We start from the raw sequence: 72,089 nt of genomic DNA on the forward strand, positions 1-72,089 counted from the left end.
CAGCAAGAACAGAAGGGATTTTGAAAATAAGATAAACAGGTCCATAATGGACCCGGGCCGGATGAGCCAGGTTTTTTAGGAGTCTGTTGCTGGTCCGCGGCGGATGTACGTGCGGGTCCCAAGCGCACCCGCTGCGGAGGTAAGGTTTTGATCATGGGTGCGGAGCAGATCCAGCTCGGAGTTGCGGCGGGTCCGTGACCCGCCTCTGCGGCGGATCAAAGCCGGAGTGCAAGTGGAGCCCGATATGGGTCCGTTTCGCTGGTCCGTTCCGGAATGCGGAGTGTTTTTGCTGTGTGGGCAGCTTGTTATTATTACTTAAAAATGTCCAAGTTCTCCAGGAAGCAAAATAAATTCCATTTCTGACACATTTAGAACGCATAGTGATGCGCGAAGGTTTCACCCCAGAATGCAGTGGGACCAGACAGGCAGGATAGCAGGTAAGAGCTGATTTTAATATAGAAAAGGGTAAACGAAAACTTGTACAATGTCAAGCTTGGACTCGGTCTCAGGTTGTTTTCCCAAGATGCGAAGCGAATGGAGTGGAAACGGAGTGAAGGTAGGTACATATTTAATTTATTTACTCATAAACTAAAAACAGGAACAAACAAAAAGCGCTCACTATGGAGGTACAAAACTTGGGCTATGAAACAAAAGACTAGCACAAAGGCTATAAACTATAAACAAAACACTTGTGCTGTGGCATGAATGACAAAAACTTACTTGGACCAAATGAACAGCATAGCAAGGCATGAAGCAGATAATCGAGGTCATGAAGGAGGTGATGTTGCATGACTGACTACCTGGTAACTGTGGCTTAAATAATGAACATAAGTGAAAACAGGTGTGAGACAAGACAGGTGAACTGATTGGTCGTCATGGTAACAAAACAGGGAGTGAAAAATAAAAAGGAACTTAGGGTACAAAGGTCAAAAGGACCTGGTATTCTTAGGCAGTCTCCCATCCAAGTACTAACCAGGCCAGACACTGCTTAGCTTTGAGAACAGATGAGATTGGGGATGCTCAGGGTAGTATGGCCATACAAAACTCATGATCAGACATGACAGATGAAAACTAAATCAGTTGGCATGGTAACAAGACAAACAAGGAAATGCAAAACAAAACTAAATGTCCAAAAAACTAAACATAGCATGACAAAAACAAAACATGAACCATAGGCGTGACATACAAAACAGAAATGAAACGGCGGAAAGCTAATGCTACTAGTAAGTAAGCAGAGTCCAAAGTGTCCACAGAAGCGCGTGTCGAGCGCACAGAAGCCAAGACGAGACTTAGCAATTAATACAAAGCTGAATAATGAACGTGACTGTAGCTTACCGCAAACCATGAACCGAGAACGAACTGAGGAAGAATGCAGGCTTAAATACTAAAGTAAACAATTGCCAACAGGTGTGCGTCAAAAAGCATAGCAGGTGGAACAAATGAGAAACCATGGAAACGAGATAAAACAGGAAGTGCAAAACTCAGAACAGGAAGAGAGCAAAAATAATAATCAAAGCACAAAAAGGGACTTAAACATAGACTAAAGTACGTACTTGCAAGTTGAAGTTCTTCTTTGTGTAGTACGCTTGCTTCATCCTCGCTGTAATTGTTACTATTTAAGGTACAACAAATCAGCTGTGGTGTTATGAAGGATATTGTCTTGGAGGACTTGGTCTTCACGGTTGTTAAGACGTCCTGGATGCGGTGTCTGTCCATTTAGCAAAGGTATAACTGCTACTTTTGTTGACAACATTGACTCAGTAAACTCAGCGTAGCGTTCTCCTCTGTTTCTTATCAATGTAGTTAGCAGTCATGCTAGCATGTAGCCGTCTGTGCTTGTTGAGGATTGTGACTGCTACTTGCTTTCACTTCCGAGTCTCCAAGACACAAAAAAAGTCTCCAATGTTGTCCCTGGGAAAAGTCATTAGATTTGTCGCTAGTAGATGTTTACAAAGAAGCCGCCAATAATTTTTTATTTTCCTGAGGAACTCTCCTAAAGGAATCAAAGTACTATCTATCTAACAGCATTGGCAACACTGTCAGGGCCATCCTCGAGAACGTGTTTTGCTCTAAGTAGTATTTTAAGCTTGATGTGCGGCGATGATTAAAAAAATTTGTCGCTGCAATACCAACAAGTTATCTTACAAACCACGTTTCCATATGAGTTGGCAATATTGTGTTAGATGTAAATATAAATGAAATACAATGATTTGCAAATCCTTTTCAACCCATATTCAGTTGAATGCACTACAAAGACAAGATATTTGATGTTCGAACTCATAATCTTTTTTTTTGTTTTTAAATAATAATCATCTTAGAATTTCATGTCTACAACACATGCCAATGTAGTTGGGAAAAGGCATGTTCACCACTCTGTTACATCACATTTTCTTTTAACAACACTCAATAAACATTTGGGAACTGAGGAAACTAATTGTTGAAGCTTTAAAAGTGGAATTGTTTCCCATTCTTGTTTTATGTAGAGCTTCAGTCGTTCAACAGTCCGGAGTCTTCACGGTCGTATTTTACGCTTCGTAATGCGCCACACATTTTCGACGGGAGACAGGTCTGGACTGCAGGCGGGCCAGGAAAATACCCGCACTCTTTTTTTACGAAGCCACACTGTTGTAACACGTGCTGAATGTGGCTTGGCATTGTCTAGCAGGGGCGTCCATGAAAAAGACAGCGCTTAGATAGCAGCATATGTTGTTCCAAAACCTGTATGTACCTTTCAGCATTAATGGTGCCTTCACAGAGAGGTAAGTTACTCATGCCTTGTGCACTAATACACCCCCATACCATCACAGATGCTGGCTTTTGAACTTTGTGTCGATTACAGTCTGGATGGTTCGCTTCCCCTTTGGTCCGGATGACACGATGTCGAATATTTACAAAAACAATTTGAAATGTGAACTCGTCAGACCACAGAACACTTTTCCACTTTGCATCAGTCCATCTTAGATGATCTCGAGCCCAGAGAAGCAGGCGGCATTTCTGGATGTTGTTGATAAATGGCTTTTGCTTTGCATAATAGAGCTTTAACTTGCACTTACAGATGTAGCGACAAACTGTATTTAGTGACAGTGGTTTTCTGAAATGTTCCTGAGCCCATGTGGTGATATCCTTTAGAGATGATGTCGGTTTTTGATACAGTGCCGTCCGAGGGATCGAAGGTCACGGTCATTCAATGTTGGTTTCCGGCCATGCCGCTTACGTGCAGTGATTTCTCCAGATTCTCTGAACCTTTTGATAATATTATGGACCGTAGATGTTGAAATCCCTAAATTTCTTGCAATTACACTTTGAGAAACGTTGTTCTTAAACTGTTTGACTATTTACTCACGCAGTTGTGGACAAAGGGGTGTACCTCGCCCCATCCTTTCTTGTGAAAGGATGGGGCGAGCATTTTTTGGGAAGCTGTTTTTATACCCAATCATGGCACACACCTGTTCCCCATTAGCCTGCACACCTGTGGGATGTTCCAAATAAGTGTTGATGAGCATTTCTCAGTATTTATTGCCACCATTCCCAACTTCTTTGTCACGTGTTGCTGGCATCAAATTCTAAAGTTAATGATTATTTGCAAAAAAAAAAAAATGTTTATCAGTTTAAACATCAAATATGTTGTCTTTGTAGCATATTCAACTGAATATGGGTTTAAAATGATTTACAAATCATTGTATTCCGTTTATATTTACATCTAACACAATTTCCCAACTCATATGGAAACGGGGTTTGCAGTTTTATCCAACGTTCTATTTTGAAGCCAAATGGACCGCCTTTCATCATGATCCCAGACTGTAACAAATAGTGATTAATCATCATTCATATTTGATAACGAGATCATTTATTTGTATTAATCACGTGTGTTAGCGCGTTAAGGTTGACAGCCCGACTTAGAAGCAAATTGCTTGACAACACTGGTAAACAAAGATCGCACAGCATCTATTAATGTACATAAAATGCTTGATTTTAATCGATGCACAAAAAATTCCAACATTACTACACTGGATCTTAGCCATGCCTTTCATGGCCTAGTGCTGAATTTATGCTCCCCTCCAGATGTTAAGAATTGATTTGCCTCCATGCTTTTGTACTTTTTGAACTGTGTAGAAAAAAGTGTAGTCGACCAGATGGTTTGAAAAGTCCTCTATGTTGAATCTTTAAAATCTTGAGAAAAGTACTTCTTAAGAGTGTGTGGATCCGTTCCATCACATTCAGCTGTTTTTTGTGATATCTGGTTTCTATATTCAGCAATAAACTTTTTGAAATACTTTTTGACATCTGCACAGCTAGAGGTAAATTAACAGTAGCCACATTGAATGCTTGCTCCCCGATGTTAAAAATAAAAGTGGCTCTAAATCACAGGGTTGCAACCCAGCAATTCATCTTCAGAGAATTGAAAGTTGTTTGCTTCAAAAACACTCTTTTTCACTCTTGGACCATTGAATAAAAGTTTTCAGAAGCGTGTGTGCACAGATAAGAAACCAAAGCTGGAAGCACATTTACACTAAGACTTCCTTTTGTTGTCATTCACAGTACAAATAATAACAACATGTTGTTGGATTAGCTCAGTGTAGTGCATGATAAAAGAGCAATGAGGTGCGGAGTGTTTGCATTTACAAAAGAAAGTGCAGATATAAATGCAAACCCCGTTTCCACATGAGTTGGGAAATTGTGTTAGATGTAAATATAAACAGAATACAATGATTTGCAAATCATTTTCAACCCATATTCAGTTGAATATGCTACAAAGACAACATATTTGATGTTCAAACTGGTAAACATTTTGTTTGTGCAAATAATCATTAACTTTAGTATTTGATTCCAGCAACAAGTGACAAAGAAGTTGGGAAAGGTGGCAATAAATACTGATAAAGTTGAGAAATACTCAAACCCTTATTTGGAACATCCCACAGGTGTGCAGGCTAATTGGGAACAGGTGGGTGCCATGATTGGGTATAAAAGCAGCTTCCATGAAATGCTAAGTAATTCACAATCAAGGATGGGGCGAGGGTCACTAATTTGTAAGCAAATTGTCGAACAGTTTTAGAACAACATTTCTCAACGAGCTATTGCGAGGAATTTAGGGATTTTACCATCTACGGTCCGTAAAATCATCAAAAGGTTCAGAGAATCTGGAGAAATCACTGCATGTAAGCGATGATATTACGGACCGTTGATCCCTCAGGCGTTACTGCATCAAAACCCGACATCAGTGTGTGTAAAGGATATCACCACATGGGCTCAGGGACACTTCAAAAAAACACTGTCAGTAATTACAGATGGTCGCTACATCTGTAAGTGTAAGTTAAAACTCTAATATGCAAAGCGAAAGCCATTTATCAACAACACCAAGGAACGCCGCTGGCTTCACTGGGCCCGAGCTCATTTGAGATGGACTGATGCAAAGTGGAAAAGTTTTCTGTGGTCTGACGAGTACACATTTCAAATTATATTTGAAAACTGTGGACGTGGTGTCCTCCGGAACAAAGAGGAAAATAACCATCCGGATTGTTATAGGCGCAAAGTTCAAAAGCCAGCATCTGACATGGTATGGGGGTGTATTAGTGCCCAAGGCATGGGTAACTTACACATCTGTGAAGGCACCATTAATGCTGAATGGTCCATACAGGTTTTGGAGAAACATATGTTGTCATCCAAGCAACGTTATCATGGACTCCCTTGCTTATTTCAGCAAGACAATGCCAAGCCACGTGTTACAACAGCGTGGCTTTGTAGTAAAAGAGTTCGGGTACTTTCCTGGCCCGCCTGCAGTCCAGACCTGTCTCCCATCGAAAATGTGTGGCGCATTATGAAGCGTAAAATACGACAGCGAGGACCCCGGACTGTTGAACGACTGAAGCTCTACACAAAACAAGAATGAGAAAGAATTCCACTTTCAAAGCTTCAACAATTAGTTTCCTCAGTTCCCAAACATTTATTGAGTGTTGTTAAAAGAAAAGGTGATGTAACACAGTGGTGAACATGCCCTTTCCCAACTATTTTGGCACATGTTGCAGCAATGAAATTCTAAGTTAATTGTTACTTGCAAAAAAAAAATTACGTTTATGAGTTTGAACATCAAATATCTTGTCTTTGTAGTGGATTCAACTGAATATGGGTTGAAAAGGATTTGCAAATCATTGTATTTCGTTTATATTTACATCTAACACAATTTCCCAACTCATATGGAAACGGGGTTTGTAGATTACTGTATGGATGTATGTTGTATTGTCTTTGTAGTCCAGCGAGTAAATTCAGTTTATGGGGAATTGAGGGGATTATTTTGATGCGTTCAAGAGTCTTCTGGTTTATAGCTTATTTGTCTGTGGAGTGTTAGCAAAACTTTCGGTCCCTACAGATGTAAAGGCAACTCGTCCATAAAAACACTTCGCAGAGGGGCATTATTTTAAGCACAGGAATGGAACACTGTGAGTATCTGGGGATTCTAGGAAATATCTATCTGGTCTTAAGGAGTTCTGACGAAAACCTCACTCGGAAATCGGCCACACACCTGCAGAGTGTCATGTCAGTGACTAAAGTTAAACTAATAGAAGACAAAACCGCCTTTAAGTGGAATCACATTCTGCGATGCCAGAGGCAGTTTGGATGAGAAAATGTTTCATTTGGAATTTGTCCAATGTTCGGAGCGCATCCATCATTTAGCACCTTCAAGGAGGTCGGCGACAGAACATGAGTACATGTGTGTTAAGATTGTTTTAAACTCTCCTTCACAGTCTTCACAGAAGGAAGGACAAGCAGAACAAGTTCCTAAAGGTTCGTCTGGGGCCGGATGGACTCAGTCCAGCTGTTTCACATCCATCACAACACAGAGGTGCATGGCCTGTGTGTCCAAGAAAGCCAAATTCAGTCTAACTTCACAGCAACGGCAAATTTTGGAGCTCACTTCACTTTATGCTGGAAAATAAGGGGAATCATGTAGTTTCTAAATCTGAACTAATACAAAGTGGAGCAGTGTCATGGATGATATTGGTGAAGGTGAGTGTAAAGGCCTGACTTGATCTGCAATGTCAGAGTTATTTGTTGACTAACCCCAAGATGCAGAGATGGAGGCAGGCATGGAGTGAGCAAACATGAGATATTAAGACAAAACCACACAAACGGTTCAAACATGGGCGGATAAAAAACAAAAGGCCTTTAGCATAGGAGCTAACAAGAAACAAAAAGGAACTTTAGCATGGAAGCTAGAGGATAACAAACAGAAAAACTGGAAATAGTTATGGCTAACAAAAACAGCTTACCGCTACGACGACCAGGACAAGATGTAGCACGACAGGTAATAGCTGAAATAATGCCGGACACGACAGGTAGCAAAGACACAAGGATGACATGAGGCAACAACAATACAAATGACAATACAATGATCCAGCACTGACTGGAGGAACAAAGCAGGTAAAGTAGGAGCTGGCTGATTGACATCAGGTGTGACCAGATGCCAATCAGCCGCAGCTGAGTGAAAACAGGACACAGGGAGATTAACAGGAAGCTGAACCAAAATAAGAGCACTAGACAGGAACTAAGGACAGGAATTTACTAAACACACAGAGGAGAAACTAAAACACAAACAAACTGTCAGTGGCAACTCTGACATGCAAACTTTTATTAAATCTTTCTAAAAGTGGAGAAGCAGTTCTCGCTAAAATAGGCTGACCATACGTCCTTTTTTTCCCGGACATGTCCTCTTTTGTGGCGGTGTCCGTGGTGTCCGGGCGGGTTTTTTTAAATGCGTCAAAAGCCCGGCATTTTGAATTAGGGTTGCGTGTATTTTCAATGTAGGTCCAGGGTTAAGTTACCATATATATATATATTTATGTATAATAGGGATCGGCAGCCTTTACCACTCAAAGAGCCATTTAGACTCGTTTCACAAAATATAGAAGATACTGGGAGCCGCAACCATTCTCGCGAATATCTGCTTGTGGTCACCCAGATAACAAGAATAAAGGCGTGTTATGAAGCCATTGCCTTTGACGCCTTCTACAACATGTACAGACAGCTTGCCAGTCCAGTAACATGTTGTAAGTGACTTCCGCAGATACACGTACGAGATTGCAAGGCATACTGGGTGATACAGGTTACACCGAAGGTTCTGATATAAACAACTTTAACACGCTTACTAATATGTGCCACACTGTGAACCCACACCAAACAAGAATGACAAACACATTTCGGGAGAATATCCTCACAGTAACACATTATAAACACAACATAATTACCCAGAATCTCTTGCATCCATGACTCTTCCAGGGTATATTGCACACCCCGTTAGCACCAACCCCCCCCCCCCCCCCACCGTGCGTCGGTTGAGGTGGGCGGGGTTTGGTGGTAGGGGTGTATATTGTAACACATAGGATTCTGGGTAATTGTTCTCTTGTATTTATGTTGTGTTACGGTGAAGATGTTCTCCCGAAATGTGTTTGTCATTCTTGTTTGATGTGGCTCCACAGTGTGACGCATATTTGTAACAGTGTTAAAGTTGTTTGTACGGCCACCGTCAGTGTGACTTGTATGGCTGTTGGCTGTTGATTAAGTACGTCTTGCAGTCACCAACATGTGTCATATTACAGAGAAAAATGTTAAATTGTTAGTATGAGCATAAACCCTTATATAACAGGCTACATATATTTTTCGACTTGAATGTAAAAATACACATAAATATTAAAAAAATAAGATTTTCCTTAAAATTACATATAAAACTGTTAGATTGTTAGTATGGACATAATTAATGAAAGTTAATTACTGTAATTTTACATGAATTTGAAAGTAATTTGAGAAAAGAGAAAATGCTATGTAAAATTAATTTGGTATTTTTCTGTAAAAAAATAGAAATATACATAGTTTGTGATCACTGGCATTTTACTTAAAATAACATGCGGTTTGTTTATTTACAGATGTCTCCAATTCTACAGTTTTATAACGTATTTAAAAAAAAAATGAAAAATTACAGTAGAAATTTAGAGTAAATCAACCATAACAATAGGATTTTTTTTTTAAGTGTATGTATACACGTTTTCTTTTTTATTTAATTTTTTTTTAATTAATTAACGTTTATGACAACCTTTTTCCAAAACACAATATAGAATGTAAGATACAACAGGATAATGGATACGTTTATCATTTGTTTTCAAAACGCTCACAAAAAAGTGGGACCCCAAATATTTATTGTGGGACCCCATTTTTATGACTTGATGGGGTCCCTGGGACCCCATTTTCAAAATCCCTAGCACCAACACAGCAGTCAACAAAAAAAATGCTTTATTTAAATAAATATATTATTCATAAAGTAAGTTCGAGTATCATTGGCACGCATATGTGTGTCCTCTTTTTGGGATTTCAGAATATGGTCCGCCTAGCTAAAATGTCCTCCACATCGTTTTTCACTTCCTGTTGCTTCCCCAGCACTTTTCCCCCCCACCGGGTGTCGATTCTGTTGACACTTTTATGTTCTCCATATGGTCAAATTTGTCCTAAATGTGACATTCAGTTGAAAATAAACAATGGTTCCCTCAAATGAACTTCCTTTGGGACTGTTACGCCATCAAAGTGTCCATCATGTCAACGTCCACATGCATTCATTTGGACTCATTGACCAAATCAACTGTGGCCTGTCAAACATCAAAAGTTCAAGCACGGGTGTAGGTGCCGCCATGTTGACGTATCAGCGAAGTGAACACTTTCAGCATTGCTGAAAATTAATGTTTGACTTGACTCTGGAATTATTCGCACTCAAACAGCAACTCTTTACATGTTGGAACTGTAGACGGTCGAAAGGTCGATGTGATCTTTTCGACACTCTTAGAAGATGAATGCAAGCAGTACTCCCATATGAGAATTGGGTGGATGAATCATTTACTTAATTGTTACAATATGATACTTGTAAAAAAAAATGTCTTAAAAAAGTAATTACCAAAACAATGAAAAGTTATTGAACCATTTGGTGTAGAAGAATGGCTTTGAGTTGTTTTGACAGCTCACAAGCAATTTATTTTCCTCTCGACTGTCAGAATACTTGCCATCCCTCCCGGATTTTCCGGAAGACTCCTGAAATTCAGCGCCTCTCCCGAAAATTTTCTCCTGAAATTCAGGCGGAACTGTAGGCCACGCCCCCATGCAGACCTGAGTGACGTGTCGACAGCCTGTTTTCACGTCCGCTTTCCCACAATATAAACAGCGAGCCTGCCCACTGACGTTTTAACTGTAGAATGATCAAGGGCGGGTTCTTGGTTTCTAATGTGGGTTTATTGTTAGGCAGTATCATTAACGTCCTCCCAGCGCGGTAACAACACACACCAGCAGTCATGTTTTCATTTACCGTAAAGCAGTTTGTCTGCCGTAAACAGCAATGTTGTGACACTCTTAAACAGGACAATACTGCCATCTACTGTGCATGCATATGTGACGATAACATTTACGGCTTTTAAAGAGTGCAGAAGAACGATGAAGATACAGCCATGGCGACGACGAGTAAGATGAAGAAATACGCTTGTAAGTTCCAAGCCACAGCTGCCATTGGACCTGGATAGCCTCCGGGAAGAACTAGTGGACTACCAAGTGTTTGGCAGACATGTTTTTTCCTCAGGAAGCAAAGATTGACCGGTTTTGGGCCATAAAAGGGAGAGATGGAAGATTCCAGATTGCATTTGATGAAAGCACTTTTGTGCGTGCCACACAATGCATCATCAAAGAGGGTGTTCATTATAGTTAGAAAAATAGAGATAGAGAATAGAACAAGAATGGACAATTCCACCCTTAACTCAACAATGAGTAGATAAGTGTTATGTGTGTGTATATATGTGTAAATAAATGAACACTGAAATTCAAGTATTTCTTATACATATATATATATATATACACACATACATATATACTGTGTATATATATATAATAAAATAAAATAAATAAAATATATATATATAGATAAAATTCACTGAAAGAATATATCTTATATATACATATATATATATATATATATATATATATATATATATATATAAAATACTTGACTTGGTGAATTCTAGCTATATACTCCTCCCCTCTTAACCACGCCGCCGCCCCAGCCCACCCCAACCCCCACCTCCCGAAATCGGATTGATTGATTAAAACTTTTATTAGTAGATTGCACAGTTCAGTACATATTCCGTACAATTGACCACTAAATGGTAACACCCGAATAAGTTTTTCAACTTCGGGGTCCACGTTAAACAATTCATGGTAAAGGTCTAAAGGTTGGCAAGCATGACCGTCAGAATTGTTGTTAGTGGTGCTGACAAAGATAGGAGTTTTGAGTTTTAAAATCTGACAATGATAGTACGAAAATTAAGTATTTTACACAGGTTTTTCTAAAGTGAGAAGCAGATGTTCCAAAGGTCAAAGAAAATTAGGGGCATTCACTAACTGCATGAGTTTCTTCACTTTCAAGATACTTTTGTCATGATTGTTCGGAACATAAAGACAGGTGTGTGAAATTTGAAGGTTTGCTGCATCTCAAAATCCACGGTCCGTATAGTTAAGCACCTAAACTACGGTGCAGGCACCAGATAAGAACTCATCTGCCTGCCTGAAGAAAGGCAGACTTTCAAATAAATCTCAGAAATTGTTCCTCAGAAAAGGAGACTGTTGCCTCTGGAAAAAAAACTCCTATGGAGGTTTGAACTTGATGATTCTACATTTTTGGCAGGTGAAACTCTTGGCGTTGATGGTGTGTCCAAACATAAGTCCAAAAAAGGCTGATAAAAAACAAAGTCCAAAAATGCACTGAATGTGAGTTAGAGTAAATGAGTCACATTTTTACTTCATTATTAAATAGGTCTAATGTTGGTTCACAAGAGTCTACAAGTCTGCTAATGCTGGCTTGGTCCGATCATTTACAGGAAAAAAAGCAAAGCCCGAGGACCATTAAAGATCGCTGGCAAAGTTGTTGAGTGACAATCAAGACGATAAATACATTTGGTGATTGCGGCGTGTACACCATGTCCGCAAGGAAAGTTTCCCAATCCACTAAATATCTTCTAATCCCATTTTGACCACAAACATTTCTTGGCAAGCGTGTTTAGGCTGGCTTTTTTCTAAATTGTCTGACTCCAAGAGCTTTTGGCTGTCGTCAATTATTTGTAGTTGTGTTTTTTATCTTTATTGACCTGCATTACCTTAGATTTATTGACATTTGTTAATGTTCAAGAAAGCTGTGAGCTGTAGGGAAGTGCTTGACAGTTCCTTCATTTTTTAGAGGTCATCCAGATTTAGTAAAGAATCCTTTGCAGTTTTGGAAAATGTTTGTTTCATCAGGCAACACAGACAACTTAAAAAGACTCTCAAAAGAAGTAAGGCTCCAGATTTATGGTTAAAATGTGTTTACGACCGGAGAAGAATGTACAATATGTTGTAATGAGTTAGTGTTTCTGTACTTACTGACATCACCAACTAATGGCCAAGCTGGCATGCACGCTACACTTTTTTTTTTTTTCAGCTCTGTGTGAACGTGGGATTTTTTTGAAATGACCAAGAGTGTGTATGGATCTGTGCCGTCAACACTGGTCTTGGGAACTCAGTTTCTGGTCGGAGGGTAAAGACTGATGGCAGAGATTTGATTGTCCAATACAGATTTACCAAACATCATCCATCATCCAGACACTCTTGAGACACAGTCCAATCTTCTGGTTCTAATTTGAAGACAGGAGTGAAGTTGTTTAAAGCAGTTTATCTGCGTCATCAAAGGATTAGGATTGAATCCCAACACCATTTTTGGCCAGTTTCTCATGAAGATAGATCATCTTTAAACATCCTGCAGGAAATTCAGAGGACAGAAACTCTATGTGAAAAATGTATCGACCATCTTTGAGGTCACTTCAAGTGTGATATAAGTGAGATCCAAACACAGTAGAGTAAATACGAAATAATGTCACAGCTGTCAAATTTGCATTCATCCAGTTTTAGTGTCGTTACATACCAGTACGAGAGTGTCCCTAAAATCTAGACTCTGGCCAAAATGAACATAATATGCACTTGTAATTTTTTTCAACAATATCTAATTTTGATTTTTTGTTGATGGGGTGTTACTTTTATAGCGCCTTTAAACAACTTTTACACGGTTACCTCATTCACCTGCTCAAGGGAACTAAGGGTCGAAGTCATCCATAGACCACTAAACCTTCTGAAATAAGTTTCATAAAGTAAAGAATAGTTTTGACTTGTCAAACTTTTTTTTTAAAATAATCCTTAAAATGTAACATTTTTATATAAAATACCGTAATTGTTATACTTTTGTACTGTCTGAGCACATAGTTCAATGCACTTATTTTATAGTCGTTATATATGTTACTCCTCAGATTGAATTCATTGATAAAAACGAAGGACTAAAGCAGGGGTGTCAAACTAATTTTATATCGGGGGCCACATGGAGAAAAATCTACTCCCAAGTGGGCCGGACTGGTAAAATCCCTGCACGATAACTAAAAAATAAAGACAGCTTCAGATTGTTTTCGGTGTTTAAAAATAGAAGAAGCAAATTCTGAAAATGTACAAATCATAATGTTGTTGTGTTTTTACACTTACATATTGCGGTTGATAGTATTCTATCTTTATTTGTCATTATATTTTCTGAATGAATGATGTAATAATGTTCATCAGTCAACTCATTGGTGCTCATTTTCAAACAATCAAGATAAAAAAATATCAGAATCAAATTACAGTATGCCATGTATGTAGTTTGATCATTTTCCTCGATTGATGTACTATGTGGTTTATTTTTACATATGTACCATCATCTATAGCAGGGGTCCGCAACCTTTATCACTCAAAGAGCCATTTTGACCCATTTCACAAAATAAAGAAAACTATGAGAGCCACAACACTGTTTTGAAATTTAAAATGAAATAACACAGCGTACAAAATTTTTCTTTGCTTTGTGCTATGTATTAACCAGGGGTCTCAGAAACGCGGCCCGCACTTTAATATGAAAATGTAATAGTGCGGTCCCCAAGTTTTATTTGAATGCCGCTTGACAACATCTCATTTGCCAACCATCTCAAGTTTTTCGGGAGACTACCGAGTTTCTGAGTAATAATTCTCTCGTCTGCCTGCTGGTTTTCACCCAAACAACAATGATAAGGGCGTGCTATGATGACAATGCGTTTAACGCCCTTTACAACTGTAACAAACAGCTTACCAGCCCATTCACATGTTGTATGAGGCTTCTGCAGACACACATAAGCAACTGCAAGGCATACTAACTCAACAGCCATACAGGTTACAGAGGGTTGTGATATTAACAACTTTAGCGCTCTTACTAATATGCGCCACACTGTGAAACCACACCAAACAAGAATGACAAACACATTTCGGGAGAACATCCGCACTGTAACACAACATAAACACAATAGTGTTTATGGTAACTCTTACTAATATGCTCCACACTGTGAACCCACACCAAACAAGAATGACAAACACATTTTGGGAGAACATCCGCACTGTAACACAACATAAACACAACAGTGTTTATGTTGTGTTACAGTGCGGATGACTATGTTGTGTTACAGTGCGGATGTTCTCCCGAAATGTGTGTGTCATTCTTTTTTGGTGTGGGTTCACAGTGTGGCGCATATTAGTAAGAGTGTTAAAGTTGTTTATATCACAACCCTCAGTGTAACCTGTATGGGTGTTGACCAAGTATGCTTTGCAGTCGCTTGTGCGTTGAGCCAGCAGCCGCACACTAGATGTGGCCGGCCGGCACCCAGATAGCATACTATTAAAGCGGACCCGACGACATGGTCGAGAGAACGTTTAAGGCATTGCCATCACGGCACGCCCTCAATATTGTTGTCCGGGTGAAAATCTGAGAACGTTATCCTGGGGAGATTTCTGGGAAAGGCACTGAAATTTGGAAAACCTCCCGGAAAAATGGGGGGCGGGGGGTCGGCAAGTATGCTGCTGAGTCACATCAGAGTGATCCGAGAGCCGCGGGTTGCCAACCCCCAATCTACAGAGATACATCCATTTTACCATCCTTTTTCTACCGCTTATTCCCTTTTGGGGTCACGGGGGGCGCTGGCGCCTATCTCAGCTACAATCGGGCGGAAGGCGGGGTACACCCTGGACAAGTCTCCACCTCATCGCAGGGCCAACACAGATAGACAGACAACATTCACACTCACATTCACACACTAGGGCCAATTTAGTGTTGCCAATCAACCTATCCCCAGGTGCATGTCTTTGGAAGTGGGAGGAAGCCGGAGTACCCGGAGGGAACCCACGCATTCATGGGGAGAACATGCAAACTCCACACAGAAAGATCCCGAGCCTAGATTTGAACCCAGGACTGCAGGACCTTTGTATTGTGAGGCAGACGCACTAACCCCTCTGCCACCGTGAAGCCCCTACAGAGATACAAAGAATTGCTATTCCAAAATACAGTAGACACATGTAGAAGAGCTGTTTCTTTCATTCAAAAATTTCAGGTTAATTTGTATACTTAGCAAACTCATCCCGCGGGCCGGATAAACCTGTTCGCGGGCCGTACGTTTGACACCCCCTGGACTAAGGTATTAAAAACATGGACTGGTGCATTAAGTGCGGACTCAAATTTTAGCACTGAGTTCACATTAAACTAGTAAAAAGTTAATTGTAAATGTTGGAATTCATACCAAAGAGGTCCGTTATTCCATTTGAATAGCTTTCCTTTGTTAAAAATACGCACATAACCACATTTGAAGTGTACCAATTAAAAAGCGTTTAGCTTTGTTCATATTCAAGTGGAACTTAAAAAGCTTTTAAAGACATTTAATTTCATACATCAAAGTGGAGAACTAAAATTGTATTTATTTATTAAATTGTAAAACGCTAAATTGGCCGTAATGTGTGAATATGAGTGTGAATGTTCTCTACCTGTGATGAAGTGGCGACTTGTCCAGGGTGTACTCCGCAGGAATGCAGCTGAGGTAGGCTCTAGCGACTTCGAAAGGGATAAGGGGTAGAAAACGGATGTATGTACACCAATTCTTGCTGGAGGAGGATGCTACTACTTATTGTCAATGATCATTTTAGTAACTTCAACCTCAGCAGCAGTTCTACGAAAGAAAAAAAACCATATCAGAATCGGGTCAGCGGGTTTATTTATCACAATCATCACAAGCAACCTCGGCGTGCATCAGTTGACAGCGGTTGAACAAGTTAAAGTAAACAATTACAGTAGAGGAAGAAAGTAAAGTTTAAGACCTTGTAATGAATCCGGACCACTGATTTAGTGCCTCCTCTGGTGGTCAAGTAAACTGCTAAGTGCTAAACTAGAATAAGGCCACTGCGCATTGAAGCTTGCTACACAAACTCTAAGATCCGCATGAAAAAGGGTTTATTTTGTTCCAATAAGAGGGAATGATGACAAGAGAAACATCTCTTAACCTCACTGGAGTTAAAGAGGCAAGATGGTCGACAAGCAAAGACGCGAAAGCGAAACAAAGATGGCTGCTTGTCGATTGCGTAGAATCCACCACTGGCGAGACAAACGTCTTTGTAGCTCCGCCTCTCACTCTTTCCTCTTCTCTCCTCAAGTTGAGCAGTGGAAGCTCAGTAGCGGTAGTGGTCCGGCTTGAAGGGGCCCTCCTTGGGCAATCCCAAGTACTTAGCCTGGCTCTCAGTCAGCTTGGTCAGCTTCACACCCAGTTTGTCCAAGTGGGCGGCGGCTACCTGCTCGTCCAGCTGAAGACAAAACAAACTGCGGTCATTTTCTTTTTTTTCAATGATGGCTGCATGCAGGTGTGGAAAGCAGTCGTTAACAATTCTTTAAAGGCCTACTGAAACCCACTACTACAGACCACGCAGTCTGATAGTTTGTATATCAATGATGAAATATTAACATTGCAACACATGCCAATACGGCCGGTTTAGTTTACTCAATTACAATTTTAAATTTCTTGCGGAGTTTCCTGTTGAAAACATCGCGGAATGATGACACGTGTTTGTGACATTGGTTGTAGCTGACATATTAGCTCAGCACCACTTACGGCTAAAAGTCGTCTCTTTTCATCGCGCAATTACACAGTATTTTGGACATCTGTGTTGCTGAATCTTTTGCAATTTGTTCAATTAATATTAGAGACGTCAAATAAAAATGCTGTTGGTGGAAAGCGGTGGATTGCAGCTGCCTTAGCACCGAAACACAGCCGGTGTTTGTTTGTTGTGAAGCTTTAACACAGAGCGGTCAAGCGAACATGTTTCTCTACGTCAACCAGCAAGTTTTTGGATGGGGAAATTGTGATATTAAGTCGGTTCTTACAGGAGACTTGAGTGGATTACGCGACCTTATCCTGCAGCTAAAAAAGGCAGCTATGATCTTGGCTCCTTGGCTTCTCTCAGAGACACTGGCGTTCACCGCAGGCATCCGACTTTCAGGTATGACTTTATAATCTCACTAAAATGCTATAACACAATAAGCAGATAAGGGATTTTCCAGAATTATCCTAGTAAATGTGTCTAATTACATCTGAAACTCTCCCACTGCCGCCGCCTGGAGCAGTCGCCTCTTCTTTTATTAGTGCTTCACTCTGACTTTCCTCATCCACGAATCTTTCATCCTCACTCAAATTAATGGGGAAATCGTCACTTTCTCGGTACGAATTGCTCTTACTGCTGGTGGCTCACATTGGAGTATGTGAGGAGCCCTCACACCGGTGATGGCAGGCGCACAACGTCTGCTACTTCCGGTACAGGCAAGGCTTTTTTATTAGTGACCAAAAGTTGCAAACTTTATTGTCAATGTTCTCTACTAAATCCTTTCAGCAAAAATATGGCAATATGGCGAAATGATCAAGTATGACACATAGAATGGATCTGCTATCCCCGTTTAAATAAGAAAATCTCATTTCAGTAGGCCTTTAAAGGCATTTATGTAGTCTGTATTGAACATCATCTGCCTTCTGACCTTTTTGGGCAAGAAGTAAACTCCCACAGGATATTTGGCAGTATTGGTCCACAGTTCAATTTGAGCCAGAACCTGCAGGAGGCACAGTAGTCAGCTAAAAAGTATAAATTCATCAAGCAGACATGTGACCTTGTTGACAGAAGCACCTGGTTGGTGAAGGAGTTGCTCATGACAAATGACGGGTGACCCATGGCGCAGCCCAAATTGACCAGCCTGCCCTCAGCCAGCACGATGATGTGACGGCCGTTTTTCATCAGGAAGCGGTCAACCTAAGGACCACCAAAGCACATGTGATTATGACCCAATTATCCTAATAGTGCAATTGAGTAGTTTACATTATTTTGACTTTGGAAACTTAGGACACACATTTTGACTTCTGAAATTTTAACAGTTTCAATACTATTTTTCCAGAAGGTCAATGAGAACATGGTCCTTCATATTTAATCACTGTGTTCTTAAATTTCTACATGTGCCAATTTTTAACAATGTTCTGCAGTCTTAAATTCATTACAAGTGGTGAATTACAACCACTGCAGTTAGTCTTTCCCCTTTTGCCAAGTAGCCAAGATGGCGATTATTGAGGGTGGTAAGAGTCAAACACTGCATACTCCCCATTTTGGCCAGTTTGAGTGCAACATCCGGTTACGGACGCTGCATTTTACCGAACTGCTCAGAGTGAACTCACATTTACACTCAAAAGATGAAGTCCCGATACCAATATTTTGGTACCGGTAACAAAATTATTTCGATACTTTTCTAAATAAAGGGGACCACAAAAATATGCTTTATTTTAACAAAAAAATATTACGGTACATTAAACTTATTTTTCTTATTGCAAGTTTGTCCATAAATAAAATAGTGAACCAACAAGATAACTTGTTTTCTATTAGTAAGTAAACAAACAAAGGCTCCTAATTAGTCTGCTGACATATGCAATAACAAATTGTGTCATTTTCTATTCTATTATTTTGTTAAAATTAAGGATAAGTGGTAGAAAATGAATTATTAATTTACTTGTTAATATCTGCTTAATTTCTGTTTTAACATGTTCTATATACACTTCTGTTAGAATGTAATAATCATTTATTCTTCTGTTGTTGATACTTTACATTAGTTTTAGATGATACCACAAATTTGGGTATCAATCCGAGAGGTGGCGGACCGGTACTTTTCAGAGGCGGTATAGTACCGAATAGGATTCATTAGTATCACGGTACTATACTAATACCGGTAAACCATACAACCCTAGTTCACAGTTCACAAATGAACACTTAGTCAGTGAAATGCCCTGACTAAATGTTTGTTTTGAAAGACAGCCCAGAACTGCACACTCACCATTGTGACTGTTTTTGAGTGCAACATCTAGTTACAGTGCAGTACACAGAGCAGTGTAAGTATTAAGGTGAGCTGGTTGAGACAAAATCTTTCACTACCTCTTACCTGAGGTTTTATGTTGATTTTCTTGGCTGCGTTTTTGTTCAGCCAGTTCATGTCAATCTCGCAGTCAAAGTGTCCAATGTTGCAGACGATGGCGTCATCCTTCATGTTCTCAAAGTGACTGTATAAGGCCCAAACAAACTTGAGCTAACATTTTATAAGAGAATATTTTATGGTAATTGATGAGTGTGTGGCGCCACCTACTGGCCCTGGATGATGTCCTCACAGCCAGTGGTGGTGACAAAGATGTTTCCTTCCAGGCTAGCTTCATCCATTGTTGTTACCTCAAAGCCTACACAACAACATACTTTATAAACAAAAATGCCAAGTTTAAAAAGGAGGTAGAGCGGTGCAACCTACCCTCCATGGCTGCCTGAAGTGCGTTGATGGGGTCGATCTCTGTGACGATGACGCGGGCACCGAAGCCACGCAGGGCCTGGACACAGCCTTTGCCCACGTCGCCGTAGCCTGCCACCACAGCCACTTTCCCGGCGATCATGACGTCTGTGGCGCGCTTGATGCCGTCGATGAGGCTCTCCCTGCAGCCGTACAGGTTGTCAAACTTGCTCTGTGGGAAGAGTCAGGCTGCTGTTAGTGCCATGAAAGCTGCACCTTCTGGAATCACTGCTCACCTTGGTGACGGAGTCGTTGACGTTGATGGCGGGAACCTTCAGCTCGCCCTTCTTCATCATCTTGTACAGATTATGGACACCTGTGGTGGTCTCCTCTGAGAGGCCGCGGATGCCTGCCAAGAGGTGGTCGTGTGAACACAGAACATTTCTGATAGTCGAGCTTCAGTGAGACAAAGACACGCATGTGGATGGTTAACACCATGCTGAGTCGTCAATGTGAAGACTCAGTGTAGATGACCACCTTTGCTCTCTGCCACCTTTCGACACAGCTGCAACATGGAGGGCTGAGCTGCAACGCCTCAAGGGGCAGCAAACACCAACATGCTCCTCTCGCAAGTTAATACAACGTCAACAACTTCAAGCTTTAATTATACTGTACATCACAAGCACCAAGCCAAAGATCTAAGCTAAGCCCTTACCTTTGGAGGAACTATCAGAAACTGTTTTCGTGCAACATAAGGTGGCAAGAAATACTGTACATCAATAAAGAATAAATATAATATGATAATAATAATAATAATAATAATAATAATAATAATAATAAGGGTAAATAACTACAACAGTACGCTTCAGTAACTGTCCTGGTTCCTAACAGATAAGTTAAAATAATACATAATTTTGGCTGTAGAGAACATAAAAATCCTGTTTATTGAATAAATCAAAAATATTGAAATTCAACAACAGTGAATTTGCAAACAGCTAAAATTATGCACAAAGCAAACTATAACCTGCTACCCAAGAATGCACATCTTATTTTCTCAACATGAGAAATATAACCTCAGAGAAAAAATATAACTTAAAATGTGCATGCACGTAAAACTCAAATATATCAGTATGTGGAATTAATTTATGGAATGAATTAAGTAAATAAATGTATGTACTAATATGATCCAATTTAACAAACTGTTCACTGTTTACAAAGTACAAAGAAGAGCCATGATGAACATTCTGAACTTACTGATAATCCCTTTCATCTCACTAGATGAAATACAACTTACTTCTCCATTAATTTTTTTATTGTATTGTATATTTAAGGAGTATATTGTGAATAAGTTGAGAACAGGAAGTGAACAAAAGTGTTAGCAATTGCTATATAATGGAAAAGGGGTAGGATTAACCGCATGGCCCATTACAAAAAGACTCCAAATAAATAAGCTCAGCTTCTTCCTACTCCTGTTCGACTATGTTAAAAAGAGAAACTGGAAATCTGGATGTATTATGTTGTACCGGTAATTGTATTCATATTCGGAATAAACTCAAATTATTCCTTAACCTTGTCAAGTGTCAGCATAATTTAAATTTTTCAATAACTCATTGCTGCTGTGCAAACGCAGAAAAAACTTTTAGTTGGAGGACTTAGTCAGTTCCCCTTGGAAAATGGGCTATAAAAAGCAGCCTTGCACTAATTTAATTGTGTGTGTGTGTGTGTGTGCCCGCAGACAAGAGAGAGCATGTGTGTGTGTGTGCATGCATTACCTGTCAGCAGCTTGGGATGCTTCTGGTGGACCAGGTTGGTGAGATCTCCTCCATCGTCCAGGATCATGTTGAGGGGTTGTCCATCTTTGAAGTAGAGAGTCTGCTCGATGCACCACATGTACTCCTCGTCCGTCTCACCCTTCCATGCGTACACTGTGTGTGCGCACACACCATATTAGCTCATAGAAGCAGTGAGTGTAAAGCAAAAACTAATACAGTACGTGGCCTGGAGGTTTTATGTGATTATTTACTTAACCGCACCGAAAATCCTTGTGAAGTCTTATCATGCACATGTCGTGTTCCCAATGCTGAATGCAGTCAGTACCGGGCTTTATGTTGTACAAATATACAGTGGAACTTTTTTTTTTTTTTTTAAAGAAAAAGCTTTGTGATGTCAACATTTTGGTGTTTTTTTCTCATTCTGCTTTTTAACATTTTCCAAATATTTTCTGGTATTGTTTTGTAATGTTCCTAGGGCAGTGGTTCTTAACCTTGTTGGAGGTACCGAACCCCATTAGTTTCATATGCGCATTTATTGAACCCTTCTTAGTAAAGAATAAAAAATTTTTTTTTCAAATTCAAGACAAAGTTATGTGTTTTTGTTAACACTTTAGTATGGAGAACATATTCTAAGTAATAAAGACTTAATTTAGTTATTTGGTTAGGGTTAGAGGGTTAAGGTAATAATGAGGCCATGGCGAATAAGGCATTAATACGTAACTACTTAATGATGACTAGTTAAGGGCCAATATGTTACTAATTTACATGTTAATAAGCCACTAATTAATGGTGAATATGTTCCCCATACTAAAGTGTTACCATGTTTTTTACTGGTGCACAAAATGAACTGTGCATGAACATCACCTTGTTCAAAGAACAAAACCAACACAGTGCAAAAACTCCCAACAAATTACACACCTGCAAACAAGTCAGCTGTTGTCGTATCGGTAATACGCCGATAGGGAGAAGTTTTTATTGAGACGATAAGTCGGGTGTGTTTTAACCTCCGCCGAACCCCTGAGGCCGACTCACCGAACCCCTAGGGTTCGATCAAACCCAGGTTAAGAACCACTGTCCTAGGGCCAATGACAAAAGAGTCAGATGCCACAGATAGCCCTTGTGCTGCACTTTGGCACCGCAGCTGTAGAAGCTAACCGTTTATGGTTACTATAGTCATAGTACTGTAGTAAATTTGTTCATCCTACGGTTATAAATGGGCACGAGTCACATGAATGTGTTGCGTCAGCACCGAAAGTAGTAAAATCTTCTGTTCACCTGGCGGCTTTATCCTGTGTGACAAAGAGGTGATAAAAGGGGAAGTTATTCCTTACTTCTTCCTTCCTTGTTTTAATATTGGTTACGGCCTTTGCACATGTGACAATGTGAACTTTTGGATACACAATAAATCAACACAAAATCCGTAGTTCAGAGCTTTGTTAATGGATGTGAGTATTTGGCTTGTAGCAGGCGAACGATAATGGTCATGGTTGAGAGAAGAGTTGTTTGGTGCTACAAAATGTTTAGTGTGTTGCAACAGTCAGTCTTAATACAATGTTGCAGCTCAATGATTTTTGTGCACAACATGCCACATGCATATTGCGAGTTAAGTGGGTGTCGTGCGTGGACGTACTCAATGGTTAAAATGCATGCTTGTGGTGTTTGGTGTCACTTTTGTCATGTCAATATGTTATTTTCTCATTTCACGATCAACTGGTTGCCGACCCATGGTTTAGTTCCACAGCATCAAAACATGCACAAGTGAAGTGAATTATATTTATGTGGAGGTCTTTTTTCCCCCCCGAGATTTACAGCGCTTTAAATTGTGAAACCCAATATCTACATCTTTTTTAAGCTACATAAATCAATGTGGGTGGCACTGAGAAAAAGTTGTGCCCAAGGACACAACAGTGACTAAGATGGCGGAAGCTGGAATAGAACCTGGGACCATCAAATTGCTGGCACAACCGCCCTACCACCAGAGCCACGCCTCCACAACTTCCTGTTTAGCATTAATACGGATTAATCAATCCACCAAAAGAGAGAAAATGCATTTTGCCTTAGTTTCAAAAGTATGGCAGTATTAACCTTGATTTTACCACACTTATTAACACCACAACTATTATCCTCTCTGAGCTGCCACCTTAACGTGGTAGAGGAGTTTGCGTGTCCCAATGATCCTAGGAGCTATGTTGTCCGGGGGCTTTATGCCCCATGGTGAGGTTTCCTAAGGCAAACTGGTCCTAGGTGAGGGATCAGACAAAGAGCAGCTCGAAGACTTATATGAAGAACACGAACAAATGACCCAGATTTCCCTCGCCCGGACGAGGGTCACTGGGGCCCCGCCCCCCCTGGAGCCAGGCCCGGACGTGGGGCACAATGGCGAGCGGCTGGTGGCCGGGCCTGTGCCCATGGGGCCCGGCCGGGCACAGCCCGAAGAGGCAACGTGAGTCCCTCCTCCAATGGGCTCACCACCCAAAGCAGGGGCCATAGAGGTCGGGTGCGATGTGAGTTGGGCGGCAGCCGAAGGCAAGGCACTTGGCGGTCCGATCCTCGGCTACATGAGCTAGCTCTTGGGACGTGGAACATCACCTCGTTGGGGGGAAGGAACCTGAGCTAGTGCGCGAAGTTGAGAAGTTCCAGCTAGATATAGTTGACGCACAGCAAGGGCTCTGGAACCACTTTTCTTGAGAGTGGCTCTCTTCCACTCTGGCGTTGCCAGCAGTGAGAGGCGACAAGCTGGGGTGGCAATTCTTGTTGCCCACCGGCTCAAAGCCTGCACGTTGGAGTTCAACTCGGTGGACGAGAGGGTAGCCTCCCTCCGCCTTCGGGTGGGGGTACGGGTCCTGACTGTTGTTTGAGCTTATGCACCAATCCTCAGCTCAGAGTACCCACCCTTTTTGGATTCACTCGAGTGCTCCCCCGGGTGATTCACTCGTTCTACTGGGGGACTTCAACGCTCATGTTGGCAACGACAGTGAAACCTGGCCAGGCATGATTGGGAAGAATGGCCGCCCGGATCTGAACCCGAGTGGTGTTTTGTTATTGGACTTTTGTGCTCGTGACGGATTGTCCATTACAAACACAATGTTCAAACATAAGAGTGTCCATATGTGCACTTGGCACCAGGACACCCTAGGCCCCAGTTCCATGATCGACTTTGTAGTTGTGTCATTGGATTTGCGACCTCATGTTTTGGACACTCGATTGAAGAGAGGGGCGGAGTTTTCTACAGATCACCAAATGGTGGTGAGTTGGCTGCGATCGCGGGGGAGGATGCCGGACAGACCTGGCAGCCCCAAACGAATTGTGAGGATCTGCTGGCAACATCTGGCAGAGTCTCCTATCAGAGAGAGTTTCAATTCCCACCTCTAGAAGAACTTTGAACATGTCACGAGGGAGGCGCTGGACATTGAGTCCGAGTGGACGATGTTCCGTACCTCTATTGTCGAGGCGGCCGATTGGAGCTGTGGCGGCAAGGTGGTTGGTGCCTGTCATGGCGGTAATCCAAGAACCAGCATCCCTCACCAGCGGTGACGGATGCCGTCAAGCTGAAGAAAGAGTCCTATAGGGCTCTTTTGGGTCATAGGACTCCGGAGGTAGTGGACAGGTACCGACAGGCCAAGCGGTGTGCGGCTTCAGCGCTCGCGGAGGCAAAAACTCGGACGTGGGAGGAGTTCGGGGAAGCCATGGAAAACGACTTCCGGACAGGTTCGAAGCGATTCTGGACCACCATCCGCCGCCTCAGGAAAGGGAAGCAGTGCAGTGTCAACACGTGTATGGTGCAGATGGTGTTCTGCTGACCTCGACTGCGGATGTTGTGGATCGGTGGAAGGAATACTTCGAAGAATTCCTCAATCCTACGAGCACGTCTTCCTATGAGGAAGCAGTGGGGCTGAGGTTGCCGAGGTAGTTAAAAAGCTCCTCGGTGGCAAGGCCCCGGGGGTGGATGAGATCCGCCCGGAGTTCCTTAAGGCTCTGGATGCTGTGGGGATGTCTTGGTTGACAAGACTCTGCAAAATCGCGTGGACATCGGGGGCGGTACCTCTGGATTGGCAGACCGGGGTGGTGTTTCCTCTCTTTAACAAGGGGAACCGGAGGGTGTGTTCCAACTATCGTTGGATCACAGTCCTCAGCCTTCCCGGCAAGGTCTATTCAGGTGTACTGAAGAGGAGGCTACGCCGGATAGTCAAACCTCGGATTCAGGAGGAACAGCGTGGTTTTCGTCTCGGTCGTGGAACTGTGGACCAGCTCTATACTCTCAGCAGGGTCACTGAGGGTGCATGGGTGTTAGCCCAACCAGTCTACATGTGCTTTGTGGACTTGGAGAAGGCATTCGACTGTGTACCCCAGGAAGTCCTGTGGGGAGTGCTCAGAGTATGGGGTAACGCGGGCTGTCTTATTATGGCGGTCCGCTCCCTGTACGATCAGTGTGAGAACTTGGGCCGCATTGCCGGCAGTAAGTCGGATCTGTTTCTAGTGAGGGTTGGACTCCGCCGAGGCTGCCCTCTGTCACCAATTCTGTTCATAACTGTAATGGACAGAATTTCTAGGCGCAGTCAGGGCGTTGAGGGTATCTGGTTTGGTGGCTGCAGGATTAGATCTCCGCTATTTGCAGATGTGGTCCTGATGGCTTCATCTGGCCAAGATCTTCAACTCTCACTGGATCGGTTCGCAGCAGAGTGTGAAGCAACTGGGATGAGAATCAGCACCTCTAAGTCAGAGTCCATGGTTCTCGCCCGGAAAAGGGTGGAGTGCCATCTCCCGGTTGGGTAGGAGACCCTGCTCCAAGTGGAGGAGTTCAAGTACCTCAGAGTCTTGTTCATGAGTGAGGGAAGAGTGGATCGTGAGATCGACAGGCGGATCGGTGCGGCATCTTCAGTAATGTGGACGCTCTATCGATCCGTTGTGGTGAAGGAGCTGAGCCGGAAAGCAAAGCTCTCAATTCGCGGTCGATCTACGTTCCCATCCTCACCTATGGTCATGAGATTTGGGTCATGACCGAAAGGATAAGATCACGGGTACAAGCGGCCGAAATGAGTTTCCTCCGCCGGGTGGTGGGGCTCTCCCTTAGAGATAGGGTGAAAAGCTCTTTCATCCGGGAGGAGCTCAAAGTAAAGCCGCTGCTCCTCCACATCGAGAGGAGCCAGATGAGGTGGTTCGGGCATATGGTCAGGATGCCATCCCAACGCCTCCCTAGGGAGGTGTTTCGGGCACGTCCGACAGGTAGGAGGCCACGGGGAAGACCCAGGACACGTTGGGAAGACTATCTCTCCCGGCTGGCCTCGGACCGCCTTGGGATCCCCCGAGAAGAGCTGGACGAAGTGGCTGGGGAGAGGGAAGTCTGGGCATCCCTGCTTAGGCTGCTGCCCCCGCGACCCGACCTCAGTTGAGCGGAAGAAGATGGATGGATATTAACAAAACACTATTTGAAGCTGTTGGCCATTGAAAGAAAGATTTGTGCATATTTTCGGACGCTTGTCATTGCAGTCAAATAACCACAGCATATATTTGGTAAAAGTATAAAATATATGAAAACAGAGAAATCAAAAAAAATATGCACCAATGGAGGAAAACCATGTCAACAAACGGCAATAGGTTAATAAAAAAATAATTAATTATTTTCACAATTAAATCTTTGGGCCAGGTCATAACTAAACATGTAAGCTTTGTAATGTGGAGATGAGTTAGGCCAGGTTCCACTGTAGATAAACATTCATAATGTAAGGAAATTAAGTGTTACCTGGGACACCAGACTTGGCAATGGCGGCGGCAGCATGATCCTGAGTGGAGAAGATGTTGCAGCTCGACCATTGAACCTGAAGACACACATTTACATTTTCCTCAATTTGGTTCATCTATAACTTATAAACCATCAACATCGGCTGATAATTTTTGTTTTATTGACAAGGATGCCCCTAAAGCTAACCAACACGCCAGATTGTAGTCAGCTGGAGGCGTGTCTTAATGAAATTAAACAATGGATGTCCGCTAACTTTTTGCAACTCAACGCCCCAAAAAACTGAAATGCTTATTAATCGGTCCTGCTAGACACCAACCTCTATTTAATAATACCACCTTAACATTTGACAACCAAACAATTGCACAAGGCCCCTTGGTAAAGAATCTGGGTATTATCTTCAACCCAACTCTCTTGTTTGAGTCACACATTAAGAGTGTAACTAAAACGGCCTTCTTTCATCTCCGTAATATCGCTAAAATTTGTTCCATTCTGTCCACTAGTGACGCTGAGATCATAATTCATGCGTTCCTTACGTCTCATCTCGATTACTTTAACGTATTATTTTCGGGTGTACCTATGTCTAGGATTAAAAGATTACAGTTGGTACAAAATGCGGCAGCTAGACTTTTGACAAGAACAAGAAAGTCACCCACATCTGCGGTCTTCTCCAAGGTTTCACATTGACTTCCCAGTGGGTTGTGAGTTTTCCCTTGCCCTTTTGTGGGCTCTGAACTAGGGCTGGGCGATATGGCCTTTTTTTAATATTGCGATATTTTCAGGCCATATCGCAATATATATCTCGGTATTTTGCCTTAGCCTTAACACTTGATACATATAACCACAGCAGGATGATGATTCTATCTGTCTACATTAAAACATTCTTGTTCATACTGCATTAATATATGATCATTTGAAACTTTAATGCAGAGAAGGAAATCCCAATTAAGTCAATTGACCAAAATTGTATTTATTAAAGTTATTAGCAGGTGACTTTTCAAATGATGCTACATATTAGCAGTTATGCTATTTTTGGTAGCAACGCTTGTGCCCCACACTTGACAAATTAAAGTTGTCCATTCGACATATTCCCACTTCAAGCCCAACCATCGCCAGACGATGGACCCCGTGTTGTTTTTCTTGGGAATTAATTCGTCCTTCATTTGTTACCAGATTCCCACCTTCTTTTGCACCTTCGCAACACTCCGCTAGCATCACGGCTAACCATAGCCATACTGCTAGATCTCTGTTGGGCGAGGGCGTATATGTATGTGACGTATGACATTACAGTATGTGACGTGTGTAAGAACCTGCGCTTACACTGTGAGAAGGAGACACAAGGAGTGGGAAGAGCCTGTAGTGTAATGCCCGCAGCTAAAAACAACTGCGTGAGAACGTATACTCGGATATTATAATATAGGCAATTTCTATATCGCACAGAGACAAACCCGCGATTTATCGCGTATATCGATCTATCGCCCAGCCCTACTCTGAACTACGGATGTTGTTGTGGCTTGTGCAGCCCTTTGAGACACTTGTGATTTAGGGCTATATAAATAAATGGATTGATTGATTGATTGATGTCCTGATTTGGGCATCCCTTTTAGGCATTTGTTATTACGGGCCATTTAAGTAAACTGATTGACTTGAGTAATTTTCCACATATTTGACCACAATCCTTAGTTGTGACATTTTGCGTAAATGCTTACCAAGGGATAGTTTTCTTTTAAAACAAAGAGCATAAGTTGTAGGATTGGACAATCAACCTAATATATCTGACCATTTAATGTAAAAAGTAAACTATTTGAAAACAGACAGTATTGTTTCCCCAGGTTCACAGCTTAAGGAAGTTGGGTGCCACACCCTAATATACTGTAACTGAATGTCAACAGCACACGTCCTTGTGTTGGTGGTCAACCTCACACCAAGTCGCCGTTAATGTGGAGACTCAGTGCAGAACATCCCCTTTGCTTTGGGCGACCTTTTGACATAGCTGTAACTAGGGCTGGGCGATATATCCATATAAACGATATATCGCGGATTTGTCTCTGTGCGATATAGAAAATGACTGTATAGTAATATTAGAGTATACGTTCTCACGCAGTTGCTTTTAGCTGTAGGCATTACCCTAAAGGCGTTTCTCAATCCTTCTCACAGAGATGTAAAACAAGCCCGCCTTCTTACATACATCACATACTGTCGCGCGTGTAGCGTCATACGCTCTCGCCGAGCAGAGAGGTAGCAGCATGGCTAACGTTAGCTGAGGCAGGTGGCGCAAGCAGAGCGGAGTGGAGCGAGTTGAGTGACATTACAAGAGAGAGAAGGTGCGAAACTGATCACAAATGGAGGAAGAACAATTAATGCCCAGAAAAACAGCAGCAGTCCATCATCTGGCGGTGGTTGGGCTTCAAGCGGGAAGATATTCAGCAGACAACATCAATATGCAAAGTATGCAGCAGAAGTGTTACTACAAAAGGTAGGAGCACTACTAATTTGTTCTTTCATTTAAAAAGTCACCCGCGAGAGAATGAAAATTATTTAATAAATACAGTTTTGGTCAATTGACTTGGTTGTGATTTCCTTCTGTGCATGAAAGTTTAAAAGTAGCATATATTAATGCAGTATGAAGAAGAATCTTTTAATGTAGACACAAAGAATCATCATACTGCCGTGATTATATGCATCAAGTGTTCATTCAAGGCTAAGGAAAAATATTGAGATATATATCGTATATCGCGATATGGCATAAAAATATCGCGATATTAATAAAAGCCAATATCGCCCAGCCCTAGCTGCAACATGGAAGGCCAAGCTGCAATGCTTCAAGAGGCAGAAACGCCTAGGAACATCACTGCAAACAACAAATGTTATCTTGACTACATTAGCCCTGTTCCACTAATACGACACAGTTTCATCGGCGCACACACACAGCTTAGAAACTAAAGAATTCTGAAAAATCCCACCTCTGCTCCAAGTTCGGTGAGGGTCTCAATAAGCACGGCGGTCTGTAGGGTCATGTGGAGGCAACCTGCGATGCGCGCGCCCTTGAGCAGCTTCGACGGACCATACATCTCCCTCATCTTCATCAGACCGGGCATCTCGTTTTCAGCGATATCAATGGCCTTGCGCCCCCAGTCAGCCAGGCTGATGTCAGCTGTGGGATGACACAGACAGGTGTTAGCACTAACGGATGAACTCACATTTTTCTTTGTCAACAAAAAGCTGTTAAGAGAAGGTGAGAAGAGGACACGAAGTAAAGCAGCAAGAGTCCAGCGCCACCATAGTTAGCAACTTAAACATGTTAAGACTATTACCACTGCTTTTTACACATGCATGACACCTAAGATTGTTCAAATGTGACTAAAACCTTGCTTGTTCACTTAAGGCAGGGGTCGGCAACCCAAAATGTTGAAAGAGCCATGTTGGACCAAAAAAAAAAAAGAAATCTGTCTGGAGCCGCAAAAAAATAAGTTTAATATAAGTGTTATAATGAAGACAACACATGATGTAAGTGTCTATAATGGCCTTCTATCAAAGGCCTCCGGAAATCTTCATTGACAGAAATGTTGTACAGTATTTTAGTTTTTATTCGACACATTTTTACATCATTGGAAATCATTAGTAAAATGGAGGCTTCTCCCAGGATGAAATAACTTCTAGAGATTATTGAGTCAGATGGGCTAAAAGGTATAGTTGTGTGTGTCCAAGTCTTCTAATGGTTTTATTAAAATCTTTGCAAGCAGGGTAACTTTTGCTGTGGTCTGAAACAATGAGGCACACGAACAACTACCAGAAATGCCTGACTAGCACTCTAACAAGTAAATAACATCAACAAAGCTCACCTTTGTGCATTCATGCACAGTATACAACATTTGGTGGACAAAATGAGACAAAGGAATGGCATAAAACACGTCTTTCTGGGGCACATCAACAAAGCTCACCTTTGTGCATTCATGCACAGTATACAACATTTGGTGGACAAAATGAGACAAAGGAGTGGCATAAAACACGGCTTCCTGTGGCACATCAACAAAGCTCACCTTTGTGCATTCATGCACAGTATACAACATTTGGTTGACAAAATGAGACAAAGGAGTGGCATAAAACACGTCTTTCTGTGGCACCATCAGAGATTGCTGAAATTAGTAGGACAAAACGGTGCTTGCCAAATCTAGTCAGTGAAGCATGTGTAACAAACAGTGAGATTTCCAACAATTAGGAAGGTTTGTGTCATGTTTGTTCTCGTACAATTTTTTTTTTTTTTAAATATTTTTCCTTTTCAACTAATCTCTAAAACAAGTCTAGGGAGCCATGAGGTCGGTGCTCTAGAGCAGGAGCAGGGGTAGGGAACCTATGGCTCTAGAGCCATATGTGGCTCTTTTGATGGCTGCACCTGGCTCAGATAAATTTTAGCTGACATTGCTTAACACGATAAGTAATGAATAAATCCGCTGGTAATCACAGTATCAAAAATAACGTTCAAAATATAAACCATTCTCATGCATTTTCATCCATCCATCCGGTTTCTACCGCACCTGTTCAAGAAGTCGCATTAATGGTAAGAAGTATATTTATTTATTTTTGGCTAGCCTCAAAATAACAATGTTATTAACAAGAATAAGAGACTTATTATACTCTAAAAATGTTGTTCTTTCTTAAAAATGCACGCATATAGTTGTATTCAGTGTAAAAAAAAAAAAAAAAAGTTGTATGGCTCTTACGGAAATACTTTTTAAAATAGTGTGCCTGTATGGCTCTCTCAGCAAAAAAGGTTCCCTTTTTTTTTGCTCTAGAGCAACGGGTTGCTGACTAAGGCATTTGATTGCCACAGTTTGAGCCTAGAACGGATTTTACTTCTAATGTAAAATACTTGTATCACATGCAAAAGGCAAACGTTCCTTTTATAGTATCAAAAATAGGTCAGTGTAATGATTTACGGAAAAAAAATTATATGAAACAAATTTCAGTAAAAAAAAAAAAAAAGAAAATCTGGTGATTGTTTCCAATGCAATAAATGGGATGATCATGTGGAAAGATTAGCTTCTAGTAAATCAAACACCAGAAGTTGATGGGTGCACTGAACAAGGTTTACTTTTTTACAAGTTTAGATGAGGGAAACGTTTAGACTTTGCCCTGCTGTTATCTGACTGCAGTTCATTGACCAACTTCTGCTGTCAATCTTTACATGCACCTTCGATGGGGCATACTTCTCCTACATGGACATTTTCAGAACACTGACCACCAGCAATGTCATCTTGCTTGCAGATATACCACAAAAACTCAATGTGGTATGAAGCACAGGTTAGTAGAATTAACAGCTGAGCATGCGGTCTGCTGCTGTCTATCATGCTGCCGAAAGACGAACCGCGAAGAATCATGGGAGTTGTAGTTTACAATGTGTCAAAGTGTGCTAACAAACTACAACACCCAGAATAACTATTCCTCATCTTGACGCTTCTTCAAATAAGACAACCCATTTGATTCTGGACGAACCACACTTACAAACTGAAACATACCGACAAATACCACAATGGTATTTTACAATTTAATACTAGTGTCATATTGGTTCATATAAAAATATACTTTTTTTGATTTACCAGCAGCAGCTGCTGCAACAGAGCACATTTCCAACAAGCATGCTCGCTAGCAAAGTGTCGAGCATCCTCGCTATGCAAACTCCACTTAAGAGGACAGATAAGCAAATAAGACAAACACTGACCAACTTTGTAGGCAAGTTTCTCGGACATGGTGACAAGGTGGAGGTTTTGTTTCGGTTGTGGTGAAAGAAGCAGCAGACCGGCCGACAACCACACGTACAGAAGGGGGAAGCTAACATGTCGGCTTGCTTTTTATTCACCAGACAGCTTCCTTGGATGGGGCGTGAGTAGGCGGGATTTACGTCACCAGTTCTTGATTCCCATTGGCTAAAGGCTCTTACCGCCTCGAAAATACGTGATGTGATTGGTGGGATTGCAAGGGACGCGGTCTTCTGGGTGATGCGTTCAAGTGTTGCATGTGAAGTTGGTGGTTTGGAGAGGCCACGAATTTTTTTTTAATAATCTCTTACAACACATCCTGTTTAACTCTCAAACTGCTTGTCTTTATATCCTCCTTGTACATTTTTGGCCATAAAAATATAAAATAGTTATCCCACTCAGGTTAACTTTAGATGGCAAACATTTTACAAGATGACAAACTTGAGGCAATTTTATTTGAAAGTATTTGCCTCATATTTCATGAACAAACTAAGGAGATAATGCAGATTACAATAACATGTGACTATACTAAGTGAATCATTACAAAGGTAGTTTCATTTTGATTTATTTGGAAATTACAGTATATGGGAGTGTACACAAAACTATTATTGGATAGGCTCACCTGGTGGAGTAAAATACATCACGCTGTCCATCTAAATCGTGCTTAATTTAAAAACATTCCAATTTATACTGTTTTAAGTTTTTCTGACAACATGTGGCAGGCAAACATTGAGGTCAAAAGTCAGAACAACAACTGCTAAACAGCCAAATGAGGTCAATTAAAATGTTCACGTGTTTTGTAAACCCATGAAAATCTTGATTGTATTATTAATAATCCGGGAGGCGGGAGGAGCTCAAAGTAAAGCCGCTGCTCCTCCACATCCAGAGGAGCCAGATGAGGGGGTTCGGGCATCTGGTCAGGATGCCACCCGAACGCCTTCCTAGGGAGGTGTTTAGGGCACGTCCAACCGGTAGGAGGCCACGGGGAAGACCCAGGACACGTTGGGAAGACTATGTCTGCCGGCTGGCCTGGGAACGCCTCGGGATCCCCCGGGAAGATCTAGACAAAGTGGCTGGGGAGAGGGAAGTCTGGGCTTCCCTGCTTAGGCTGCTGCCCCCGCTACCCGACCTCGGATAGGCGGAAGAAGATGGATGGATGTGTTTTGTATAAAGTCCTGCTAAAACACAAGTTAGTGAAGGTGTGATTGGATAGACTGAAGCCACATGTTGTCGAACAGCTGTTGGCAAGAGTCACGCTTGTCTTTGCATTAAAAGTCTTACTGGAAATGACCATGCAACGAACACATGTCAACAGAAAACATCATCATTTACCGCCATGTTATGTACGTTGATAACAATAAGTGTGGCGCCATCTTACCACGAGGTAGCGTGGCCGAGCGGTCTAAGGCGCTGGATTAAGGCTCCAGTCTCTCCGGAGGCGTGGGTTCAAATCCCACCGCTGCCAATACTTTTGAAATTCATTTGTCATCAGTTAAAATATGCTTTTTATATCCTGCAACCAATTTGCTTAGTCATCTATGACACAAATTCAATGTGTTATATTTTGATAGACCAGTTTATTGAACTGTAGTGAATTAATCTATGCTTATTTAATATCCAAAACAACTACATAACCTTCATATTAATACATGTTGTCATCCCTTGTTTTCTCTTAATTTCTAAAAATGCTGTCCACAGTTTCAATTTGGAACTGATTATGTGTACTTCGATTACTTCCTATTGAAACATTTGTATAACATTTCAAATACATTATTTGATGCTAAAGTAAAGTTGTGACTGGATCCATTATGAAAAGAGGGTTTCACTGATGGGCACCACGGTGGTAGAGGGGTTAGTGCGTCTGCCTCACATTACAAAGGTTCTGAGTAGTCCTGGGTTCAATCCCGGGCTCGGGATCTTTCTGTGTGGAGTTTGCATGTTCTCCCCGTGAATGCGTGGGTTCTCTCCGGGTACTCCGGCTTTCTACAACATCCAAAGACATGCAACTGGGAATATGTTGATTGGCAACACTAAATTGGCCCAAGTGTGTGAATGTAAGTGTGAATGTTGTCTGTCTATCTGTGTAGGCCCTGCGATAGGGTGTACCCCACCTACCACGCAATTGTAGCTGAGATAGGCACCAGCGACCCCAAAGGGAATAAGCGGTAGAAAATGGATGGATGGATGGATGGATGCCAACCAGCTTCAAATCATGCACATCTATGTCAAACTACAACATCATGAGGGCGCTGTAACTGACTAGCCTAAACTGCTGAGTCGAGAGGTCACCAAGTCAAAAGGTGGTAAGACAGTGGCCACATTGAAACAGTCTCTTTAGTTAAATTTAACCAAGCTATGACAGAACACTTGTTTCTGCCTTGAGTCATCAATGCGGACTACAATTTGCGTTCAAGACAAAGGACAGGCAGGATCAGCAGCCTGAGGGTCTGGCAGGAACCGGCTGATGCAGTTCTGGAGGACAAGTGAGAGTTAAAGAAACAGCGGCTAATTTTATTATAAAAGTACAGTCTTTTGATGATTTAGTCTGCCAAGAAAGGTTTATTTAACAATAACAACAAAGAATGAGATTATAAAAGTTCATGTTTTTTTCAAGATTTGTACTGACCTGTTCCCCCTGCCCCCATTGCATCATCACCTATATGTCTTTATTTTAATCACCTTCATGGTGATAAGGAAAGACTCTTATGACAAACATGACAAGCACAAATTCTCAAGAGTTACATCATTGCTCTGGTTTTGGATCCAAGCCCCCCGCCCATGACCCCTCAGCACACACCTGATGATTCCTCACATTCTTCTCACGTTGGAGACGTGGTGTTGCTCCTCAAAGTATGCACTTGTGCACTCGGGTGAGAACCGATGGAGCAACACAGACCTTCTCGCTCTTTTATTGTCACTCAAACATGTGCACGAGTGCATACTACAAGTTGGAGTTGTGGTGGGGCCGCAGGGACGTTGGAGCAGCGTGCCAGCTCAGCAGTTCAGAGTCTGGCTACCCCTTTGCAGGAGGGGGGAGGGAGGGGGTAGACGCCAGCTAGCGTGGGCTGCTATGTTAGTTGGTGGCCCAGGCGTGGAGGTCGGCCATGTCATCCTCGTCTTCCTCTTCCTTCTTCTTGGCTGAAACAACAACACAAATCGTCACCTCCTGCTCATCACACGGAACGTTTAATATTATGTTTCCTCAATTGGCCCAAAAAACACTGTTGCCAGGTCTCCATGGTCACACCTTGCATAAGTGCTCACACAAAAAAAAAATACAGCAAAATCTGTCTCACTAAGTTAAAAAAATATATATATATATATTACTAATTTTTAAAAAGTTGCGTTTGTTTTGTGTCTCGGTCCTGACAGAAAGCTCCGCACGCAACCAGCTGTTTGATTTGTAATGTGATTACTGCCACATGCAACAGTAATGTGTTACCCTAACTGTAATCTGAATACTGTTACAAAGTAGCACAATACCTTCATTACAGCTAACTTCTAACGTAAATACTACAGTCTCTCAAAGGATTTTTCATCTTTCGCTGCTGTTTTCAATTGAGTTTAAATTCCACTTTCAGGTGACATAAATTGTTAATATTGTTAAGGATGTCCCGATCAACATTTTTGGCCTTGGATCTGATCCGATTTCAAGTCCTGGTTAGATACTTAACAATAGATTAAGTGGAAATGTTTCATAGCAAGTTACTCAAGTAAACACAAAAACAAATTTTTAATAAAGCTTATCTCAATAAATATAGAATATATTGGTAATTTCCAATATTATTATAAATCAAATGATGTAATTAGTTAGTGGAATTGAATGTGATATACCATTTTTTAACTATATTAAGTGGATAATTCACAATAATTAAACAAAAGCAAAAACTACTATTGGCTCCGATTTAAAATCGACCAATTGTACAAAACCAACTTTTTTTAATACCTATTGGTACCTTTTTGTGTGTATTTGGAATCTGCATAGCACCCAATAAATTAAAATCAATCAATAGAGCCATCTCGGAGATATGTTTAAAACAATCTTGCCTTCCTCTATACTTACTCTAAACTGACAGTTTGGAATTTACACAACCTGTTATATTTTTTCCACCGGTCACATCAGCGGATTATCCATATGCAGTAGAAATTTACCCAAAGTACTACGTGCGAGTCCACCATTGTATTCCGACCTTGTAGCAAATAAGTTTCTTCTTTTTCTCTATCCTCTTGTTGTGGGGCAGACAGCCTCATAAATGCACATGCACCCTTGGCTTTTGCCTTCTGTAATACAAAGTAGCATATAGTTCTAATTTATATCTGTAAGACCCACTATGGAAGCGCTAAAAACTACATGTCTGACGGGGAGAAGACTCAGTCAAAGTGGATGTATGTAAATAAGCCCACAAAACGGCGCATCTTGAAGAGACAGTCAGAAAGCATTATCTATGTCAAACTTTGACCAAAGAGCCACCATTACATATTTTGTAGACCACAAGGAAGTATTCTAACTGTAGAAAAAAAAATCATAATTAATTTTACCTCTTTTAATTAGCTTTCCTGCGCGCTGCAGAACGCCTCTCTGGGTTTACCATCGATGGGCTTTAACCAGTGTTTACTAAGGATGACTAAGAAAAACAAAATGGTAATGAAAATTTCCCACATCCTAAAATACATTTTAAAACTATTTATATCAATGACAAAATAAAATAAAATAAATATTATGATGTTTTTTTGTTCTATTTTATTTTATTATCCCCTAAACATGTTTTATGTTTTTTTTTTTATTCTTTCCTTTTTGGAGTTTTGTTTAAATCTTTTTAATTACTGTATAGACAAAAACAACATTCATGTACATATTTTGAAAAAATGTATGAAGACATGTTTACTTGTACATGTCAAACTACTTCCTTAACTTAAATGACCGCCATAACCACAACACCAGGGGGAGCTCCACAAACCACGTTAAACCCAGATTCCATCTAACAAAGGTCTTAACTAATTCTCTTTCTATGCCACATCAATGTGGAATGCACTCCCAACCGGTGTAAGAGTAAGTGCATCTCTATCCTCCTTCAAAACCGCTCAAAAAACAACACCTCCAGGCAACTTCAACCCTTTACTAACACCCTCCTCCCTTCACATCCCATCTCTGCGGATTGTAAATAACCAAATGTAAATAATCAAATGTATTTCTAATATATATACTTGTTCTTATGCTAGTCAGACCTACACTGTTTCAATGTCCATTTCTCTGATGATACAATTCTTGATGACTTGAAGTGCTGATATCAACCAAACCCTCCTCATCCCACCCCCCAGTTTGTAAATAATGTAAATAATTCTATGTATATACTCTGATGATTAGCCTGTGTGATGACTGTATTATGCTGATAGTATATATTTGTACCATGAATTGATTTACTTGAACAAATTGAAAAACTTATTCGGGTGTTACAATTTAGTGGTCAATTGTATGGAATATGTACTGTACTGTGCAATCTACTAATAAAAGTTTCAATCAATCAATCAATCAATCAAGTATGTTCATATATTTTGGATTATGTGTGACATGTTGCTGAAATAAAGTTTGACAGAAAAAAAGAGCTGGGATTGGCCATCTTGTTGCAACATAACTTCCGGGGTTCACACAGCCACACCTTTGCAAATGTCTTTTCCGACGGTTTTGGAGCAAGGTACACATTAAAAGTGACCGTTTTATTAAAATGATTAGTGCCAGCTCAGACATTTAAGTGAGTTTCGCTACCACAATTACACACAGGAAAATGTTTGGAAAATAATTGCAAGTAGGTCCCGCTTGCTCATACCGAAACAAAGATAGTGGATGACTGACTTAAGGCTTACTCAGTTCATGTAATTCCACTGTCAACAAAAGAAACAGGCGATGCACAGAGTGAGACTCTTTCTATCCAGTTTGAAAGCCAAAGACGAAGAAGGAAACACACGGACATAGCAACTTATTCGTGACGGAAAAGTTATGAAGTTCATTCTAATTTATTGTTGAACTGACTTGGTAACTATTGGTCACGGCTTCTTACTGTATTACAGTTTTTATTGCCTTGGGACATCTAATTTAACACTTTTTAATGCCATTAAAGGCCTTAAATTTCCCAAAATCCATTTGATGCCTTTTAATGCTTTTTAATGACCTGCGGAAACCCTGAGATAAAATACTAAGACTAAAACGCTTTCAGTGGAGCGGAAGAAACACAAAACATGCAAACTACTGGCTTTTTAACATTGTGTCTTATCCATTTTAGTTATTAAAAAACAAACTTGGTCAAAATATATCAGTGTATCTATAAGTACTTTTTGAGCACATTGAACAATACTGCGATATTAATGATAACTGTGATCATTTTGGTCACAATAACCGTAATATGAAGTTTTCATATCGTTACATCCCCACTGAAGTATGTACCGATAGTATATATATTTGGATTGATCCGCCCTACTTGAAATTGAAGCTGTATCGGTTAGCAACTCAAGTCTCTTCTAAGGTAGCGTGGCCGAGCGGTCTAAGGCGCTGGATTAAGGCTCCAGTCTCTCTGGAGGCGTGGGTTCAAATCCCACCGCTGCCAATTTTAACAATGAATTGATTAACGTGGACCCCGACTTAAACAAGTTGGAAAACTTATTTGGGTGTTACCATTTAGTGGTCAATTGTCTGGAATATTTCCTGCACTGTGCAATCTACTAATAAAAGTCCCAGTCAATCAAAACTCGGTCTGTGTGTGTGTGTGTGTGTGTGTGTATAGCACGTTTACCCATTTTTTTTTTCTCTGGTCCTGCAGTTATGATACTAGGAAGACACTGTTTATTTTCCGCCATGGTAGTGAATTGTATGTTAGAAGCGGCACTGCACTGTGGATAAACGAAACGTTTTTTTGCATCTAGGTCTCAAATTCAAGCCTGTGTTCTGGCAAGACATGCACCCTCATGGAATTCATGCAACTCCCGCATGTGGGTAACAAGGAGTATAGAAATGTAATTGTCTCTCAGAGCATGCACCCCTTTTAAAATTACTCTTTCACATAAGTACAGTCTTTAACCATGTAAACACTGGGACACATCTTTGGTAAAGATCGTCTGGGCTTGGCAGCCTTCCCTTACAAAAGGAAAATATCGGGATATCTCTGAATATTGAATCATATTTGAAAAAAAATATTGGTCAAAGTAAATGCCTCTGCCTTTCTATGTTGGAGTAAATTAACACCCTCTGGCCACAAAATGAAGAAATTATGTATTGCTCTCCTTAATTGTACAGCACACCTGGTCTGGCTGGCAGCGATGTAGATGGGACGTTTGGCAGAGGAACGTCTGACGTTCCTTCCACTTCCAGAAGATTTCTGTCCAGCTCTTCCTGTTCCATCTCCTCCAGCTCTGCCAGGAGCTCATCCTAAGCACACAAAACAACCAATTAAAACTGCAGTAAGATACTCATGACAGTTTCAAGATAAATCTCAGCTCTACAGTAGTACCTCGTCCACGTCCTCCCCGAAACCGATGGGATTGGAAATGGCGTTTGTAATTTCCTGTGCGATCTCATGCTGTTCTGTGATGTCGTCCATCATTTCGTCCACTTTGTCGATGTTCCTGCATGCGCCGTTTGAATAAACGTGATGGTTACACGCAATGTGACGTATGAACACTAAGCTGTTGGTGACTTACAGGTCTTGGTGTGCGGCCTTCATGGCCTTGGCAGCAAAGCCCATGTTCTTTAGCACTTCGGTGTTGGTGTTGGCGTTCTCTAGCGCCTCCCTCTGGAACTCTATAGTGGACAATGTGCCGTCGATTTGCTGCAGTTGGGTAAGGTACCGCTTTTTTCTCTTCAAGGCCTGTAGTGCCGCTGGGAGTGAGGGGAGTGGTGAGGGTGGGAGGCAAAACCAATAGAGGTTATGAATTCATCTGTATCAAGGCTGTTTCACAAGGTAACTACTGTGATTAATACCAAAAACATTACATTAATCATATGTATGCATTAATCATGCAATTTAAATTGACCGTTTATTCTCTCTTGCCTTAACTGTGGATGGTTACCTGAAAGGCAGCGCGAGTTGTTATAGGTTCAGTGAGCTGGTCAATGCATGAATCAGTGCCAAGACGGGTGAGGAGACTGATGGTATGTTTGCTGGCTAATTTCACTTTAAAAAAAACAAAAAAAAAACTTACTGGACTTTAGATAAGTGTTTTAAGCAAATAAATTATAAATGGTGAAAAAATGGTAAATGGTTAAACTTGTATAGCGCTTTTCTACCCCTTTTTAAGGAGCCCAAAGCGCTTTGACAGTATTTCCACATTCACCCATTCACACACTGATGGAGGGAGCTGCCATGCAAGGCGCAAACCAGCACCCATCAGGAGCAAGGGTGAAGTGTCTTGCCCAAGGACAAAACAGACATGACTAGGATGGTAGAAGGTGGGGATTGAGCCAGTAACCCTCAGATTGCTGGCATGGCCACTCTCCCAATTTCGCCACACCGTCCCTATGATCTCAGGTAACACATTTTAAAAATGTTTTTCTATGATATTCTGACGATAAAATTGCATTTGCGTCCAATTCTTGGTCTCTTTTTTAAGTTAACTTAAATTATGCATGCAAGTGTTTACCTGTAATTAATTGTGATTAATCTAAATTAAAAGTGTGATTAATCTGGTTAAAAAAATAATAATTTGACAGCACTGGGTTTTTACGGCATACCGGTACTAATAAAGTACCGAGGTATTAATTAATTGAAATTGATACCATACTGCCAATAAAAAATATCGGAATTATTTTTTCATCCGCTGCTGCTGTACGGCGGCGACGCACCGAACAGAGGAGCATGTTGAGTGTGTCAGCACACACACACACTCACAGAGCAAACAAGCAGAAACAGTGAGAGGGAAAATCGGCAAACAAAGACAATTCTACTGTTTAATAAAGAGGGTGCATGAAGCGCAATATGGAACTATAGATAAAGACAACGCTTTAAACATGGAAGTGCTACGCTGCAGGCAGTGCTTTAAAACATGCCTCGCCAAAGGTTGCACAGCAGTATTACCACCTGCGCTTCAAACGTAGGTAAATATTTAGATAAAAATCCTCCAGACATGCACAAGGATTTTAAAAGTACTAGAGTAAACCAGCTTCCCTGCTGTGCACATGTACAAAGACGCACACACAGCTGCTTGGCCCACGTAGCACAAAATTATGCAAATGAAATGACTGAATTTTGTAACAAATTGCTACAATTTGCATTTTATCTTTAACAATGTGTGTTCACCTGATACTTCTCTTATCTGTGTAGTTTCAGCCATAGTATTGAGTTTGGTATTTACTCATGATTGTATTTTTCTTAAAGCACAGACCAAGGGTGGCAAGAATAAATCATAAAGCATTTAATACTATGTCAGTAAATATTTATTTTCTATTACTTCCTAATACCGTATTTTTCGGAATATAAATCGCTCCGGAGAATAAGTTGCACCTGCCGAAAATGCATAATAATGAAGGAAAAAAACATATATAAGTCGCGCTGGACTATAAATCGCATTTTTGGGAGAAATTTATTTGATAAAACCCAACACCAAGAATAGAGATTTGAAAGGCAATTTAAAATAAATGAAGAATAGTGAACAACAGGCTGAATAAGTGCACGTTATATGAGGCATAAATAACAAACTGAGAAGGTGCCTGGTATGTTAACGTAACATATTATGGTAAGAGTCATTCAAATAACTATAACAGTGTTTCCCACACATTCATTTATTTGTGGCGGCTCGCCATGAAAGAATTACGGCCGCCACAAATATAAATATATATAAAAAAAAAATTAAAAAAATAAAAATAAAAAATTAAAATTATTGTTATTTTATTTTTTGGCTTTTGACTCGCTCGACCGCTCATAAAAGCAATGGGACTCTGTCTGTGAATGGAGCTTGTAGTTACATATTGTATAAATATGTAAATATTATATAAATATGTACATAAAGTGTTGTAATTATATTCCAACTCCGCGTTCTTCTTGATCATCGCCCCCTCCCCCCACACCCACCCCCCTGCCGCCTGACCACACCACCACAAATAGATGCCTGACCTGTGGGAAACACTGTATAACATATAGAACATGCTATACCTTTACCAAACAATCTGTCACTCCTAATCCATAAATCCCATGAAATCTTATACGTCTAGTCTCTTACGTGAATGAGCTAAATAATATTATTTTATATTTTACGGTAATGTGTTAATAATTTCACACATAAGTCACGCCTGAGTGTAAGTCGCACCCCCGGCCAAACTATGAAAAAAACTGCGACTTATAGTCCGAAAAATACGGTACTAGATTATAGCAGGCTACTACATGTAATATGCACAATTGTAAATTGTTCTAGGAGTGCAACAAGAAAAAACCAATGTGTCTTTCAATTTCATTTTAATCTTCTAAAATGGTTATTTGAGTGCAATAAGAACCATATGTATAATGTATAGTAAGATTTTTTTTGTTAAAATGAAGCCAAAAATTAAATTTTTGTGTGGTCCCCTTCGTTTTGAAAGGTATCAAAATACATTTTATTACCTGTAGCAAAATATTAGTCTCAGGACAAACCTAGACAGCACTAATTTGTATTTGAGTGAAACAGGTATTTGATCCAGATTAAAAATGTGTTCATTCCAGTCTTGTGCAGGTCTACAGGTATTATCCCCTTCCCATTTCGTCTATCGCTATTAAATAGACCTACCACAAAAATGTGGACTGTTCATATGTTTGTAAGAGGATGAAGATGAAATACTTATTTCCCCCAAGGTATGTGGGATTCATGTAAATAAACTAATCAAACACCAACATTAAGAGCCTTTGTGGAGGTAGTAAATTGCTGCGGACTGTGTGCATACTAAATGAAAGTTTGGTGCAACCAAAGCAGGACCCTTAAGCCAGTCTTTAATCAAAATCTCTGCCTTGAATTACTAGAGGCCCTACATCACAAATACGGTGAGCTTCTGTTTGCTTTAAAGACGAGGCATGGGCCTGTAAACTGCGTGTTCACGGGCGTCAAGAGCATTCACGTTTTTCATTAGTTTCAGCAGGGGTGCACGTTTGTGCCATAGCAGACTGAAAAGAAGGGAGTGAATCATCCTGTGCTTCATTAAGTGTCTGACTCTTTGTGCGGTGAGGCGGGCCGCTGGCCTGCCAGCATCCCACAGTGAAACAAGTTAGCACATGACCAACACATGTAGTAGCGAACATGGACAAAATGACCACAAACCAAATGCCAAACCCGCACACCCCCTTCCAACACAACCACCCGAAAGTCCATACTACTGAGACATTTGGTGTATAATTTCGCGCAAAATGGTGTGTGCTCACAGAAAGTGTGGTTTAAATAATTACATTGCTAAAGACATGGTGCCAATTACTACCGTTATAAAAATAGTATTTCAAAATACACAGCAAACGTTTGACAGACACTTGTCATGTTGGTGCTTTTTTGCTCTGAATCGGCCAGACTTAAGTTTTTTAGCTTATAATATGTTAATACATCTGTTCATATTGTAGTGTTTACATTCATTGCTATTCTGCAATTTTGTTTATAAAAAGGTCTAAACCAGATTGTCAGTTAAGTAAACTCTACCTCTGCTTACATTTTCAATATTAAAGTGCAACATTGTTTGTCAATACTTTATTTCTCCATTTTGTTTACTGTTTTGGTTGTGTATATTTGAAGGCACCACAACCCCTCTTTAATTGAGACATAACCTATTTTATTGCCTTTGGTTGTGATTTTATTTCAAGCTCAAAATTTAGCTGACAGACAAAGTATATTTTATATTTATAACTATTTTTGTTTTATATAACTTGGAGATTTAAATGTTCACATTTCAATTACAATGTTAAAATATACAAGAAATACAAATGTATTGCATTTGAAATTATACACATGCATTATTATTATTATGTATTAGCATTAAATCAGTGGTAATTGTTCCAAAAAAAACAAAAAACACTCACAATAATATCGTTTATCAGCAATAAGTTGTAGGTCAATATATCGTCAAACAAAATTTGCTACCAGCCCAGCAAGCCTATCAAGGACAACAAACAACTGGATTGGACCAGTTGACCCAGTTGGCCCAAACAGCAACTGGGCATGGTTTGACAGTCCTGGACTGCCTGGCATTAAGCTTTTCTATCCAATGACAGAACTGGACTAAAAAAAGCCAGTTTCAGTGCTAAAAATGTGTTTAAATATAGTGATAATAGATGTTTCCATTGCCAGACAATAAATCCTTCTTTGTTGTAGATTAGAATTGACCAGGTACAGTAGATTGAAAGTACTTAACAACATCCTTAACATGCTGAATCATGACAGAAAGGCTGAGTCATGATGGTTGGCATATCAGTGAAAATTATGTTGGCCTAAATTAGGGAACATAATAAAACATTTTTCTACATTTAAAACTATTCCTTGTGGTCTACGTAACATGTAATTGCGGTTATTTTTGTTGAAATTCTGCATAGACTTTGTTTTACAGACCATCTTGGAGCCGCTTTCTGACGGTCTCTTCAGAATACGCCGTTTAGTGGAGGTCTTATTTACGTGCCACCACTTCAAGTGCTTCAGCCATGTTGTAGTTTTTAGCGCTTCCATATGGAGTCTACTGACAGATACAATTTAAAACTATATGCTACTTTTTATTAGAATTGGCAACAGCGGGAGGATTTAAGCATGCATGTGACAGTCTGCCGGACAACAACTGAATAAAAATGGTGGACTCGCGCAATGCTCTTCGTGTAAACCTCCACCATAGATAGAGCTATTTGCGTACATAACAAAGGCAAACATTTGTTAAAGTGTCAAGTTCCAAAAAAACAAATTTGTAGCAAGTTTGGAAGAAGGAAAGATTGTGTTATAAACATTTCTGCCATGCATTCTTGGTTTGATTTCACATTTTAGGGACTAAGGCAGTGGTTCTTAACCTGGGTTCGATCGAACCCTAGGGGTTCGGTCAGTCGGCCTCAGGGGTTCGACGGAGCCTCCGTCTAAACCTGACTAGATAACAAGTTCAATGTCTTATTATTATAATCAAATGACAGCAATCATTTCCATGAGAGTATTTTCTAATATAAGTGTTTTGGCCCATTTACAATGACAAAAAACAAACATTGTTTTTCACGAGCTCTGTACAAGGTGGGGTTGGAAATAATTTGTACCCCTTCCAGATATCGCATTTAGGTCTCACTAAAACATTCACATGCTGCACAATGAGATGTAAACATGGGATCATGAGTACATTCCTGTAACTTTCTGTTTGTAAAATATATCTTTATCAGTATTTCTTTAATATAGTAAAATCATTAAATTAAAAAAAACATTTTATTTTTCACTAAAGAGGGGTTCGGTGAATGCGCATATGAAATTGGCGGGGTTCGGTACCTCCAACAAGGTTAAGAACCACTGGACTAAGGGGATCCCAAATACACACAAACAGGCACCAACAGGTACGAAAAGTAGGTTTTGCCTAAGGCTAGGTTCACACTGCATCGTAGGCTGTCCAACTCAGACTTTTTTGTCAAATCTGATCTTTTTAGTGGCTGTTCACATAACAAAAAAAAGCAATTTCTAATGTGAATGCAATCTGACCAGCATGAGAACATAACGTCATAATGTTGCACGCAATGCCATTTTTATGGAAGTAAACATGGCTTTAGCTCAAGTCGGTCTTAGTACTGGAGCATTTGTGGCAATTTCAAGAATTTTGTGCAATCAAAGTCAACCATCTATTTTGGCAAATAATTATGACACTTACCGCTTTTTGATGACGTTCTGGTTGGATGAATGCGACCGGAGCGCAGTAGCGTTCACATTGAGGACGCATCGCATATATATTTTGGGACGGCGTGGCGGAGTGGGAGAGTGGCCGAGCGCAACCCGAGGGTCCCTGGTTCAATCCCCACCTAGTACCAACCTCGTCACGTCCGTTGTGTCCTGAGCAAGACACTTCACCCTTGCTCCTGATGGGTGCTGGTTAGCGCCTTGCATGGCATCTCCCTCCATCAGTGTGAATGTGTGTGTGAATGGGTGAATGTGGAAGTAGTGTCAAAGCGCTTTGAGTACTTTGAAGGTAGAAAAGCACTATACAAGTACAACCCATTTATCATTTATTTATGTATATCCGATTTATATCCACATACAAAAGAGGCCTGGGTCGGATATGAAACATTTGGAATGGCACTGTTCACACCCATCCATCCATTTTCTACCGTTTGTCCCTTTTGGGATCGCGGGGGGTGCTGGAGCCCATCTTAGCCGCATTTGGGCGGAAGGCAGGATACACCCTGGACAAGTCGCCACCACATTGCAGGGCCAACACAGATAGACAGACAACATTCACACTCTAGGGCCAATTTAGTGTTTCCAATCAACCTATCCCCATGTGCATGTCTTTTGAGGTGGGAGGAAGCCAGAGTACCCAGAGGGAACCCACGCAATCACGGGGAGAACAGGCAAACTCCACACAGCAAGATCCCGAGCCCAGGATCGAACCAAGGACCTTCGTATTGCGAGGCAAACTGATGTGAAAAAATCTGATACAAAATGTATTTATTTATGATAATGTTAGAATTCCTAATTCATATGGTTTTACTGCATTTGTCTCATAACCCTGAACATGACCTAATCTGTTCTGAATGAGATAAAATACCTCATACATGAAGCCTTCACCATCGCCACTGGACTGAATGTGTCCGCTCTGGACTACCAGGAGACACACAGGAGCCAGTTTGATTGGGACATATCAGCGTGGAAGATCTATTTGTGGCCTGCTGACATTGTTAATATTGTTAGCCAGCATCAAACACAATGAGATTATCTGGATAAAGTAACAAGAGCATCTTCTGTCATCCGTGGCCTAATCATTGACGCCCAATATTGAAATTGTATGATGCCTGACATGTAAAAAAACCAAGTGTCACAAAGTTTCTGTAACAATTAAAACTTCATTACACTGCAGAGTGGTCATCAAAAAGTCATACGCCAGTGCTTCTGACTGTGTTTTCATTCTGTTAAAACTCGGGAACGGAGCATGTGATTACATTTTAGGCCAAATCACCGTTCCTCAATACAGTGGTTAAATGATTGTTCCCTTGTATTAAGACATGTGACCTAGAGCAATGTTTTTCAACCAATGTGCCGCGGCACACTAGTGTGCTGTGAGATACAGTCTGGTGTGTCACATGAGCTTATCTAATTTCACATATTTGGGGTGAAAATATTTTTTTGCAAACCAGTAATTATAGTCTGCAAATTATGTGTTATTGTTGAGTGTCTGTGCTGTCTAGAGCTCGGCAGAGTAACCGTGTAAATACTCTTCCATATCAGTAGGTGGCAGCAGGTAACTAATTGCTTTGTAGATGTCGGGAACAGCGGGAGGGAGGCAGTGTGCAGGTCAAAAGGTATCTAATGTTTAAACCAAAAATAAACAAAAAGGTAAGTGCCCCTAAGAAAAGGTATTGAACGTAAGAAACAAAAACAGAATGCTGGACGACAGCAAAGACTTACTGTGGAGCAAACACGGTGTCCACAATGTACATCCGAACATGACATGACAATCAACAATGCTCCCTCAAAGAAGGAAAAAAACAACTGCAAATATTCTTGATTGCTAAAACAAAGTAGATGCGGAAATATCACTCAAAGGAAGACATGAAACTGCTAAAGGAAAGTACCAAAAAAAGAGAAAAAGCCACCAAAATAGGAGTGCAAGACAAGAACTAAAACACTACAAACAGGAAAACAGCAAAACAATCAAAATAAGTCACGGCGTGATGTAACAGGTTGTGACAGTACACAAATATCCCTTAAAACAGTGAGACAAAATACTTGTCCTCTTCCTTCTTATACTTCTATGCGCAATAATTGGGTTCAGAAAATGTTGACTTTGATTGCCACAAAATCCTTGAAATTGCCAAAATTGCGCCAGTACTGAGACCGACCAGTGTGGAAGCCATGTTTAATTCCATAAACACTGCATTGCTTCCGACATCATGATGTCCGTTTGCATTCACATTAGAAACTGCATTTTTTTTGTAACGTGAACGGCCACTAAAAGGATCAGATTTGACAAAAAAAAAATCTGAATTGAACATCCGACCCTTAAGTGTGAACGTAGCCCATGTTTTCAGTTAAGTATATACAATTAGCAATGTCTCAAATTGACAGCATATGTGATATGTGTACAGTACATTGTCTTGGAGTGTGTTCACATTTGAACGGAAAAAACAGACACTAGTCTGGACGACAATTGGCACTTGTGAACATACACTCAAAGGCTTACTGAAACCCACTACTACCGACCACGCAGTCTGATAGTTTATATATCAATGATGAAATCTTAACATTGCAACACGGCCGGGTGGCTTAATAAAGTGCAATTTTAAATTTTGTGCCGAAAAATCCTGCTGAAAACGTCTCGGTATGATGACGCCTGCGCGTGACGTCCCGGATTGTCGAGGACATTTTGTGCCAGCATCATTCCCAGCTATTAAGTCGTCTGTTTTCATCGCAAAATTCCACAGTATTCTGGAAATCTGTGTTAGTTAATCTTTTGCAATTTGTTCAATGAACAATGGAGACATCAAAGAAGAAAGCTGTAGGTGGGGAGCGGTGTATTGCGGCCGGCTTTAGCAACACTATAACAGCTTGTGTTTCATTGTTTACATTCCCGAAAGATGACAGTCAAGCTTTACTATGGAACAGAGATGTCAAGTGAACACGGTTGGATTGGACCACACACAAAAAGTACAGTGTATTATGTGCAATAACAAATAACATTGTACCATTCTGTATTCTGAATACGATCTATGTCGTGTGCTACTCCAGCATCAATATCAGCAGCGTCCTCCTGAACGTCACCATCAGCGTCGGGTTCAAAGCGACGTATGGCTCTATCCCTTGTTGCGGTTGGGCCTGGCCGAGTGGTCCTGTCACCCCCACGGCTGCCACGGTGCCTCTCACAGCATCTTCCCTATCTGAATCACTCCCACTGCCCTCTAGTCCTTTTCTTTTTTTCTAGTCCTTTACTCTCACTTTCCTCATCCACAAATCTTTCATCCTCGCTCAAATTAATGGGGAAATCGTTGCTTTCTCGGTCCGAATCGCTCTCTCTGCTGGTGGCTATGATTGTAAAGAATGTTCAGATGTAAGGAGCTCCACAACCCGTGACGTCACGCGCACATCGTCAGCTACTTCCGATACAGGCAAGGCTTTTTTTTATCAGCACCAAAAGTTGTGAACTTTATCGTCGATGTTCTCTACTAAAGCCATTCAGCAAAAATATGGCAATATCGCGAAATGATCAAGTATTTAATGATTACTTTGTTAATATCGGAAAAAATCTGGAACAAAGAATTCAAAATGCTGATGATGGGTCAGTTGGGAACATGAGTGAGCTCAAAGACAGAAATCCCAATTCCATGTTTCTTAAGAAGGTGACAAAAGAAGAAGTAATCAAAATTGTAAAAAATTGTAAATCTAAGACCTCAACCAACTGTCATGGAATAGATATGGTAATGATAAAAAAGGTTATACAAGACATTTCAGAACCTTTTACAGATATCAGTAACGTATAATTTCTCTTTGGCAAATTCCCTGACAAAATGAAAATTGCAAAAGTTGTACCAATTCATAAGAATGGAAACATACACCAGTTCACTAACTACAGACCAGTTTCATTACTTCCACAATTCTCCAAAATCATGGAAAAACTATTCAATAGCCGATTAGATAAATTTTTTAACAAAAGTGGGACGCCCGTGGAGAACCAATTCGGATTTAGAGCAAATATCTCAACATCAATAGCATTAATCAAAATAACAGAGGAAATTACCAATGCAATAGACGGTAAAGATTGTGCAGCCGCAGTATTCATGGATTTAACAAAAGCATTAGACACAATTAATCATGATATTTTAATACAAAAACTAGAACGATATGGCATCAGAGGTTTGGTATTGAACTGGGTAAGAAGCTATTTGACCAACAGGAAGCAATATGTGAAGATGGGTGAAAATATGTCAACACGGTTGGATATATCTTGTGGTGTACCCAAGGGATTAATACTGGGACCAAGATTGTTTAATCTTTATACAAACGACATTTGTAAAGTTACAAAGGACTTGAAGTTAGTTTTATTTGCAGACGACACAACTGCTTTCTGTTCAGGAGAGAACACACAGAAGAAAATACAACTAATAATGGAAGAAATGAACAAATTAAAAAAATGGTTTGATAAAAACAGACTATCTTCGAATCTCAGTAAAACTAAAATAATGCTATTTAGTAACAGTAGAAAAGAGCATCAGACACGAATACAAATAGACGGAGTAGATATTGAAAGGGTAAAAGAAACCAGACTTTTGGGAATATTAATAGATGATAAAATGAACTGGAAATCTCATATATAAAACATACAACATAAGGTGGCAAAAAACATTTCAATAATGAATAAAGCAAAATACGTCCTGGGCCAAAAATCACTTTATATTCTCTACTGCTCGATAGTGTTACCAGATCTGAGTTATTGTGCAGAAATATGGGGAAATAACTACAAATGTGCGCTACATTCGTTTACTGTGTTACAAAAAAGATCAATTAGAATAATACATAATGTCGGATATAGAGAACATACAAACACTTTATTTATTGAGTTAAAAATATTAAAGCTCGATGAGTCGGTAAAATTGCAAACAGCGAAAATGATGTACAAAGCAAATTATAACCTGCTACCAAAGAATGTACAACGATTCTTCTCAACTAAAGAGGAGAAATATAACCTTAGAGGAAAATCTAATTTAAAACATTTGTATGCAGGTAAAACACTTAAAAACTTTAGCATATCAGTATGTGGAATTAAATTATGGAATGGATTAAGTAAAAAAGTTAATCATTGTACTGATATGATCCAGTTTAAGAGGCTGTTTAAATTAATAGTGCTTACAAAGTACAAAGTAGAAGAATTATGAGAAACACTTTCAACCTTATTGAAAATTAATCAATCAATCAATGTTTACTTATATAGCCCTAAATCACTGGTGTCTGAAAGGGCTGCACAAACCACTACGACATCCTCGGTAGGCCCACAAAGGGGCAAGGAAAACTCACACCCAGTGGGACATCGGTGACAATATTGACCCAGTGGGACGTTAAGATATTGTTCATCTCAGTATATTAATATTGACTGACTTAACTAATTACATATTACAAAACTGTTGTATTACTCATTCACGGATGTCATTTTACTATAAAAGGAGGTCAGTGGATGAATGTATATAATTGTAGACGCTCTGACGTGGGAAAGGGGTAGCATTAAATAAGCTGTGCTTCTTCCTACTCCTTTTCGGACATGATGTGCGATTGTTTGATGTATTATGTTGTAAGTGTGTTCATGTTCAAAATAAACTAAGAAAGAAAGAAAAAAACAAATAATGACACATAAAATGGACCTGCTATCCCTGTTTAAATAAGAAATCGCATTTCAGTAGGCCTTTAAAGTCGCACCGTGTCTGACAATGTCAACCTAAATCGGACTATTGTTGGCAGGTAAACGTGGTTTCCAAATTATACAGTGTGTCTCTATGATGGTGTTGTTCCATTGTTTCATTCCTGCTTGTCTTGTGGATGGCATGCTTCGCTTGGAACGCTAAAAGGAGTCATTTTGTTAGTATGATGTCATTATTCAAAGTCTTTGAGCACGCACATGCTTCTTTGCATGACGACTCAGTGTTGAACTATGCAGTAAATCAAGTTTCATCGTCACAGACTGAGTAGCACAGAACGGGTGTCTAATAACCATTCAGCTCTTCATCAAATGTTTGTGAGCATGAAAGGATGCTAAAAACATCCTTATGTACATACATACATGTTAAAGCACAGCACACACCACACAGAAAATGACACCAATTATTCTGTAAAACATTCATACAGGGTGTAAATATAGTGGTTGTTACAGTAAACCAGACTAAAAATGATGTAACTGATGTCGCCTAGTTTAGCTGTGAGCCAGTACATTAATCAAAACCTCGCTCCCCGATGCTTTAAGAGCCATGCTCGACTGTGGGGTGGCATGCTGTTGGCCTTTAGCCTACTTTCATTTGGGGGGAGTTTGGACGCTGGTTCGAGCCCGGCAAGGTGACGAAGCTTCAGACGGGATCATTTAAAGACAGTCTTTTCATTTAAGAAGCTGGGTTAACATACTTTTTGAACCAAACTGATAATGGATTAATCTACCAACCTCATAGTTCTTGGTGAACTGTGGTGATTCATGTGGGACATGGTTCAGGACTACACATCGAACACAAGCTAAATGGGTCAAAACACGCTGAGGCCCTCTACAAGAAGGGACAGAGCCGCATCTACTTCCTTAGGAGGCTAGATGTTCTACGAGTTGGTGGTGGCGGGCGTCTTCTTGTACGCCGTGGCCTTCTGGGGCAGCGGGCTGAGAGTGAGGGACGCAAACAGACGGGACAAGCTGGTAAAGAAGACCAGTAACGTGGTGGGAGTGGAGCTAGACTCTGGCGGTGGTGTCAAAGAAAAGAAGACTAGCAAAACTCCTAGCCATTATGGACAACACCTCCCACCCACTACAATCGGACCTCGCGGAGAGAATGAGCACGTTCAGTGGAAGGCTCAGACTCCCAAAATGCAACACAGAACGACACAGGAGGTCCTTCATACTGACAGCCATCAAACTGTATAATGCATATGTTCATTCTTGACTGCACTTAAATGTAGAATATATGTGGAATATATTTATATTATTCACATATTGTGAGCGAACTGTGGTGCTGAATTTCCCTCAGGGATCAATAAAGTACTTTCTATTCCAGTGATTCTCAACCTTTTTTCAGTGATGTACACGCCCCCCGTGAACATTTTTTTTTAATTCAAGTACCCCCTAATCAGAGCAAAGCATTTTTGGGTGAAAAAAAGAGATAAAGAAGTAAAATACAGCACTATGTCATAAGTTTCCGATTTATTACATTGTATAACATTGGAAAATATTGCTCATTTCTAGTGGTTTTTCTTAAACTATTTGGAAAAAATGATATAAAAAAAACCTAAAAACTTGTTGAAAAATAAACAAGTGATTAAATTACAAATAAAGATTTCAACACATATAAGTAATCATCAACTTAAATTGCCCTCTTTGGGGATTGTAATAGAGATCCATCTGGATCCATGAACTTAAAGGCCTACTGAAATGAGATGTTCTTATTTAAACGGGAATAGCAGGTCCATTCTATGTGTCATACTTGATCATTTCGCGATATTGCCATATTTCTGCTGAAAGGATTTAGTAGAGAGAACATCGAGGATAAAGTTCGCAACTTTTGGTCACTAATAGAAAAGCCCTGCCTTTACCGGAAGTATGTGCGTGTGACATCACGTGTTGCAGGGCTCCACACATATTCACATTGTTTATAAGGGGAGCCACCAGCAGTAAGAGCAATTCGGATCATGAAAGCGACAATTTCCCCATTAATTTGAGCGAGGATGAAAGATTCACGAATTAGGATATTGATAGTGAAGGACTAGAAAAAGAAAAAAAAAGCGGCGGCAGTGTGAGCGTTTCAGATGTGAGACACATTTACTAGGATAATTCTGGAAGATCCCTTATCTGCTTATTGTTTTAATAGTGTTTTAGTGAGATTTTAAAGATTGTAAAGGCATACCTCGAGGTCGGATGGCTGCAGTGAACACGCAGTGTCTCAGAGAGAAGCCGAGGAGCCAAGCTCACAGCTGCCTTTTTTGACAGCTGCTGCAGGACGACGAATAATCCACTGATGTTTTCAGTCAGATATATATCACAATTTCCCCATCCAAAAACATGCTGGTTGACGTACAGAAAACATGTTCGCTTGACCGCTCTGCTTCACAACAAACAAAGAAACACTGGCTGTGTCCCGGTGCTAAAGACAGCTGCAATCCACCACTTTCCATCAACAGCATCGTTCTTTATAGTCCATCCATCCATCCATCCATTTCCTACCGCGTATTCCCTTTTGGGGTCACGGGGGGCGCTGGCGCCTATCTCAGCTACACTTGGGCGGATAAATGAACAAATTGCAAAAGATTCAGCAACAAAGATGTCAAAAATACTGTGTAATTATGCGGTTAAAGCAGACGACTTTTAGTCGGGAGTGGTACAGCGCTAATATTTCCTGACAGTCTGTGATGTAACGCGTACGCGTCATCATTCCGCGACGTTTTCAACAAGAAATTTGCGGGAAATTTTAAATTGCAATTTAGTAAACTAAAAAGGCCGTATTGGCATGTGTTGCAATGTCAATATTTCATCATTGATAAATAAACAATCAGACTGCGCGGTCGGGAGTAGTGGGTTTCAGTAGGCCTTCAATTGTAAACATTTCTTCACAAAAAAAGAAATCTGTAACATCAATATTTATGGAACATTTCCACAAAAAATCTAGCTGTCAACACTGAATATTGCATTGTTGCATTTCTGTTCACAGTTTGTGAACTTACATTCCTATTTTGTTGAATTATTTTTTCCATAAATATATTTGTAAAGGAATTTTGAATTGTTGCTATTTTTAGAATATTTTTTTTTAAATCTCACGTACCCCTTGGCATACCTTCAAGTACCCCCATTTGAGAACCACTATTCTATTCTATTCTATACATGAGAAAGTACAGCAAACTTAGTTGAGTTGCTTTCATGTCCAACATCTACTTGACCATTTATTAAGCTCAATAGGTTGACTGGCCATCTTTAACTTTATGTGTGTCTGATAATAATGTTGTAGAAGAGTCTAGCTGTCAAAAGTGATTAAAAACACGGAGTCTGTCAACTTTGCCTTTACCTCAGCTAGCATGCATGCTAACTGACTCAAAGTCAAGCGGTTAGCTCGCCAAGTTTCCACTTTTCCTTTACCTCGTTTGTTTTTCATGCCGTGCCTCTTGGCTGTCATCGTCTCCTGGTCGATTTTTTTCTCCAAAAACTCTTGCTTTTTGGTCAACATCTCTTCCGTCTCTCGTAGTTTCTGTACAGCGTCCTGGGGTGTTGGCGCCTTGCCTCCCTTGGTCCCGAATAGCTTACCAAACAGCGACATGTTTGTACCCAACGTCAACGAAGACAATGTGTGTTGACCTCTGGAGGTTTATGGCACCAAATGAAACAAATGTTTTTATCTTTGAGGTCCTTTTTAAGTAGAAGTCTGGCAGCTGTTGGTGTTGTTGTGCCTCTACTTCCGCCTTCCACCACTGGGCTCGTGATGTCATGACGTCAGAGCTACGGCGTGACTCATAAAAGGGAAGGGAGGGCGGGGAGTCGGGGAGTCATCCTAAATTATATACATTTTTTACATTTATCATCAAACTTAACCATTCCAATAACATTAAGCAACTTTTGAGCCCAGGCTACTGCTTTCCTTGGCTAATGGCTATGACACCTATTCTGTTGCCAGGCGAGAGAAACACAAGTTACGAAACATCGCGAGATTTTTCTCACAGGATCAGGAAGTGAATCAAACACGTGATTCAGTCTGAAAATCCATATGTTTAAAGTTAAAGTTAAAGTTAAAGTACCAATGAATGTCACACACATACTAGATGTGGCGATACTATTCTCTGCATTTGACCCGTCCACCCTTGATCACCCCCTGGGAGGTGAGGGGAGCAGTGGGCAGCAGCGGTGCCACGCCCGGGAATCATTTATGGTGATTTAACCCCCAATTCCAACCCTTAATGCCGAGTGCCAAACAGGGAGGTAATGGGTCCCATTTTTATAGTCTTTGGTGTGACTCGGCCGGGATTTGAACTCACGACCTACCGATCTCAGGGCGGACACTCTAACCCAGGGGTGTCAAATGTACGGCCCGGGGGCCGGATCAGGCCCGCAGACAGGTTTTACCCGGCCCGCGGGATGAAGTTGGTAAGTATAAAAATAAGCCATAATTTTTTAATGAAAGAAACTGCTGTTCTAAATGTGTCCACTAGATGTTGCAATAGCAATTATTTGTATCTTTGTAGATGATGCCACATATGTAAAAAAAAAAAAAAATACACTATGTTAGTGCACTAGTCTAGGAAACTGAAAAAACTACATAAATAACATCCTGTAATTCGATTTTGATATTTGTTTATCTTGATACATTGAAAATGACCACCAATGACATGACTGATGAACATTATCAGATAATTTATTCAGAAAGTATAAATAACGACAAATAAAGATAGAATACTATTAACCGCAACATGTAAGTGATTTTACCAGTTCGGCCCACTTGGGAGTAGATTTTCCTCCATGTGGCCCCCCATCTAAAATGAGTTTGACACCCCTGCTCTAACCACTAGGCCACTGAGTATGTATGGAAGTAGAATTGTCTCACATACAAATGTGATATACAAATAAATAAATACTTTGTATAAATAAACGCTTATTTGTAAATATATTTTTGAGATTTGAAAATACATACAAATAAAATTTATAAATAGAAAAATGTGACATACAAATAAATCAAGAATTTGAAGAAATAAACTTCCATCCAGCCATTTCCTCTCGCTTATTCCCTTTGGGCCGGGGTCGCGGGGGGCGCTGGTGCCTATCTCAGCTACAATCGGGCGGAAGGTGGAGTACACACGGGACAAGTAGCCACCTCATCGCAGGGCCAACACAGATAGACAGACAACATTCACACTCACATTCACACTAGGGCCAATTTTTTGTGTTGCCAATCAACCTATGCCCAGGTGTATGTCTTTGGAAGTGGGAGCTAAGCCGGAGTACCCGTAGGGAACCCACGCATTCATGGGGAGAACATGCAAACTCCACACAGAAAGATCCCGAGCCTGAGATTGAACCCAGGACCTACTGTACGTATTGTGAGGCAGACGCACTAACCCCTTTGACACCGTGCTACCCAGAAATAAACTTGTATTTGTAATATATTTTAGAGATTTGAATACAAATATGCTTGGTTTTGTATTTGTATTGGATTTGCATGTGCGGATTGCTTTTTTGATTTTGTCTCGATGACACATTCCTACCACAAGCCCAATGCACAAATGAATGTGACCTACACACTTCCTTGAACAACCAGTAGAGGGCACTGCAGCCAGAGCGGTCGGGGTCACAGAGCCTTATATGCATTATATGAGTTCTCTACACAAAAACAATCCACGTCTTTACAGAGAGAACGCACAACAGGCCTGAGCTAGCTAATGTTAGCGTTGTATTAGCTAATGCTAATTTATCCAGTTATTCTGAAACACCGTGCTTGCTGCTTATTTTATTGTATCAATACTGTTTAATGACCTTGTCCCGATGTAGATACTGATCTTTTATCAGTTCAATGTGTGTCAAATCATCCCTTCTTCTTCTCCTTCTTCTTCTTCTTCTTGTTTTTATGGCGGTTGGCAAGCAACCTTCTGGTGTGCATTACCGCCACCTACTGTAATGGAATGTGAACCGAGGTGAATCCCTACTCTATTTTCTTTTATTTAACCCAGTGTTTTTTAAATATGTGTATATTGCTTTGTATCCTATGTTTTCTGAATGCAATCCTAATATACTTCCCACTTCTAACCTAATATTTTCTTTTGCTAACTTATTTTCCAGTATTTCTCTTTCTCTATTGTATTTCCTACATTGTATTAAAACATGGTCAACATTCTCTATTTGATGGCAAAAATCACACAGCCCTGTAGTATGTTTTCCTATCAATTTTTGTGAACTATTTAGATAAGTATGTCCTAATCTCATTCTAGTAATAATGTCTTCTTCTTTCCTATTTCTACCCCCTCCTCTCATGACACCTACTCTCCTCTGGACTTTGTAAAACTCTCTACCTTTTATTTCCTTATTCCAATTATCCTGCCACTTTTTATTGTGTTCTATCTTAATTATGCTCTTCACTTCTTCTTTACTGTGCTTAATCTCCATGTTTACTTCTGTTTTAGTGGTTGCTTGTTTTGCGTACCTATCAGCTAACTCATTTCCCTCAACTCCTATATGAGCAGGAACCCAGAGAAATGTTACCACACCTCCCGCTTTATTTATCCTGTAGATTGCCTGAACTATTTCATAAACTATATCTTGTCTTGTGTCTGATGCTATGTTTTTTATGCTCGTCAATGCACTGCTGGAGTCCGAGCACACGACTACTTTCCTTGCTTTGTTTTCCTCTATCCAGTTAACTGCCATATAAATTGCTACCAATTCCCCCGTAAAAACAGATAGTTTATCACTAATTCTTTTATTTAACACTATATTTCTCTGTGGGATAACTGCAGCAGCTCCTACTTTACTATTAATAGTTTTTGATGCATCTGTGTATATCATAATATTATCAAAAAACATTTCCTCAATCCATTGTTCTATTTGGTAATTATTTAAATCTCTATTCTTCAGTAACTGCATGTCTACCTTTGGGTTTTCATACATCCACGGTGGTATTGCAGGAATTGGTACTGTAGGGCTAACTTTAATATTGTCAATTTGTGTTTTTTTACATATATCTCCTATTATCCACCCAAAACTATTCATTTTTTTCTTCCCTTTTTCTTGGCAGTTTAGTAGCACTTGACGGGTTGGATGTCCTTGCTTGGATCCTTTTAAGTTTGCCCAATAAACTGCTGAGAGTTGATCTCTCCTCATGTCCAAAGGTTTTTCATTCATTTCTACTTGTAATGCTGCCACTGGAGTAGATTTAGTAGCTCCACAACATAATCTTAAAGCCTGCGACTGGATCCGGTCTATTCTCTCAAGTAGAGTTTTTGAAGCAGATTGATAAATAATGCATCCATAGTCGATAACAGATCGAATTAAAGTGATATATATTGTTTTCAATGTCAACCTATCAGCCCCCCAATCTTTACCCCTCAAAGCCCTCATTATATTTAACACCTTTTTACTTTTCTCCACTATCTTGCTGATGTTAATATTTTTATCAAACCATATTCCTAAATATTTAAATACTTGTACCTCTTCTATGTTTTCTCCATAGAGTTTGATTTGGAGCTTGTTTTGTACTTTCCTCTTTGTAAAATGTATGACTTTAGTCTTTCCAACAGAGAATCTTAAACCCCAAGCCGTCCCCCAGTCGTGAAGATTATTTACCGCTTTTTGAATCTTCTTTTCTATATGATTTGTATTTCTACCTCTCTTCCACATCACTCCATCCTCAGCAAACAATGCTACCTCCACTAACCCTTCCACTTCACTAAAAACTTCATTTATCATGATGGAAAATAGTACTGGACTTATTATACTCCCTTGTGGGGTCCCATTTTCAACTTCGTATTCTCTGCTATATTCATTCTCAATTTTTACTAATAATGTTCTACTTGTTAAAATGTCTTTTATCCATCTGTACATTCTTCCTCTAATCCAAATCTTATTTAGTTTCATCAGCAACCCCTCTTTCCACAACGTATCATACGCTTTCTCTATGTCAAAAAATACCGCAATTATACTTTCTTTATTTATTTGTCCCTTTCTAATTTCCTCTTCCAGCTGCACTGCTGGGTCATTTGTGCTTCTTGCTTTGCGAAAACCACTTTGGTAGTTTTTTATAATTTCTTTTGACTCTAAATAATATATTAATCTTTCATTAATCATTTTTTCCATTACTTTGCCCAAATTTGAGGTCAATGCTATCGGCCTATAATTTCCTGCCTCTTCCGGATCTTTCCCTGGATTGCATATTGGAATTATTACAGCTGTTTTCCACTCATCTTGTAATTTTCCTTCTTCATATATCCTATTATATAATTTCAAGACCACTTCTTTTGCCGATGCTACCTAAATTTTTGATCATTTGATAACTCACCAGGTCTTTCCCTGGCGTCGTATTTTTAACTTTTTTTAAAATTCGAACCATTTCATCCAAAGAAAATGTCATATCCATAGTGTTGATAAAACTATTATCGTTGTCTTCCTTCATTTCCTTAATATTTAAACTAATTGTTTCTTCTCTCTTTTGTTTTTCTACATTTCTCAAATGATCATTACTGTGCACTTTAACAAAGGTTTTTGCTAAAAGTTCTGCTTTTTCTTTATTTCCTACCACACTCCACTTTCCATCTTTCATCACATGATTTTTATGTTCTTTTCTAACCCCTGACATTCTCTTGATCATTCCCCACACTTGGCTTAAAGGAGTAGTTCTATTTAGTGTTTCACAAAAAGTTCTCCAATGGTGTTTTCTTGTTTTTTTAATAACATACCTTCCTCTAGCTTGATGCCTTTTATATTGGATCATGTCTTGGAAATTATGTGTTCTTCTCAGTATTCTAAATGCTCTATTCCGTTCTTGTATTGCATCTGTGCACTCTTGTGTCCACCACGGCACTATCTTCCTTCTTCTCCCTATACTATTCCTTGGTATGCTCTGTTCGGCTGCTTCTATTATGCACTTTGTAATATCTGTATTTAATTGTTCAATATCTTGATTTATATCTACTTCCTTTAAAGTTATGTCGGTAATTTCCCTAAATTTCCCCCAGTCACCATGATTATACTTCCATCTTCCTTCTATCCTAGAGCTTTCTGTCCTATGATTTATTTTTATGTGAATGAAGATTGGATAGTGATCACTTCCCATTGTGCTGTATTTATTTACTTCCCACTCCACCTTTCCTGCTAACCCTTGTGACACTTGTGTTAAATCTATTGCTGTTTCTTTACCCGTGACGACATCTAACCTTGTTCCCGACCCATCATTCACACACACCAGTTCTTTTTCCTCCAAAAGTGCTTCCAATGTATCCCCATTCCAGTCATCCCTTTCACCCCACATTGTGCTATGTGCATTAAAGTCATCACACCAAATAATATTGCCTCTCCAGTGCTCGATTATTGTTTGTAGTTGGTGAATTTCTAATTTATTGCATGGATTATAGACGTTTAGTACTTTGTATCTTTCTTTATTATTCCATACTTCTACTCCTACTATCTCTAGTTCTTGTTTTACTTTTAATATTGAATAATGCATATCTTCCTTAATAAATATGGCACATCCTCCTCCTTGCCCATCATATATATATATATATCCTTTTATTATAAAGTTTAATTTTTGCTTCAGCCATGTTTCTTGAATACATATTATATGTGGTTTATTTTTCATATTATTAATATATCCCTTTAATTCCTGTCCATTTGCTATCAAACTTCTGGCATTCCACTGAACAATCAACATGGCGTTGGATTGTGGTAACATGACTCTTTTTTTTTTTTTTTAAAGGTTTATTTATAAATTTCAACAATTACAAACAGTAAGACAAACAACAATATACAACATTATAAAACATTATGAAAACAGTACAAAACAGCGCCAGGGGGTTGTAAGTTCAAAATAATAAAAAAAGAATACAAACATATATATATAAATAGTAAACAAAATGCAAAGCCGTAGGCTATTCAGATTCATCAAACAACTTAAATTTGGAACACAGCATCATCGTTTTCACAGCTTTTTTGTTGTTAGAGGTAGAGAGCGTTTTAATGTAAAGTTCAAGATCTTTTTTAAAGGCACAAAAGATAGGACGGGTATTAAGAAACTTACATTTATGAATATAAAACTTAGCCAATAAAATAATGAGGTTGCAAAGGTAGAATTCCTTTTCAAATTTTTGTTCATACAGTGTAAAACCAAAAATCACATCATTAAAGTAAAGCACAAATTTGTCATAAATATTGTCCAGGATGAAGCGACAGATGCCCTGCCATAGTGATCGAGTGTTTTCACAAGTCCAAAACAAGTGGTTAACAGTCTCTGGGTGCATGTTACAAAAGGTGCAGGTAACATCGATGTCCTTTTTGTATCTAAACATCACAGTCTTTACAGGGTAACAGCGATGGATGATTTTAAATGATATCTCTTTGACTTTGTTGGTAAGTAAATACCTGTTAGGAAGGGACCACGTTTTGGTCCATGTGGTAACATGACTCGGTCAAATCATCCCAAAAGTCATGACGAAATATGACCCTCCCTAGTGTGCCTGTGATTGGCTCGACAGTGTCTGACCATGTCTGTGACCCAGATGCTCTGGCTGCAGTGCCCTCTGCTGGTTGTTCAGGGGAGTGTATAAGTCACATTTATTTGTGGTAGGAATGTCTCGACACAAAAACAAAAAAAGCAATCGACTTATGCAAATTCAATAGAAATACAAATACAAAATCAAGCATATTGATATTCAAATCTCAAAAACATATTTACAAAGGCACGTTTATTTATACACATTCTTGATTTATTTGAATGTCACATTTTTATATTTATACATTTTATTAGTATATATTTTGAAATCTCCAAAATTTACAAATACGCGTTTATTTATACAAATAATTTATTTATTTGTATATCACATTTGTATATTTTTTAATATATGCATATTGATATGTAGAAGTTGATTTTTGTATTTATGTGAAAGGCCACTTATTAAAAACTTTAACTTTTTTAAAAAACGTTTTTCAATTGTTCAAAGAAGTGAAGCAATGTGAACAGTATATATTTTGACTTTGCAAACAAAAAAACTAACAGCAATCAAACATTGGGTCAAGCCTGGTGAGGCCAGCCCAGCTCCTTGAGGAAACTGCGTCTCCCATGATGCAACATGCTGAACCTTTCCAGATGCAGGTGAGAATGAGCGGAGCGCCAACCAATCACAGCCTGACTAGTCTTAGGCACTGGAGGGGAGGGGCCTACCTGGGATGGATGGATGAATAGATAGATGGATGGATGGAGTGAGAAAGGGAGGGACAGATAGATAAGAGTCATACTTTTTCTGGGGGAGTCAAAGGTCGTTTGGTAAGTTCCATTGTGGCTACTTTCTTCAGGTTTAGGCTGTCCCTTTCATACTGAAAACATAAAGGCAATGTTTGTATTACAAGACACAAATCAAAAAAGTATACATTATATCTATCTACAAACACACACTCTAGTACCTCCTTGTAGACGTCACTGAGGAAACCCCACTTGTTAGGCCACACCTCTGCTAGGTCCTTTTCTGCGTTCACATGGGCTTTCCTGTGTGCACATGCATACACGCATGCCACAATAACCATAGAACAGGAAATTGAACTTTTTGCTGTGATACATTTTGTTTAGCAAGTACACAAGAATGTGACAACATGTATTATATGCACAACACAAAGCATATTAATAACTGCATGACCTGATAAAGTCCACCAGGTGTCAGTGTCGCTCCACAAAGGAAACTACCTTCCTGTTACCGCTCTTTTATGACTTTTCAAAGTGTGAGCAGTTTTACAAATATGTGTCAATTTCATAACTATTCGGTCCACTTTTTACATAAACATTATGTACTATGACTAGGACTCCGGAGGCAGCAGACAGGTACCAACAGGCCAAAAGGTGAGCGGCTTCAGCGGTCGCGGAGGCAAAAACTCGGACATGGGAGGAGTTCCGGGAAGCCATGGAAAATGACTTCCGGACGGCTTCGAAGCGATTCTGGGCCACCTTCCGCCACCTCAGGAAGGGGAAGCAGTGCATTGTCAATACCAAGTATGGTGAGGATGGTGTTCTGCTGACCTCGACTGCGGATGTTGTGGATCGGTGGAGGGAATACTTCCAAGACCTCCTCAACCCCACCAAAACGTCTTCCTTTCAGGAAGCAGTGCCTGGGGAATCTGTGGGAGGCTCTCTTATAGTTTGTATATCCGGGGCTGAGGTTGCCATTGTAGTTAAAAAAGCTCCTCGGTGGCAAGGCCCTGGGGGTGGAGGAGATTCGGCCGGAGTTCCTTAAGTCTCTAGATGCCACCGTTAAGTGATGTGTGCCACGTTGTAGTTTTTAGGTTTTGCATTTTTTATTTACAGAGTCTCTGCAACATCGCTTGGACATCTGGGGCGGTACCTTTGGAATGGCAGACCAGGGTGGTGGTTCCTCTCTTTAAGAAGGGGAACCGGAGGGTGTGGTCCAACTATTGTGGGATCACACCCCTTAGCCTTCCAGGTAAGCTCTATTCAGGTGTACTGGAGAGGAGGCTACGCCTAATAGTCGAACCTCAGATTCAGGAGGAACGATGTGGTTTTCGTCCTGGTCGTGGAACTGTGGACCAGCTCTACTGTATACTCTCGGCAGGGTCCTTGACGGTACATGGGAGTTTGCCCAACCAGTCTACATGTGTTTTGTGGACTTGGAAAAGGCATTTGACTGTTTCCCTCGGGAAGTCCAGTAGGGAGTGTTCAGAGAGCATGGGGTATCGGATTGTCTGATTGTAGCTGTCGTAATGCGACCGCCAAAGCCGCACACCGCTTGGCCTGTCGGTACCTGTCAGCTGTCTCTGGAGTCCCATAAGCCAAAAAGGCCCGATAGAACTCTTTCTTCAGCTTGACGGCATCCTTCACCACTAGTGGGATTTTAGGATTACCACCACGACAGGCACCAACCACCTTGCGGCCACAGCTCCAATCGGCCGCCTCAACAATAGAGGCACAGAACATGGTCCACTCGGACTCAATATCCAGCGCCTCCCTCGTGACATGTTCAAAGTTCTTCTGGAGGTGGGAATTGAAAATCTCTCTGACAGGAGACTCTGTTAAATGTTCCCAGCATACCCTCACAATGCGTTTGGGCCTGCCAGGTCTTTCCGGCATCCTCCCCCACCATCGGAGCCAACTCACCACCTGGTTGCGACTGGTAGAAAGCTCAACCCCCCTCTTCACCCGAGTGTCCAAAACATAAGACCGCAAATCCGATGACACAACTACAAAGTCGATCATGGAACTGCGGCCGAAACTGTCCTGGTGCCAAGTGCACATATGGAAACCCTTAAGTTTGAACATTGGGTTTGTTATGGACAATCCGTGACCCAAAGTAATACGTATAACTTCACTTAGACTTACACTTTATTGATCCTCAATGGATATTGTTTGATAGAGTAGCTCAATTACAAGAAAGGATAACAAAACATGCTCAAGGGCACAAAAAGGGGAGGGGGGAAATAAAATAAAGTATAATAAACAATACCAACAATTCAAAAGCGATGGATGGAATGGTACAACTAAAAACAAAAGGAAATTATAGGTATATTGAATTTAAATATACAATATGAACAAAGAAATGTGCAATAATATTATATTATTATATGTTTAATTGTTATTATATTAGGTTTATAATATATTAGGTACAGTAAACAGTAGGACTGCGAATCTTTGGGTGTCCCCCGATTCGATTCAATATCGATTCTTGGGGTCGCAATTCAATTATAAATCGATTTTTTTCAATTCAACGCGATTCTCAATTAAAAAACGGTATTTTTCCGATTCAAAACGATTCTGCATTCATTCAATACATAGGATTTCAGCAGGATCTACCCCAGTCTGCTGACATGCAAGCAGAGTAGTAGATTTTTTTTAAAAAGCTTTTATAATTGTAAAGGACAATGATTTATCAAATGATTGCAATAATGTAAATTTGTTTTAACTATTAAACGAACCAAAAATATGACTTATTTTATCTTTGTGAAAACATTGGACACAGTGTGTTGTCAAGCTTATGAGATGCGAGGCAAGTGTAAGCCACTGTGACACTATTGTTCTTTTTTTTTTTTTTTTTATAAATGTCTAATGATAATGTCAGTGAGGGATTTTTAATCACTGCTATGCTGAAATTATAACTAATATTGATATTGTTGTTGATAATATTAATTTTTGTTTCACTATTTTTGGTTTGTTCTGTGTCGTGTTTGTCTCCTCAATTGCTCTGTTTATTGCAGTTCTGAGTGTTGCTGGGTCAGGTTTGGTTTTGGAATTGGATTGCATTGTTATGGTATTGCTGTGTATTTTTTTGTTGGATTGATGAAAATAAATAAATAGATAAATGAATGAATATTTTTTTTTTTTAAATCAGTTTAAAAAAAAAGAAGAGAGAATCGATTCTGAATCGCACAACATTAGAATCGCGATTCAAATTCGAATCGATTTTTTCCCACACCCTTAGTAAACAGTATTAGGTACAGATTTGGCCTTAACATCAGGTACACCTCTGCCAGAATATTAGGCTCACCCAAATTAATAGGTACATATTTGACCTAAATATAGGTACACCTCTGCCAAAACTATTAGGCACACCTAATTTATTAGGTACATCAATGGGTGGATGGACAAACATGGATTGGGAATAATTTATGACATATATTATATTTTTCTCAATTACATGTACGAAAAATTGTAAAAATAATAACTACAACGGGTGCACAAAAACTCAATACAAATCTAAATCGCAATTTTTATTCATCCTGATTGGACACCAATTAATCATTTTCAAAAATTAGACCATCTCCTTGCAGCCAGAAGGAGCTTTTCTAACCCATAACCTGTTTTGAAAAAAGTTTCATCATAATTGTTATGCTAAATAATACATTTCAAGAATCGGTTTGGATATAGTCGTCACTCGTAATAATTAGTTTTACCAGATTTCATCCTGATGGACAAAGTTGATGGGTTGAGATGCTCGCCGTGCCTCTGCCATCTTTCCTACGCTGTGTGTGTGTGTGAGTGTGTGTGTGTTTGTGTGTGTGTGGTGTCTATCTAATGGGCCCCTGCTCATGTTTCACCTGTGTGTAAGTCACACTGACAAACCTGTTTACTGTCACCATGGTGATGGCGTTGTCTGACTGGCGTGTACAGCCATGGCAACCACAACATCGTGTTGAGTTTGATCCACATTCAAATGTGTGCATAAAACATTAAAAAACAACGTAACTGTTTATTAAAGGTCTTTCATAAATACAATAAAAATGTGTTTACGTGTTGCTTGCATTAAAAAATGTGAATTGATTGTGTAACCTTTACTGAATTATATTTTAGTCACCTTAATTCAAGGATTGAAGTAACTTTATTGTCATACCAGCAGACTCGAAACAAATGAGCTGGCATGAAATTTAGTACCATACCACCCATATTGAGCTTAGTGAGTACCCCAGGAACGATATGAACATAATGATTGAAATAGAATAGAATATAAAGATAAACGGTTGTAAATAAAATATTTTGATATCATAAAAGCATAAGGAAGTAGCGTTTTGAGGCACATTTGAATATCCTTAACAGTGTCATACACAGATCTTTTTGACCTATAGAGCAGTGGTACTCAAATGGGGGTACCCGTACCCCTGGGGGTACTTGAAAGTATGCCAAGGGGTACGTGAGATTTTTTGAAATATTCTAAAAATAGCAACAATTAAAACATCCTTTATAAATATATTTATTGAATAATACTTCAACAAAATGTGAATGTAAGTTCATAAACTGTGAAAAGAAATGCAACAATGCAATATTCAGTGTTGACAGCTCGATTTTTTTATGGACATGTTCCATAAATATTGATGTTAAAGATTTCTTTTTTTTGTGAAGAAATGTTTAGAATCCTGATATATCTCAATTACAATCTCCCGGGCCCAACTTGAATAAAAAAAAATGTTCACAGGGGGTACATCACTGAAAAAAGGTTGAGAACCACTGCTCTAGTAGTTCTCAACCTTTTTTCAGTGATGTACCCCCTGTGAAATTATTTTAATTCAAGTACCCCCTAATCAGAACAAAGCATTTTTGGTTGAAAAAAAGAGTTCAAGAACTAAAATACAGCACTATGTCATCAGTTCCTGATCTGTTAAATTGTATAAGAGTGCAAAATATTGCTCATTTGTAGTGGTCTTTCTTGAACTATTTGGAAAGAAAGATATAAAAACAACTAAAAACTTTTTGAAAAATAAACAAGTGATTAAATTATAAATAAAGATTTCAACACATAGAAGGAATCATCAACTTAAAGGACGCTCTTCGGGGATTGTAATAGAGATCCATCTTGATTCATGAACTTAATTCTAAACATTTCTTCACAAAAAAATAAATCTTTAACATCAATATTTATGGAACATGTCCACAAAAAATCTAGCTGTCAACACGGAAAATTGCATTGCTGCATTTCTTTTCGCAGTTTATGAACTAACATTCATATTTTGTTGAAGTATTATTCAATAAATATATTTATAAATGATTTTTTAATTGTTGTTATTTTTAGAATATTTAAAAAAAAATCTCACGTACCCTTTGACATACCTTCAAGTACCATCAGATGTACGCGTACCCCCATTTGAGAACCACTGCTGTAGTGTTCTGTGTTAGTATATGTAGTTACAATTAATGAACACAAGATGACACTCCAGTCAAAGCTTCAGTGACGTCAGACTCTGGACTGTTTCAACGTCAAACTCCTAATTTAAACAGCCACAGAGAGTGAAAAGTAAAAAAACACTTTGCACCAACAACAGCTTCCATCTTCCTGGAAGAGTTTATAAAATATGTTGGCCTGTGTCTGTTTGGGTACCGAACATGCTTTCATGGACTTTAGAAACAAAATGTTCCCATAAAATGGTCCAAATTGTTTATTGACAGAGAAGTTGCTGATGAAAGAAGGATACATCCATCCATTCATTTTCTACCGATTGTCCCTCTCGGGGTCACGGGGGGTGCTATAGCCCAGTGGTTCTCAAATGGGGGTACTTGAAGGTATGCCAAGGGGTACGTGAGATTTTTAAAAAATATTCTAAAAAAAGCAACAATTAAAAAATCTTTTATTAATATATTTATTGAATAATACTTCAACAAAATATGAATGTAAGTTCATAAACTGTGGGGAAAAAAATACAACACTGCAATATTCAGTGTAGACAGCTACATTTTTTTGTGGATATGTTCCATAAATACTGATGTTAAAGATTTCTTTTTTTTGTGGAGAAATGTTTAGAATTAAGTTCATGAATCCAGATGGATCTCTATTATAATCCCCAAAGAGGGCACTTTAAGTTGATGATTACTTCTATGACCACATATGCGGTCCTCTCCAAGGTTTCTCACAGTCATCATTGTCACTGTCACCGACGTCCCACTGGGGGTGAGTTTTCCTTGCCCTTATGTGGGCTCTACCAAGGATGTCGTTGTGGTTTTTGCAGCCCTTTGAGACACTGTTGATTTAGGGCTATGTAAATAAACATTGATTGATTGATATGTGTAGAAATCTTTATTTATAATTGAATCACTTGTTTATTTTTCAACAAGTTTTTAGTTATTTTGTTTATATCTTGTTTTCCAAATAGTTCAAGAAAGACCACTACAAATGAGCAATACTTTGCACTGTTATACAATTTAATAAATCAGAAACTGATGACATAGTGCTGTATTTTACTTCTTTATCTCTTTTTTGCAACCAAAAATGCTTTGCTCTGATTAGGGGGTACTTGAATCAAAGAAATGTTCACGGGGGTACATCACTGAAAAAAGGTTGAGAACCACTGCTGTAGCCTATCCCAGCTGTACTCAGGCGAAAGACTGGGTACACCCTAGACAAGTCGCCACTTCATTGCAGGGCCAACACAGATAGACAGATAGTAGGGCCAATTCAGTGTTGCCAATCAACCTATCTCCAGATGCATGTCTTTGGAGGTGGGAGGAAGCAAGAGTACATCCATCCATTTTCTACCGCTTATTCCCTTTCGGGGTCGCGGGAGGTGCTGGCGCCTATCTCAGCTACAATCGGGCGGAAGGCGGGGTACACCCTGGACAAGTCGCCAACTCATCGCAGGGCCAACACAGATAGACAGACAACATTCACACTCACATTCACACACTAGGGCCAATTTTAGTATTGCTAATCAACCTATCCCCAGGTGCATGTCTTTGGAAGTGGGAGGAAGCCGGAGTACCCGGAGGGAACCCACGCATTCACAGGGAGAACATGCAAACTCCACACAGAAAGATCCCGAGCCTGGATTTGAACCCAGGACTGCAGGACCTTCGTATTGTGAGGCAGACGCACTAACCCCTCTCCCACTGTGAAGCCCAGCCAGAGTACAAATATTGATTATTTTCACTAGAAAATCAGCTAATATCTGACATTTCATGTGACATATTGGTGTTATGGATGATATTGCATCACTATATCTATGTTGTCCACATGATAGTGTTGTCCCGATACCAATATTTTGGTACTGGTACCAAAATTATTTTGAAACTTTTCAGTACTTTTCTAAATAAAGTCGACCACAAAAAATGGCATTATTGGCTTTATTTTAACAAAAAATCTTAGGGTACAATAAACATATGTTTTTTATTGCAAGTTTGTCCTTAAATAAAATAGTGAACATACAAGACAAATTGTCTTTTATAAATAAGTAAACAAACAAAGGCTCCTAATTTAGTCTGCTGACATATTCAGTAACATATTTGTGTCATTTTCCATTCTATTATGTCGTCAAAATTATTACGGACAAGTGGTAGAAAATTAATAATTAATGTACTTGTTCATGTACTGTTAGTATCTGCTTTCTCTTTTACCATGTTCTACCTACACTTCTGTTAAAATGTAATAATCACGTATGCTTCTGTTGTTTGATAGTTTACACTAGTTTTGGATGATACCTGTCACAGTCAGTCTGTCTGTTTTTCTCTGTGTGTCTTTGGGAGAGTGGGCGTGTTTTGGGCGTAGGCTTGGCTCCAGCTCTCAGCCTGACACAGCTGATCCCAGCACTCTAATCACTCACCTGCCTGCCATCAACTCATCGCCTGCAGCCTACAAATGTTTGGACTCCACTCGGCGCGATTGCCAGATCGTTTCACCTTGCTGCATGTGGTAACGCTTCTCGCCAGTTTGTCCTAGAATTCTAGCAATTTTGATAATCTTGCAAACCTGCTATTTTTTGTGTTTTTTTGCTCCTCATCTTACACGTGTTTTTTCCTCCGCCTTCAGTTCCCTATTTGCCGTGTGTGCCTGCCTCAGCCTGCTAGCCTCAGCCTGCTAGCCTCAGTGTGCTCTCCTGGACTGCAAAGCCTAGGACTACAAGCTGCCTCCTTTTCCCTCAGGTTTTATTAATAATAACTCTTGGACACTATTTCAGCTTGTCTTTACTGCATTTGGGTCCACCCATTTTACCCCCCCGTGACAGAACGATCTGGCCTTTACAATGGACCCAGCAGATTTTGACCGTGTGAGGGAGGCCCTTGCCAATCAAGGACAGCGTTTGGGAAACCATGACCAACTATTACAAAACTTATTGACCAGATGTCACGCGTTTCCAC

At 40.0% G+C, this 72,089-nt stretch overlaps 3 protein-coding genes and 3 non-coding genes across 6 annotated transcripts; 2 read left to right on the forward strand and 4 right to left on the reverse strand.

Moving 5' to 3' along the window:
- Window positions 1-16,113: 16,113 nt before the first annotated feature.
- ahcy (adenosylhomocysteinase) lies at window positions 16,114-33,096 on the reverse strand. The gene is made up of 11 exons (XM_061875051.1): window positions 32,937-33,096; window positions 30,181-30,371; window positions 27,221-27,296; window positions 21,481-21,633; window positions 20,005-20,117; window positions 19,733-19,940; window positions 19,577-19,664; window positions 19,376-19,493; window positions 18,082-18,204; window positions 17,936-18,007; window positions 16,114-16,713 (listed from the first exon to the last, which is right to left on the reverse strand). The coding sequence occupies exons 1-11, from the start codon at window positions 32,962-32,964 to the stop codon at window positions 16,582-16,584; spliced, it is 1,302 nt and encodes a 433-aa protein (XP_061731035.1). The 5' UTR covers window positions 32,965-33,096; the 3' UTR covers window positions 16,114-16,581.
- Window positions 20,186-20,315, reverse strand: LOC133535730 (small nucleolar RNA SNORA17). The gene has a single exon (XR_009802312.1). It is a non-coding gene; the product is annotated as a small nucleolar RNA SNORA17 (small nucleolar RNA).
- A 1,260-nt stretch (window positions 33,097-34,356) lies between the features above and the next one.
- Window positions 34,357-34,438, forward strand: trnal-aag (transfer RNA leucine (anticodon AAG)). Its single transcript has one exon. It is a non-coding gene; the product is annotated as a tRNA-Leu (tRNA).
- Window positions 34,439-35,512: 1,074 nt separating this feature from the next.
- LOC133535329 (charged multivesicular body protein 4b-like) lies at window positions 35,513-56,279 on the reverse strand. Its single transcript, XM_061875052.1, has 5 exons — window positions 55,928-56,279; window positions 40,663-40,840; window positions 40,473-40,587; window positions 40,264-40,390; window positions 35,513-36,111 (listed from the first exon to the last, which is right to left on the reverse strand). Exons 1-5 carry the CDS (start codon window positions 56,103-56,105, stop codon window positions 36,047-36,049), a joined length of 663 nt encoding a protein of 220 aa, XP_061731036.1. The 5' UTR covers window positions 56,106-56,279; the 3' UTR covers window positions 35,513-36,046.
- trnal-aag (transfer RNA leucine (anticodon AAG)) lies at window positions 39,491-39,572 on the forward strand. The gene has a single exon. It is a non-coding gene; the product is annotated as a tRNA-Leu (tRNA).
- Window positions 56,280-63,428: 7,149 nt separating the features above from the next.
- Window positions 63,429-67,522, reverse strand: LOC133535684 (ciliary microtubule inner protein 1-like). The gene is made up of 4 exons (XM_061875634.1): window positions 67,427-67,522; window positions 63,938-64,019; window positions 63,773-63,850; window positions 63,429-63,698 (listed from the first exon to the last, which is right to left on the reverse strand). Exons 1-4 carry the CDS (start codon window positions 67,483-67,485, stop codon window positions 63,549-63,551), a joined length of 369 nt encoding a protein of 122 aa, XP_061731618.1. The 5' UTR covers window positions 67,486-67,522; the 3' UTR covers window positions 63,429-63,548.
- Window positions 67,523-72,089: the final 4,567 nt, after the last annotated feature.

Source organism: Nerophis ophidion, linkage group LG16, assembly GCF_033978795.1.
Source record: "Nerophis ophidion isolate RoL-2023_Sa linkage group LG16, RoL_Noph_v1.0, whole genome shotgun sequence".
NCBI lineage: Eukaryota > Metazoa > Chordata > Actinopteri > Syngnathiformes > Syngnathidae > Nerophis > Nerophis ophidion.

Coding starts and splice junctions, on each gene's coding strand:
- ahcy (XM_061875051.1), bottom strand. CDS start 32,964: ATGTCCGAGAAACTTGCCTACAAAGTTG. Junction 19,665..19,732: donor ACTTCAGGCAGCCATGGAGG/GTAGGTTGCACC, acceptor GTTGTTGTGTAG/GCTTTGAGGTAACAACAATG. Junction 18,008..18,081: donor GCAACTCCTTCACCAACCAG/GTGCTTCTGTCA, acceptor TGCCTCCTGCAG/GTTCTGGCTCAAATTGAACT.
- LOC133535329 (XM_061875052.1), bottom strand. CDS start 56,105: ATGTCGCTGTTTGGTAAGCTATTCGGGACCAAGGGAGGCAAGGCGCCA. Junction 40,391..40,472: donor TCGGGGAGGACGTGGACGAG/GTACTACTGTAG, acceptor TTGTGTGCTTAG/GATGAGCTCCTGGCAGAGCT. Junction 36,112..40,263: donor ATCGCTGCCAGCCAGACCAG/GTGTGCTGTACA, acceptor TTGTTGTTTCAG/CCAAGAAGAAGGAAGAGGAA.
- LOC133535684 (XM_061875634.1), bottom strand. CDS start 67,485: ATGGCAGAGGCACGGCGAGCATCTCAACCCATCAACTTTGTCCATCAG. Junction 64,020..67,426: donor GTCCATCAGGATGAAATCTG/GTAAAACTAATT, acceptor ATGTGCACACAG/GAAAGCCCATGTGAACGCAG. Junction 63,699..63,772: donor CTTTGACTCCCCCAGAAAAA/GTATGACTCTTA, acceptor CATCCATCCCAG/GTAGGCCCCTCCCCTCCAGT.